The 72,089-nt window shown below is 42.2% G+C and overlaps 1 protein-coding gene and 1 pseudogene across 10 annotated transcripts; one reads left to right on the top strand and one right to left on the bottom strand.

Moving 5' to 3' along the window:
• Window positions 1-35,964: 35,964 nt before the first annotated feature.
• Window positions 35,965-45,100, bottom strand: LOC117092315 (zinc finger protein 181). Of its 9 annotated transcripts, none has more exons than XM_033225664.1 (5): window positions 44,614-45,100; window positions 43,900-43,976; window positions 39,496-39,616; window positions 39,160-39,258; window positions 35,965-38,189 (listed from the first exon to the last, which is right to left on the bottom strand). In XM_033225664.1, exons 1-5 carry the CDS (start codon window positions 44,741-44,743, stop codon window positions 36,889-36,891), a joined length of 1,728 nt encoding a protein of 575 aa, XP_033081555.1. In that variant the 5' UTR covers window positions 44,744-45,100; the 3' UTR covers window positions 35,965-36,888. The 9 variants fall into 9 exon arrangements, with proteins under 9 accessions (XP_033081555.1, XP_033081556.1, XP_033081557.1 ...); XM_033225665.1 differs by having other exon boundaries at window positions 39,172-39,258; XM_033225666.1 differs by having other exon boundaries at window positions 39,172-39,255.
• A 9-nt stretch (window positions 45,101-45,109) lies between these two features.
• LOC117092317 lies at window positions 45,110-46,492 on the top strand (annotated as a pseudogene). Its single transcript, XR_004440739.1, has one exon. The product of XR_004440739.1 is annotated as an uncharacterized LOC117092317 (transcript).
• Window positions 46,493-72,089: the final 25,597 nt, after the last annotated feature.

Raw genomic sequence — 72,089 nt, 5'->3', positions numbered from 1 at the left:
CCAGGCACCGTTGGCCCTGCGGCCAGGCTGGCACCTGGAGAATGGCCTGTCCCCAAAGCCTGCGCTCCTCCCAGCTCACCTGCTTTGCTCTTCTCCCATACTGGGAGGTGGGAGCCAGGTTGACACTGGGGGAGGAGTTCCCTCAACTCTGGCTTCACTTTAGAGTTCTGGGCAGGGCTTTGGGAGATGAGATTTCCTGGATACGGGCTGTAGCTCGAGAGCCTGCTGAGTGGAGAGTGGTCCAATAGCAGAGAGACCCATGGTGGAGGGGTGGGGAGGGTGGGGAGGACAGCCTGCTGTGGAGGAGCTGGGGCAGGCCGGTTACAAGGGTGCAGCTCACACTCCCTTCTTCTTCCCATCCTCTTCCCCCATCCTGTCCTGTCTCTTCCTCCTTGCCCTATTCTTTCCTTCTTCTCTGGATACCCTTCATCCAGAATCTAAAGGATAACTTTTGATATTTCACCATTAAATAGGAAGTTTAATTTAGGAGTTTTTGGTAGATGCTCTTTGTTAGATTAAGGATATATTATTCTGTTTCTATTTTCTTTTACTTCTTCTTCTTCTTCTTTTTTTTTTTTTTAAGACAGAGTCGCTGTCTCCTAGGCTGGAGTGCAGTGGCACAATCTCAGCTCACTGCAACCTTTGTCTCCTAGGTTCAAGTGATTCTCCTGTCTCAGTCAGTGGAGTAGCTGGGACTACCGTCGCACACCACCACGCCCAGCTAATTTTTGTATTTTCGGTAGAGACGGGATTTCGCCATGTTGGCCAGGCTGATCTCCCAACTCCTAACCTCCAGTGATCCACCCGCCTTGGCCTCCAAAAGTGCTGTGATTACAGGCGTGAGCCACCACACCCAGCCTGAGAACATTTTTTAAACAAGATGATGAATATTATAAGACATCTTATTTACATTTAATGAAATGTGCATATGTTTTTTTCTTAGTTCTGTTAATGTTTTAAAGTATATCAAATGATTTTTTAATATGAAACCTGGCTTGCATTTCTGGTATAGATCTGCCTTAATCAGCATGTAGTATTATTTTATATATAATCTCATTTTGCCAATATCTTGTGTGGGAAATTTTGTCTGTGTCCCTGAGTGGTTGAATTTTGCTGTCAAGATTATAGCAGCCTCATTAAATTAACTGAGGAATATAGTGGTGATTTCCATTTATTCTACAAGATCTAAGCTACCCTTTCCCCACCCTGCTTCGTACACCAGAACATGGCCTTTTCTGGATTGCAACATTGGGCTGTGTTGCCCTTTGTTTTTTGGGGTGTTGACACATTAGAGATATGGCAGGATATGGAAAGGACGAAGAGAGTGAGATGAAGTGATTTGCTCCCAGCTGATTTCTCTTAGGGCTGCAGATTGGCAGTGGCTGCGTCCCTCTACTGATGGCCAAAGGTCCCATGAGTTTGACCTCTCCTGCAGTTGCAGGTCTCACTGCATCATAGGAACAGCTCCTTTTCTTTGTCTCCCTTTGGGTATTTTGCTTTTTCTATCCTTGGTTTTTTGTTTGTTTGTTTGTTTTGTTCTGTTTTGTTTGAGACAGAGTCTTGCTCTGTCACCCAGGCTGGAGTGCAGTGGCGTGATCTCAATTCACTGCAACCTCTGCCTCCCAGGTTCAAGCAATTCTCCTGTCTCCGTCTCCCGAGTAGCTGGGACTACAGGCGCCCACCATCATGCCTGGCTAATTCTTGTATTTTTAGTAGAGACAGCGTTTCACCATATCTGACTAATATGGCCTCGAACTCCTGACCTCAGGTGATCTGCCCGCCTCGGCCTCCCAAAGTGCTGGGATTATAGGCGTGAGCCACCGCTCCTGGCCAGGTGTTTTCTTACTGACTTCCCTTAACTTTGCTCATACCAGAGCCAAGAGTCATTCATTAAACTATCCTCAGGTGTCCAGTGTGAGTTTGCCATTTCTTTCCTGCAGGAACACTGACCGATACAGACAAGATACCCTCATTATTTATTCTTTGGAAGAATTTGTATAAGATTGGTTTCCTCCTTAAGTATTTGCTAGAATGTCCCAGAAAAAGTCATTTGCCTAGTATTTTCTTTGCAAAAGCTTTTAAAATTTTAATTTGGTTTCATAGACAATTAGAGGACTGCATGGCCACCAGCAACAGTTGGAGATTCTTATGGGCAATAAAACAGACACAATAGGCGTTCACTTGACTCTAAATTAACGTAGATTTATGAAAGGACAAAGAAAAAGCATATTCAGCATTTTCAGTGTTATTGGTGGGGTGAGAGATGTCCAGCAGCAGTCTAACATTTCACACCACCATTCAGTAGCATCGCTATTTGGGAATTGAAGTTAATGTGCATGAGGTTCACCTTGAAATGTTCATGTATCATTGTCTGATCCAGAACATCTTACAACATTGGAGGACACCTCCATGTCCATGTTAGTTCAGGAAAGCCTTGCTTTCCTAACAGTCTTTTACGTGATCCTAATCATGTCGTCATTCAGTGTCCATACACCACTCACTGCCCTCCCAGTTCAGGTGCAGTTCCCCAAGCAAAGCTTTCACAATAAACAATGCCTGAAATGCAGCATTTCTCATTGCTCTAAGTCCATTCTGACTGAAGAAACAGTGCTGGGGGAAAATAAAAGCAACACCGTCTTCCTAGGATTGAATATAGGAGACAGCCTAGGCCTCCTGTTCACGGTTCACCCTTAAGGATTATTCAGGGTTTCTCTATCTTCTCATGTCAGTATTTGAATGTTTTTTGGAATTTAAAAATCTCACCTAATTTTAAAAATAAACACAGGCCGGTCGCAGTGGCTCAAGCCTGTAATCCCAGCACTTTGGGAGGCCGAGACAGGCAGATCACGAGGTCAGGAGATCGAGACCATCCTGGCTAACACGGTGAAACCCCGTCTCTACTAAAAAATACAAAAAACTAGCCGGGCAAGGTGTCGGGCGTCTGTAGTCCCAGCTACTCAGGAGGCTGAGGCAGGAGAATGGTGTAAACCTAGGAGGCGGAGCTTGCAGTGAGCTGAGATCCGGCCACTGAACTGCAGCCTGGGCGACAGAGCGAGACTCTGTCTCAAAAAAAAAAAAAAGAAAAAAAACAACAAACACAAAGTTTCCATAGTATCCTATTTAAAATGTTTTATTACTTTATTTTTAACAAATAAACTCTCACTATATTGCCCAAGCTGGAGTGCAGGAGCTATTCACAGGTGTGATGATAACTCACTGCAGCCTCAAGCTCCTGGGCTCAAGCAACACTCCCACCTCAGCCTCCTGAATATACTTTTATTTTAATGGCTGAAAGATCTTTAAGGAGGTCTCCTTTTAAATTAATTTATTCATTATTTGTGTCTTTTCAATTTTTCTTTTTAATGTCTCCCTCCCCATAGGTTTTTCAGTTGCTAGTAGACTAATGTTCCACAACATTTACTTTGTGCGGCTAAATTGCCACACAGTCTTCTACATGATCCTAATCATGTCGTCATTCAGTGTCCATACACCACTCACTGCCCTCCCAGTTCAGGCGCAGTCCCCCAAGTACCCTCACTCCATTGAATGTCCCTAGATTTGGACAATGGGATGTTAGCAGACAATAGGCAGTTAATTGCTTCAATAGGACCATGCAGTTAGTCTTTCCTTCCCACATTCCTGTGGTCACTATGAAACGACTTTTCCCCTAGAAGTGCTGGTTCTTAGGGGTGAACCCCTGAATGAATAGATGTGGCTCAGATTTGAGCCCAGCCTACAGGAGGGGCCAACTCCTACCAGGTCCGCAGCTTGAGTGTTCACCATCTAGCCAAGCCCAGCTTATATCAGCTGAAACACCAGCCAACCCATAGCACATGAGGGATCAATGATTGTCATCATCATCAATGAGTGTCATTTTAATCTATTGAATTTTCAGGTTGTTTGTGACACAGTAAAAGTGGGCCAATTGGATAATTAATTTGTATAAATATGAAGAGTTTGCAATCACTTTTTGTTATTGATTTCTATGAAAATTGCATTGAGATCAAATTACATCCTCTGGAAATTTTTAAATCCTTTGAAATTTGTTGAGACCTACTTTATGTTCTAATAAGTAGTCATTTTTATTAATCATCCACATGCAGTTAAAAATGCATATTCCTCCATATTACATGCCTTATTCTATTAAGTTTTTCCTAATTGTATTTTTAAATCTTTTTTAAATTTTAACAGCTTTAATGAAGTATAAATGACATATAAGAAGCATGTATATCAAAATGTACAATTCGTAACTTCTGACAGTTGTGAAAACCAGAAAAATCATCACCACGATCAAAATATGAACAGATTTATCCCTTGTGAAAGTTTCCTTATGCTTCTTTAAGTGCCTCTCTCCTGCCTATCCTTGTCCCCTTCCTTCTATCTGGGCAACCACTGATCTGGTCTCTGTCAGTATAGATTAGTTTGCATTTTCTAGCACTTTAGGTACATGGAATCATAGAGCATGCACTGCTTTTGGTCTGATTTCCTTCACAGAACTTAAAATCTTTCAAGTTCATTGGTCTTATGAGTATCAATACTTCATACCGTTTTCTTAGTTTCAAATGTTAAAAAATTTACATAAAGCAAATTCACTCTTTTTGATGTGCATTTCCATGAGTTTTGAGAACTCTGTCTTATGTAGGTTTTGTATGGGTGTCTGGAGTCGTAGGCACTTCCACCACAGTAGAGATGTTCTTTCCTCACTTCAGACGCTCCTTGTGCTGTGCTTTTGTAGGCAGATGGTCTCCTTGCCCTGAGTGGCCACCAGCTTGTTCTTCATTCCGATGGCTTTGCCTTTTCCAGAACTGCTTATCAATGAAATCATGTACTATGTAGCTTTTTGAGTCTGGCTTCTTTCAATAATTTTCTCATTGACAAATTCTACCTATAATCTTAAAATGCTAAAGGTGTCAAGTATCTTTATTAATACTCTTTTTTTCAGATGTTTTAATTACTGGAAATAAGACTACCAAATTTATTTTTTAAAAATCACATTCTTATGTGGCAATATATTTAATGTATTTTTATATAGTAACTAGATAATAAGATTTCTTTTTTCCTTCCAGCTTTATTGGTATAATTGACAAATAGGAATTATGTATATTTAAAATATATGGCTTGATAATTTGATATATATTTACAGTGTGAAGTGACCACCGTACTCAAGGTAATTAACATATTCATCATAGATTTGATTATGTTTAGAATTTTAAAATAAAAAGGTATTGAAGTCAGGTAGACTCAAAAGCTACATATTGTGTGATTTTACTTATTAGCAATTCTGGAAAAGGCAAAGCTATAGAGATAAGAGCACACCAGTGGCCACTAACAATTAAGGGTGAGGAGATTATTTGAGTACAAAGGAACAGCAGAAGAAATTTTTTGAGGGGTAGAAAACAGGTTTTTTTTTTTTTTTTTTTTTTACTGATGAGGACCCTTAAAAATTTTCAGCAAATTTCAAGTAAGATGGCTCCTCCCTTTTTCACAGTTTTGCTTTCTGCAGTTTCAGTTACTCATAGTCAACCAGGGTTCAAAAATTGTTGAGGCAGTACAATAAGATATATTCAGAGAGAGACACTGATCAGATTCATATAAATTTTACTACAGTATGTTGGTATAATTGTTCTATTTTATAATTAGTTCCTGTTAATTTCTTAGTTGAATTTATAAACTAAACTCTATGATAGTCATGGAGGCATAGGAAAAAAGCATAGTATATTGTATACAAGGTTCAGTACTATGCATGGGTTCAGGCATTCACAGAGAGTTATAGAATGTATCCCCTGAAGATAAAGGGGATTCCTCTATACAATAGAGTATTATTACTCATGGTCATCATGCTGTCCGTTCGATCTCCAGAGATGCATCTTGCATAGCTGAAACTTTGTACCCTTTCAGGGCTTCTCACTCATCCTGCCCACCACCACTTTGTGGCCCCAGGCAACCACAATTCTACTCTCTGGTTCTATGAGTTTTATCATTTTAGATTCCACATAGAAGTGAGATCATGCAGGATTTGTCTTTCTGTGTCTAGCTTATTTCACTAATGTCCTCCAGGTTCATCCATGTTGTTGAAAGTAGCAGGATTTCCCTCTTTTTTAAAAGGCCAAACAGTATTCCATTGTATATTTTGTAAAACATATGTGATTGATAGATAGATAGCTTTTGTGTGTGTGTGTGTGTGTGTGTGTGTGTATATATATATATATATATATATCACATTTTCTTTATCCATTCATCCATTGACAGACATTTAGGTTTTTTCCATATTTTGGTGACTATGAATAATGCCACAATGAACCTGGGGGTGCCGATCTACTGATATTATTATTATTATTATTATTATTATTGGATGTATACGCAGAAGTGGGATTTCTGGGTCATATAGTAGTTCTATTTTTTATTTTTATTTTTTTGAGACAGAGTCTTGCTCTGTCACCCAGGCTAGAGCGCAATGGTGTGACCTTGGCTCACTGCAACATTTGCCTCCCGGGTTCAAGTGATTCTCCTGTCCCAGCCTCCCGAGTAGCTGGGATTACAGGCACACACCACCATGCTCGACTAATTTTTGTATTTTTAGTAAAGACAGGGCTTCACCATGTTGGCCAGGTTGGTCTCAAACTCCTGACCTCGGGTGATCTGCCTGCCTCGGCCTCCCAAAGTGCTGGGATTACAGGTGTAAGCCAATGCGCCCCACCTATTTTTAATTTTTTGAGAAAGATTCATACTGTCTTTTATAAAGGCTGTACCATTTTATATTTCTACCAATAGTGCACAAGGGTTTCAATTTCTTTACATCTTTGCAAACATTTATACTTTTTCATCTTTTGGGTAGAAGCTATGCTAATGTGTGTGAGATGGTATCTTGTGGTTTTGATTGTCATTTCCCAGATGATTCATGATGGTGAACATCTTTTCATGCAGCTATTGGCCATTTCTAAGTCTTTTTAGGAAAAATGCCCATGCAGGTCCTTTGCCCATTTTTAATTGGATTATTTTTTGCATTGAGTTGTATGAGGTAATTATATAGTTTGGATATTAACCCCTTATCAAATATATGATTTACAAATGTTTTCTCTCATTTTTTAGGTTGATACCTCCAGCTTCATCTTCTCACTCAGGATTGTTTTCACTTTTTGGGCTTCTTTGCAATTCCATAAACATTTTAGGATTTTTTTTTCCTGTTTCTATAAAAAATGCCATTGGGATTCATAGAATCTGATAGATGTCATCTTTAATTTTCTTTATCAATGTTTTACAGTCTTCAGTGTGCAAGTATTTCACCTCTTTGGCTAAGTTTATTTTGAAGCATTTTATTCTTTTTGTTGTTACTGTAAATGTAATTGTTTTCTTATTTTCCTTTTTGGATAGTTCATTATCAGTGTAAAGAAATGTCTCAGATTTTTGTGTGTATATTTTGTATCCTGCAACATTACTAGACTTATCAGTACTTTAACCATACATTGTTAATTACACTTATCCTACAGTGCTATAGAACCCTAGAACTTATTCCTCCTATCTAGTTGCATTTTGTATCAGCAATCAACCTTTGGCTATAAACCCCTCTGCCCCAACTTTTCCTTGCCTCTAGTAACTATTACTGTACACTCTTCTATGAGTTCAACTTTTTTAGCTTCCATGTATGAGTGAGAACATACAGCATTTATCTTTCTGTGCCTGGCTTATTTCACTTAACACAGTACCTCCAAATTCATCCATGTTGATGCAAATAACAGAACTTTGTACTTTTTTAATGGCTAAACAGTATTTCATTGCATATATATACTGTATTTTCTTCATCCGTTCACTTGTTGATGGAAACTGAGATTGATTCTAATAAATATGAGAGTGCAGATATGTCTTTGATATACTAATTTTCTTTATTTTTTCTTGGATGTATACTCAGTAATGATATTGCTTGATCATATGGTAATTCTGTTTTTAGTTTTTTGAGAAACCTCCATATCATTCTCCATAATGGCTATCCTAATTTGCATTATGCAAGGGTTCCCTTTTCCTTGCTTCCTCACTAGCATTTGTTATCTTTCGCAATTTTGATAATAGCCCTTCCTACTAAGGTGAGACGAATCTCATTGTGGTTTTGATTTGCATTTCCCTGATGATTGGCAATGCTGACCATTTGAAAAATACCTGTTGACCATTTGTATGCCATCTGGGTTTCAGCTCTTGCATATAAGTCTTCATGTTATTTTGAGGTGATTTAAGGAAAAATGTGATTAGAGATGGATGTCTGGTTTCATATTTTTGGCATATTAATATCCAGTTTTGCCAGCACCATTTATTGAAGAGGGTCCAACACCCAGGGAGCCTTGGTCACTGCTAGCACAGCAGTCTGAGATCAAACTGCAAGGCAGCAGTGAGGCTGGGGGAGGGGTGCCCACCATTGCTGAGGCTTGAGTAGGTAAGCAAAACGTCCAGGAAGCTTGAACTGGGTGGAGCCCACCACAGCTCAAGGAGGCCTGCCTGCCTCTGTAGACTCCACCTCTGGGGGCAGGGCATAGCTGAACAAAAGGCAGCAGAAACCTTTGCAGACTTAAATGTCCCTGTCTGACAGCTTTGAAGAGAGTAGGGGTTCTCCCAGCACGGAATTTGAGATCTGAAAACGGACAGACTGCCTCCTCAAGTGGGTCCCTGACCCCCGAGTAGCCTAACTGGGAGACACTTCCCAGTAGGGGCCAACTGACACCTCATATGGCCAGGTGCCCTTCTGAGACGAAGCTTCCAGAGGAACCATCAGGCAGCAACAATTGCCGTTCCGCAATATTTGTGGTTCTGCAGCCTCCACTGGTGATACTCAAGCAAATAGGGTCTGGAGTGGACCTCCAGCAAACTCCAACAGACCTGCAGCTGAGGGTCCTGACTGTTAGAAGGAAAACTAACAAACAGAAAGGACATCCACACCAAAACCCCATCTGTAAGTCATCATCGTCAAAGACCAAAGGTAGATAAAACCACAAAGGTGGGGAGAAAGCAGAGAAGAAAAGCTGAACATTCTAAAAATCAGAGCACCTCTTCTCCTCCAAAGGAATGCAACTCCTCGCCAGCAATGGAACAAAAGTGGATGGAGAATGACTTTGATGAGTTGAGAGAAGAAGGCTTCAGACGATCAGTAATAACAAACTTCTCCAAGCTAAAGCAGGATGTTCGAACCCATTGCAAAGAAGCTAAAAGCTTTGAAAAAAGATTAGACGAATGGTTAACCAGAATAAACAGCATAGGGAAGACCTTAAATGATTGATGGAGCTGAAAACCATGGCATGAGACCTACATGACACATGCTCAAGCTTTGGTAGCCAATTTGATCAACTGGAAGAAAGGGTATCAGTGATTGAAGATCAGATGCATGAAATGAAGTGAGAAGAGAAGTTTAGGGAAAAAAGAGTAAAAAGAAATGAACAAAGCCTCCAACAAATATGGCAATATGTGAAAAGAACAAATCTACATCTTATTGGTGTACCTGAAAGTGACGGGGAGAATGGAACCAAGTTAGAAAACACTCTTCAGGATATTATCCAGGAGAACTTCTCCAACCTAACAAGGCAGGCCAACAATCAAATTCAGGAAACACAGAGAATGCCACAAAGATACTCCTCAAGAAGAGCAACTCCAAGACACATAATTGTCAGATTCAGCAAAGTTGAAATGAAGGAAAAAATGTTAAGGGCAGCCAGAGAGAAAGGTCGTGTTACCCACAAAGGGAAGCCCATCAGACTAACAGCAGATCTCTCGGCAAAAACTCTACAAGCCAGAATAGAGTGGAGACCAATATTCAACATTCTTAAAGAAAAGAATTTTCAACCCAGAATTTCATATCCAGCCAAACTAAGTTTCATAAGTGAAGGAGAAATAAAATCCTTTACAGACAAGCAAATGCTGAGAGATTTTGTCACCACCAGGCCTGCCCTACAAGAGCTCCTGGAGGAAGCACTAAACATGGAAAGGAACAACTGGTACCAGCCATTGCAAAAACATGCCAAAATGTAAAATCCATCAATGCTAGGAAGAAACTGCATCAACTAAGGAGCAAGATAACCTCCTAACATCATGACAGGATCAAGTTCACACATAATAATATTAACCTTAAAGGTAAATGGGCTAACTGCTCCCATTAAAAGACACAGACTGGCAAACTGGATAAAGAGTCAAGACCCATCAGTGTGCTGTGTTCAGGAGACCCATCTCATGCGCAGAGACACACAGATGCTCAAAATAAAGGGATAGAGGAAGATCTACCAGGCAAATGGAAAACAAAAAAAGCAGGGGTTGCAATCCTAGTCTCTGATAAAACATATTTTATCTGATAAAACCTAGTCTTTGATAAAACAAACAAAGATCAAAAGAGACAAAGAAGTCCATTACCTAATGGTAAAGGGATCAATTCAACAAGAAGAGCTAACTATCCTAAATATATATGCACTCAATACAGGAGCACCCGGATTCATAAAGCAAGTCCTTAGAGACTTTCAAAGAGACTTAGACTCCCATACAATAATAATGGGAGACTTTAACACCACACTGTCAATATTATACAGATCAATGAGATAGAAGATTAACAAGGATATCCAGGACTTCAACTCAGTTCTGCACCAAGCAGACCTAATAGACATCTACAGAACTTTCCACCCCAAATCAACAGAATATACATTTTTCTCAGCACCGCATCACACTTATTCCAAAATTGACCACATAGTTGGGAGTAAAGCACTCCTCAGCAAATGTAAAAGAACAAAAATTATAACAAACTGTCTCTCAGACCACAGTGCAATCAAACTAGAACTAAGGATTAAGAAACTCAATCAAAACCGTTCAACTACCTGGAAACTGAACAACCTGCTCCTGAATGACTACTGGGTATATAACAAAACGAAGACAGAAATAAAGATGTTCTTTGAAACCAACAAGAACAAAGACACAGCATACCAGAATCTCTGGGACACATTTAAAGCAGTGTGTAAAGGGAAATTTATAGCACTAAATGCCCACAAGAGAAAGCAGGAAAGATCTAAAATTGACACCCTAGCATTGCAATTAAAAGAACTAGAGAAACCAAGAGAAAACACATTCAAAAACTTACAGAAGGCAAGAAATAACTAAGATCAGAGCAGAACTGAAGGAGATAAAAACCTTTCAAAAGATCCTTCAAAAAAAATCAATGAATGCAGGAGCAAGTTTTTTGAAAAGATCAACAAAATTGATAGACTGCTAGCAAGACTAATAAAGAAGAAAAGAGAGAAGAATTAGATAAATGCAATAAAAAATGATAAAAGGGATATCACCAGCTATCCCACAGAGATACAAACTACCATCAGAGAATACTATAAACACCTCTATGCAGACAAACTAGAAAATCTAGAAGTAATGGATAAATTCTTGGACACATACACCCTCCCAAGACTAAACCAGTAAGAAGTTGAATTCCTGAATAGACCAATAACAGGCTCTGAAATTGAGGCAATAATTAATAGCCTACCAACCAAAAAAAGTCCAGGACCAGATGGATTCACAGCCAAATTCTACCAGAGATACAAAGAGGAGCTGGTACCATTCCTTCTTAAATTATTCCAATCAGTAGAAAAAGAGGGAATTGTCCCTAACTCATTTTATGAGGCCAGCATCATCCTGATACCAAAACCTGGCAGAGACACAACAAAAAGAGCATTTGAGACCACTATCCCTGATGAACATCAATGCAAAAATCCTCGATAAAATACTGGCACCTGAATCCAGCAGCACATCAAGAAGCTTATCCACCATGATCAAGTTGGCTTCATCCCTGGGATGCAACGCTGGTTCAACATACATAAATCAATAAATGTGATCCATCGTATAAACAGAATCAAAGACAAAAACCACATTATTATCTCGATAGATGCAGAAAAGGCCTTCAACAAAATTCAACAGCCCTTTATGCTAAAAACTCTCAATAAATTAGGTATTTATGGGACGTATCTCAAAATAATAAGAGCTATTTATGACAAACCCACAGCCAATATCATACTGAATGGGCAAAAACTGGAAGCATTCCCTTTGAAAACTGGCACAAGACAGGGATGCTCTCTCCCACCACTCCTATTCAACATAGTGTTGGAAGTTCTGGCCAGGGCAATCAGGCAGGAGAAAGAAATAAAGGGTATTCAATTAGGAAAAGAAGAAGTCAAATTGTCTCTGTTTGCAGATGACATGATTGTATATTTAGAAAACCCCATCATCTCAGCACAAAATCTCCTTAAGCTGATAAGCATCTTCAGCAAAGTCTCAGGATACAAAATCAATATGCAAAATCACAAGCATTCCTATACACCAATAACAGAGAAACAGAGAGCCCAATCATGAGTGAACTCCCATTCACAATTGCTTCAAAGAGAATAAAATACCTAGGAATGCAACTTACAAGGGAATTACAAACCACTGCTCAAGGAAATAAAAGAGGAAACAAACAAATGGAAGAACATTCCCTGCTCATGGATAGGAAGTATCAATTTCGTGAAAATGGCCATACTGCCCAAGGTAATTTATAGATTCAATGTCATCCCCATCAAGCTACCAATGACTTTCTTCACAGAGTTGGAAAAAACTACTTTAAAGTTCCTATGGAACCAAAAAGAGCCCGCATTGCCAAGACAATCCTAAGCCAAAACAACAAAGCTGGAGGCATCACTCTACTTGACTTCAAACTATGCTACAAGACTACAGTAACCAAAACAGCATGGTACGGGTACCAAATCGGAGATATAGACCAGTGGAAGAGAACAGAGCCCTCAGAAACAATACCACACATCTACAACCATCTGATCTTTGACAAAGCTGACAAAAACAAGAAATGAGGAAAGGATTCCCTATTTAATAAATGATGCTGGGAAAACGGGCTAGCCATATGTAGAAAGCTGAAACTGGATCCCTTCCTTACACCTTATACAAAAATTAATTCAACATGGATTAAAGATTTAAATGTCAGACATAAAACCATAAAAAACCTAGAAGAAAACCTAGGTAATACCATTCAGGACATAGGCATGGGCAAGGACTTCATGTCTAAAACGCCAAAAGCAATGGCAACAAAAGCCAAAATTGATAAATGGGATCTAATTGAACTAAAGAGCCTCTGCACAGCAAAAGAAACTACCATCAGAGTGAACAGGTAATCTACAGAATGGGAGAAAATTTTTGCAATCTGCCCATCTGAAAAGGGCTAATATCCAGAATCTACAAATAACTTAAACAAATTTACAAGAAAAAATAAAACCAACCCCATCAAAAAGTGGGCAAAGGATAAAAACAGACACTTCTCAAAAGAAGACATTTATGCAGGCAACAGACACATGAGAAAATGCTCATCATCACTGGCCATCAGAGAAATGCGAATCAAAACCACAATGAGATACCATCTCACACCAGTGTAGAATGGCAATCATTAGTCAAGAAACAACAGGTGCTGGAGAGGATGCGGAGAAATAGTAATATGTTTACACTGTTGGTGGGACTGTAAACTAGTTCAACCATTGTGGAAGACAGTGTGGTGATTCCTCAAGGATCTAGAACTAGAAATACCATTTGACCCAGCCATCCCATTACTGGGTATATACCCAAAGGATTATAAATCATGCTACTACAAAGACACATGCACACGTATGTTTATTGTGGCACTATTCACAATAGCAAAGACTTGGAACCAACCCAAATGTCCATCAGTGATAGACTAGATTAAGAAAATGTGGCACATATACACCATGGAATACTATGCAGCCATAAAGAAGGATGAGTTCATGTCCTTTGTAGGGACATGGATGAAGCTGGAAACCATCATTCTGAGCAAACTATCCCAAGGACAGAAAACCAAACACTGCATGTTCTCACTTATAGTTGGGAATTGAACAATGAGAACTCTTGGACACAGGATGGGGAGCATCACACACTGGGGCCTGTCGTGGGGCAGGGGAAGTGGGGAGGGATTAGCATTAGAAGATATACCTAATGTAAATGACAAGTTAATGGGTGCAGCACACCAACATGGCACATGTATACATATGTAACAAACCTACACATTGTGCACATGTACTCTAGAACTTAAAGTATAATAATTAAAAAAAAAAGAAGAAAAAATCACATAAGAGTCAATGGGAGGCCGGGTTTGGTGGCTCACACCTGTAATCCTAGCACTTTGGGAGGCCAAGGTGGGCAGATCATGAGGTTAGGAGTTCAAGACCAGGCTGGCCAACACAGTGATACCCCGTCTCTACTAAAAATACAAAAATTTAGCAGGGCATGGTGGTAGGCACCTGTAATCCCAGCTACTCGGGAGGCTAAAGCAGGAGAATCATTTGAACTCAGAGGGGTGGAGGCTGCAGTGAGCTGAGATCACACCATTGTACTCCAGCCCAGGCAACAATGCTAGACTCTGTCTCAAAAAAAAAAAAACAAAAAAAGAGTCAATGGGGTATCCATCACCTGAAGGATTTATTCTTTGTGTTACAAATAATTTGATTATACTTTTTCAGTTATTTTAAAATATACAATTAAACAATTATTAACTATAGTCACCCTGTTTTCCTATCAAATACTAAACCTTATTCATTCTTTGTTAAATGTTCTTATGGAAAGAAATATTATTTTGCAACTGTTGGATGAAATAGTCTATAAATATCTCCAAGAGCCATTTGGTCAGAAGTGCAGCAATTGTGTCAAGAAAGTTTTCAATTTTTCCACATATATATAAATTTCGCTGTTTTCTTGCTAGTTTTGATTTCTGGTTTCTTTCCATTGTGGCCAGAAAAGACACTGAATATGATTCTGATCTTCTTAAATTTGTTAAGACTTGTTTTCAAATTAACGTGTGTTCTATCCTGGAGACTGTACTGTGTAATCTTAACGAGAATGTCTTCTGCTGTTGGGAGGAAAGTTCTGTGTGTGTCTGATAGGTCCACTTGTTTTATGGTTTTGTTTAAGTCTGCTGTAGGTTGTCAGTCTAGATGGTCTGTCTCTTATTAAATGTGACATGTGGAAGTCTCCTACCATTTACTATTGCCATTTTATTAACATTTTTGTTTGTCTTGTAGTTCTTTTGTCCCTCTGTTTCTATTTCCTAGGTGTCCTTTCACTGTGACCTAGGGTGGACAGGAAGACAGTGGGAGTGTCCCCCCAACAGTTTTCTCTCCTTGGTTCCCGTGTCCCAGTATTGTGTTAAAGGTGCTGCCCATGGTTGTAGGCGTGGTCTTCCAAGTCATGGAACCGTATGAACTAAGTGATGGGATTAACCATGCTTTACCCATACAGCCTTAACTTATCGATCTGTGTGATCTGCCTGGCTTCCTGAAAAAAAAGGATCTCTGGAGAGACTGTGTCCCCTTTGGTCAAGGCTTCTTTAACAGAGTCAATGTGCTAAATTACCTGCTATTTTGGCCTGTGCTAAAATATTTACCCTTAGCAAAACGGTTCTGTTTAACCTCTGTACTTAAAATCACTTTACTAATTAAGTACTGCTCTCATTGGAGACAGAAATGAACATAGGGACTTAACGGCGATTTTTCCTGCTGTTGGGACAGTATGGGCGCTAACATTTGGCTATGAAGGACATTTTCCTCCTAATTGTTGAAGGTGGAGCTTTCCCATTCACAGAAGGAGCTTAGAGCCTGATTTCTAGTGGTGCGAAAAGAAGGAATTGAGAAGATGCAGTGTTACTGTGAAACACCATCCATTTGCCTGATGAAGAGGATTTCTATTTCCACTAGGTGGCGCTGTTGGCTCAGAAATACCATGTGCTCACCGGAGGAAGGATAGAGAGAAGCTTGCTAAGTTGCTGCATGTGGTGTTTGCTGATCTTTCCTAACAGAACTGTTTCCCTGAACTGTAGAATTTCCTGCACACTGCACATCCAGAGAATAGGAGACATAGTGACTGTGGATACAAAAGAAAGGAAAATTTTGTGACAGGATAGCTGAAGATCCATGATCAACACCTGGATCGGCTGTTGGAGGCTGGGTTCAGTCCTGAAGCCTTTGAATAATGCCAGGGTGTGCCCTGGACAGAAATTCTCAGTTGCCCTAGAACTTCTCCCAGACTCATGTGATGTGATGGCTAGGAACTCTGTGAAACAAAACAAAACAAAAAAACTGGTTTGAAGACAGCCTTGAGATTAAAGGACAGATTTTAGGTTTACTCCATACTCACCAGTCTAATGTTTCCATCTTCCATTCTGATCCCTAGCCTAGATGAGAACTGCAAAAGGAAACAGCTTGGTTGTCTGGGGTTTATTCCTTTTTTTTTTTTTTTTTGAGATGGAGTCTCGCTCTGTCACCCAGGCTGGAGTGCAGTGACACAATCTTGGCTCACTGCAAGCTCTGCCTCCCAGGTTCCCACCATTCTCCTGCCTCAGCCTCCTGAGTAACTGGGACTACAGGTGCCTGCCACCATGCCCGGCTAATGTTTTGTATTTGTAGCAGAAACAGGGTTTCACCATGTTGACCAGGATGGTCTCGATTTCCTAACCTTGTTATCAGCCCGCCTTGGCCTCCCAAAGTGCTGGGATTACAGGCATGAGCCACCACGCCCAGCCTATCCTGTTTCTTTGTCTCAGTCGAGAAAAATTCAGGACACAAACACACATGAGGAGTGGGTTTAGGAACAGAACGTTTAATAGAAGAAGAAGAATAGAGAGAGAAAAGGCTTCCTCATGCTGAGAAAGCAGGTTGCCCAAGAGAGGATCTCCAGTTTGCAGCAGGATGCAATTGATTTTGTACAGAGGCTTGGGGAGGTGGTGACTGATTTACATAGGGCCCAGGGGATTGGTTTGAGTAGATGTGCCGTTTGCATAGCCTGCAAAAAGACTGGCCTTTCCATCCTAGCCTTTTAATATGCAAATGTGGTTCTACCTGGTGGGTCACCATGATACCTACACACATGGTGACAAGGAAAAGGAGAGCAGGAACCAACATATTGAATGTACCTGGCTTTCAGGTACCACTGCTGGCATTCACATATGAAAGCTCCTAGCTTTCATATATATCAGGCTGCTTTCTGTTGGAGAACAAATGGTTTGGGGCTGCTTTTTATTAAAGGAAAATTCCACTGAGAACTTTTACCCTTTCTAGCTGCCGAAAAAATAATTTCTCAATAAATCCTGTATTAGAAAGACACAGCGCTCATGGTTTGGAGAAGATTCAGTCCATAGCCTCATGTGCTATAGAGCGTGGAGGCAGGGAGGTCAGAGTCAAGGGTGTAAAATTGAGGTTGAGTGGTCCATGGACACAGGAGGTCCTGGAGGTTCCCAGGCTAGCCTACAGAGCTGAACAGCCAGAGCCAGCCCACAAGCTCAGGGGTTAGCTGAGTTTTCCCTCTTGGCCCTTCCCTGCATCATTGGTGTCTGCTCTCTCCTCTCTACCTCCTCATTCACAAGGTTTCTTCCCAGATTCCCAGGGAAAGGCTTTGGTAGGAGAGTACCTTGTCATGCTTTTATTTTAATGCTGAATTTACAGAAAAACCATATAATACCCTTTTGAATTTAGTCAATATATTCATACACAGAATTTTTGCAAGGTTAATTTTTATACTTTCTACCACTTGTTTGAACTTTTAACTTCGTATTATCTAATTTAAAACAATTCTTTAACCCTAGGCAAGAATTCACATTTTTATGCCTCTTATAACCTTTTATTAAAACACATTTTACTGTTCCTACACACCTCACATGTAAATCTATTTCCAGTAGTCTCAATTACATGTCATAATAGTAACCTGGTGGGAGGAGAATAAGCACTCCCACTACTGCTCTAGAACCAGCAGACCCTCCACCCAGACTAAGGCACAGGCACACACAGCTGCACTCACCAGCCCAATGAGCACATGCTGCTTGTCCTCATCTGCCAATTTGCCATTGATACAGTTCTTCAGCTTTCTAGCATTAGACAATATTAATGAGGATGTTCAGTATTGTGTCACATAATCAACATTCATCAGGGGTTCCCACCAGGAAGAAATCAACATCCTTTTTCACAACTGGGCAGATGTCACAATCTGGAACAGGTGTCTCTCAAGTGGACAGGCCCTTGAGAGACACTCATCAGAGCCCACACATCCGTTTCCCTCCATGTATGCTCAAAACTGCCCTTGGATGCCACCAAAGCCCCAGCAGCTACATCCCCAGGCATTCACGACCTGGCACCTACTTGCACTGGAGATCAGGAGCACGGCAGTGAAGAGCAGCTCAAGAGAAGGAGCCAGCTTCATGGTGCCAGTGGCAGGTTCGTCAGGCCCCATTTAGGGCCCTTTTATACCTGTGCCAGGTCTCACAGTGGGGCAGGAAAAGGCCTGTGTCTTGCCATTTGCTAATTATCTCCCCCTACCCATAGATGTATAAGGAACTCCAATGTGCTGCTACATCCTCAGGGCTAAAACCAGGACCAACACAAAGTAGATGCTCTGTAAATGTCTGTTAGATGAACTGAAGGGACACCCCATTGCTCTGGAGTCTATAAACTACACATTTTTAAAACTTATTTTGGTTTCTTATTTTTTTAAGACAGAGTCTCATTCTGTTGCTCAGGCTGGATTGCAGTGGTGCAATCAGAGCTCACTGCAGCCTCAACCTCTCAGGCTCAAGTCATCCATCTTAGTCTCCCAAGTAGCAGGGACCACAGGTGTGCACAACCAAGCCTGGCTAACTTTTTTATATTAGTTTTTATAGAGATGGGGTTTCCTCATCTTGCCCAGGCCCATCTCAAACTTCTGGACTGAAGCGATCCTCCCACCTCAGCCTCCCAAAGTGCTGGGAGAGATACTCATCAGGCATCAGTCACTGTGCCCTGCCTCTGGAGTCTATGAACAAGAACTTTTACAGAAACTTGCTGCATATTTGCTTTTGAAATTGCTTCGTATTAGTTAAATAAAGTGAAAGTGTTCGGTACTTTGTTAGTTCAGAATAAGGCAGTTTTTGGTTAGAGGTTCTTGGTTGACCCTTTCTCTGAGTCAGCAGTGACAGAATAAGGTTTGCTGAAGCCACAGAGTCAAAGGTAGAATGCAAAGTTTTTGGCCTTGGTTAGAACCCTGTGCAAAATAGGATTCACATCTGGTAATGGCTCTTGGTTGAGAGGTGCCAAGCAATGAGCTTCAGCTCTCAGCTCTTCATCATGTCGTCTTGTGTGTGACAGTGTCTTAGTCCTGCCTTGTTTCTTTATGACTTTGGTAGTCTTGAGGCGGTGGACATTGTCAAATGCCCACCAAGCTGAGTTTGGCATTTTTTCTCATAATATTTATATTGGGGTTAGGGTTTGAGGGAACACACCCTGGCAGTGCAGGGCCCTGTGACATCAATGTCTGGGCACTGGTTATCACTTATCACTTGATTAGTGTCATCTGTATTGGCTTTCTCTACTGTTTTTCCCTTTCCCTACTCTTTTCTTGAGAAACATCCAGCACATACTCAAGGTGGGAGGGCAGTAAGCTTGAGGGTGGCTAGATGTTTCTGAAGACAAGAGTAGGGCAGCCAGGTGTGGTGGCTCAAGTGTACAATACCAGCACTTTGGGAGGCCGAGGCAGGAGGATCCCTTGGGCCCAGGAGTTCAAGGTCAGCCTGGGCAACATAGTGAGACCCTGTCTCTAAAAAATAACAAAATTAGCTGGGTGTGGTGGACTATGGTCCAAGCTACTTGGGAGGCTGAAGTAGGAGGATTGCTTGAGAGCCTGGGAGGTTGAGAATGCAGTGAGCTATGATTACACCATTGCACTCCAGCCTGGGTGACAGAGAAAGACCCTGTCTCTAAAAAAGAAAAAGAAAAAAGTAGGGAATGGGGAAAATAGTAGCAGGGAGGAGAGGATCTACATACATAATTTGGAATTATTCTGTAAGGAATATGTCTTTTCTTCCTCATTTATTTACTTGTTCAATCATTTATTTGTATTTTTTCTTCCCTCTATTTTTTGTGTCTTTTTTAATTTCAATAGTTTTTTGGGGAACATGTGGTGTTTGTTTACATGAATAAGTTTCTTAGTGGTGATTGGTGAAATTTTGGTGCACCCATCACCCAAGCATTGTACACTGTGCCCAGTGCATAGTGTTTTATCCCTCACCTTCCTGCCACCCTTTCCCCTGAGTCCCCAATGTCCCCTGTATCATTCTTATGCCTTTGGGTCATCATAGCTTAGCTCCCACTTATGAGTGAGAACATAAATCATTTATTTTATCAGTATAGACTCACATATAGTTGTCCCTTCAGATTTATGAGGGATTGGTTCCAGGACTTCCCATGGACGCTAAAATCCACAGGTATCAGGGGAAACATCCCCCATTATTTCAACGTAGGTTCTTTTCTATTTTCCCTAAGTGTCGGCTGGTCTGAGAAATAATGGGAAAGAGCACAAAAGAGAAATTTTAAAGCTGGGTGTCCGGGGGAGACATCACATGTTGGCAGGTTCTGTGATTCCCCCTGAGCCACAAAACCAGCAAGTTTTTATTATGGATTTCAAAAGGGGAGGGGTGTATGAATAGGGTGTGGGTCACAGAGATCACATGCTTCAAAGGCAATAAAATATCACAAGGCAGAAGGTCAGAGCAAGATCACAAGGTCAGAGTGAAACTAGAATTGCTAATGAAGGTCCATGTCCTGCTGGGCACACATTGTCATTGATAAACATCTTAGTAGGAAACAGAGTTCAAGAGCAGAGAACCGGTCTGACTAGACTTTGCCAGGCTGGAATTTCCTAATCCTAGCAAACCTGGGGGCGCTGCAGGAGACTAGGGCATGTTTCATCCTTTATCTGCAACTGCATAAGGCAGACACTCCTAGAGCGGCCATTTTAGAGGCCTCCTCCTGGGAATGCATTATTTTCCCAGGGCTATTAATTATTAATATTCATTACTGGGGAAAGAATTCAGTGATATTTCTCTTACCCGTTTTCAGCAATAAGAGAAATATGGCTCTGTCCTGCCCAGATCCCAGGCAGTCAGAACGAGAGGTTATCTCCCTTGTTCCTTAACATTGATGTTATCCTCTGAATGGTGCCACTTAGAAAGGTCAGCTGCAGTTGCTCCTTGGCCAAGGTACAACTGCTTCTCTCCAAAGCCACCAGCAGTAGAATCAACAGCAGCTGGATCAACATCTTTAGCCCTTTGTTTCCACAGAGTGGGAGGGGCTTCCTGTGGGCACCATTTCTCAGGCGAGGAAAGCACACGTGCCAGTCCCCCAGCCCACAGGCATTTGTTTATAAAGCAGCAGAAGTCCTGCCCTGAGCAGAGCACTCCAGTGGACAACACGATGAAGGGGGCACTGCTTGTGCTGGCCTTGCTGGTGATCAGAGAGCTGTGCTTCCAGACAGGTGAGAGAAGGAAGGAGGAAACAGATGGCCCTCCTGTTCTTGCCCCACTCTCTCCCATTCTGCCCCCTATGGTGATCTCTCAGCAGCTTCCAGGGACAGATTTAGTGGCCAATATCACACTGAATGGACAAAAGCTGGAAGCATTCCCTTTGAAAACCGGCACAAGACAAGGATGCCCTCTCTTACCACTCCTATTCAACATAGTATTAGATGTTCTGGCCAGAGCAGTCAGGGAAGAGAAAGAAATAAGTGGTATTCAAATGGGAAGAGAGGAGGTCAAATTGTCTCTGTTTGCAGAAGACATGATTGTATATTTAGAAAACCCTATCATCTTAGCCCCAAAACTCCTTAGGCTGATAAGCAATTTCAGCTTGGCTGTGGGTTTGTCATAAATCGCTTTTATCATTTTGAGATATGTTCCATCGATACCTAGTTTATTGAGAGTTTTTGGCATGAAGGGGTGATGAATTTTATTGAGAGCCTTTTCTGCATCTATTGAGATAATCATGTGGTTTTTGTCATTGGCTCTGTTTATGTGATGGATTATGTTTATTGATTTGTGTATGTTGAACCAGCCTTGCATTCCAGGGATGAAGCAGACTTGATCATGGTGGATAAGCTTTTTGATGTGCTGCTGGATTTGGTTTGCCAGTATTTTATTGAGGATTTTTACATCGATGTTCATCAGGGATATTGGCCTGAAATTTTCTTTTCTTGTGTCTCTGCCAGGGTTTGGAATCAGGATGATGCTGGCCTCATAAAATGAGTTAGGGAAGATGCCCTCTTTTTATATTGTTTGGAATAGTTTCAGAAGGGATAGTACCAGCTCCTCTTTGTACCTCTGGTAGAGTTTGGCTGTGAATCCATCAAGTCCTGGGCTTTTTTTGTTGTTGTTGGTAGGCTGTTAATTACTGCCTCAATTTCAGAATTTATTATTGGTCTATTTAGGGATTCAAATTCTTCCTGGTTTAGTCTTGGGAGGGTGTATGAATCCATAAATTTATCCATTTTTTCTAGAGTTTCTAGTTTATTTGCATAGAGGTGTTTATCGTATCCTCTGATGGTAGTTTGTATTTCTGTGGGATCAGTGATGATGTCCCCTTTATCATTTTTTATTGTGTCTACTTGATTCTTCTCTCTTTTCTTCTTTATTAGTCTGGCTAGTGGTCATCTATTTTGTTAATCTTTTCAAAAAACTAGCTCCTGGATTCATTGATTTTTCGAAGGATTTTTCATGTCTCTAGCTCCTTCAGTTCTGGTCATATATTAGTTATTTTTTGTCTTTTGCTAGTTTTTGAATTTGTTTGCTCTTGCTTCTCTAGTTCTTTTAATTGTGATGTTAGGATGTCGATTTTAGATCTTTCTTGCTTTCTGATGTGGGCATTTAGTGCTATAAATTTCCCCCTAAATAATGCGTTAGCTATGTCCCAGAGATTCTGGTACATTGTATCTTTCTTCTCATTGATTTCAAAGAACTTTGTTATTTCTGCCTTAATTTCATTATTTACCCAGTAGTCATTCAGGAGCAGGTTGTTCAGTTTCCATGTAGATATGTGGTTTTGAATGAGTTTCTTAATCCTGAGTTCTAATTTGATTGTACTGTGTTCTGAGAGGTTGCTTGTTATGATTTCTGTTCTTTTCCATTTGTCGAGGAGTGTTTTACTTCCAAATTATGTGGTCAACTTTAGAGTAAGTGCTATGTGGTGCTGAGCAGAATGTATATTATGTTGATTTGGGGTGGAGAGTTCTGTAGATATCTATTAGGTCTGCCTGGTCCCACAGCTAAGTTCAGGTCCTGAATATCCTTGTTAGTTTTCTGTCTTGTTGATCTAATATTGACAGTGGGGTATTAAAGTCTCCCACTATTATTCTGTGAGAGTCTAAGTCTCTTTGTAGGTCTCTAACAACTTGCTTTATGAATCTGGGTGCGCCTGTATTGGGTGCACATATATTTAGGATAGTTAGCTCTTCTTGTTGCATTGATCCCTTTACCATTATGTAATGCCCTTCTTTGTTTTTTTTATCTTTGTTGGTTTAAAGTCTGTATTATCTGAGACTAGGATTGCAACTCCTGCTTTTTTTTGCTTTTCATTTGCTTGGTAAATATTCCTCATTCCCTTTATTTTGAGCCTATGTATGTCTTTGCATGTGAGATGGGTCTCCTGAATACACACATCGATGGGTCTTGACTCTTTATCCAACTTGCCAGTCTGTGTCCTTCAATTGGAGCATTTAGACTATTTACATTTAAGGTTAATATTGTTATGTGTGAATTTGATCCTGTCATCATGATGCTAGCTGGTTATTTTGCACACTAGTTGATGTAGTTTCTTCAGTGTCTTATTATTCTTTATATTTTGGTGTGTTTTTGCAGTGGCTGGTACCAGTTTTCTTTTTCATATTTAGTGCTTCCTTCAGGAGCTCTTGTAAGGCAGGCCTGGTGGTGACAAAATTGCTCAGTATTTGCTTGTCTGCAAAGGATTTTATTTCTCCTTCACTTATGAAACTTAGTTTAGCTGGATATGAAATTCTGGATTGAAAATCCTTCTAAGAATATTGAATATTGGGCCTCACTCTCTTCTGGCTTGTAGGGTTTCTGCAGAGAAATCTGCTGTTAGTCTGATGGGCTTCCCTTTGTAGGTAACCTGACCTTTCTCTCTGGCTGCCTTAACATTTTTTTCTTTGTTTCAACCTTGGAGAATCTGACAATTATGTGTCTTGGGGTTGCACTTCTCAAGGAGTATTTAGTGGTGTTCTCTGTATTTCCTGAATTTGAATGTTGGTCTGTCTTGCTAAGTTGGGGAAGTTCTCCTGGATAATATCTGGAAGTGTGTTTTCCAACCTGGTTCCATTCTCCCTATCACTTTCAGGGACCCGAATCAATTGTTCATTTGGTCTTTTCACATAGCCCCATATTTCTTGGAGATTTTGTTCATTCCTTCTCATTCTTTTTTCTCTAATCTTGTCTTCATGCTTTATTTCATTAAGTTGATCTTCAATCTCTGTTATCTTTTCTTCTGTTTGATTGATTCAGCTGTTGATACTTGTGTATGCTTAATGAAGTTCTCATGCTGTGTTTTTCAGCTCCATCAGGTCATTTATGTTCTTCTCTAAACTGGTTATTCTAGTTAGCAATTCCTGTAACCTTTTGTCAAGGTTCTTACCTTCCTTGCATTGGGCTGGAACATGCTCTTTTATCTTAGAGGAGTTTGTTATTGCCCACTTTCTGAAACCTACTTCTGTCAATTCGTCAAACTCATTCTCTGTCCAGTTTTGTGCCCTTGCTGGAGAGGGCTTCCAATCATTTGGAGAAGAGGCATTCTGGTTTTTGGAATTTTCAGCAATTTTGTGCTGGTTTCTCCCCATCTTCGTGGATTTATCTACCTTTGATCTTTGAGGTTGATGACCTTCGGATGGGGTTTCTGTGTAGGGGGGTCCTTTCTGTTGATGTTGATGTTATTGCATTCTGTTTGTTAGTTTTTCTTTTAAAAGGCCCCTCTTCTGCAAGTCTGCTGCAGTATGCTGGAGGTCCGCCCCAGACTCTATTTTCCTGGGTATCACCAGCAAAGGCTGCAGAACAGAAAAAAATTGCTGCCTGCTCCTTCCTCTGGAAGCTTTGTCCAAGAGGAGCACCAGCCTGATGCTAGCTGGAGCTCTCCTGTATGGGGTGTCCGTCAACCCATTGGGAGGTTTCTCCCAGTCAAGAGGCATGGGGGTCAGGGACCCACTTGAGGAGGCAGTCTGTCCCTTAACAGAGCTCAAGCAGTGTGTTGGGAGAACCTTCCTTGTCAGGATCCACTGCTCTCTTCAGAGGCAACAAGCAGGAATGTTTAAGTCCACTGAAGCTGTGCCCAAAGCCGCCCCTTTACTCAGGTGCTCTGTCCCAGGGATATGGGAGTTTTATTTATAAGCCCCTGACTGGAGCTGCTGCATTTCTTTCAGATATGTCCCACCCAGTGAGGAGGAATCTAGTGAGGCAGTCTGATCACAGCTGCTTTTCCTCACTGTGTTTAGTTCCAGCCAGTCCTTAGCAGGGTCAGGAGAAACCTGCCTACTCAAGCCTCAGTAATGGCAGACGCCCCTCCCACCACCAAGCTGGATCATCCGAGGTCGACTTCAGACTGCTGTGTTGACAGTGAAAATTTCAAACCAGTGGTTCTTAGCTTGCTGGGCTCCATGGGAGTGGAACCCACCAAGTGAGACCTCTTGGCTCCCTGGCTTCAGCCCCCTTTCCAGAGGAGTGAACAATTCTATCACACTGGTGTTCCAGGTGCCACTGGGGTGTGAAAAACAAACCCCTGCAGCTAGCTCAGTGTCTTCCCAAACAGTTGCCCAGTTTTGTGCTTGAAACCCAGGGCCCTGGTGGTGTAGGCACATGAGGGGATCTCCTGGTCTGCAGATTGCAAAAACTGTGGGACAAGCATAGTATCTGGGCCAGATAGCACAGTCCCTCATAGCTTTCCCTGGTTGGAGGAGGGAGGTCCCTGGCCCCTTGCAGTTCCCAGGTGAGGTAACGCTCCATCCTGCTTCTGCTTGCCCTCCATGGGCTGCCCACTGCCTAACCAGTCCCAGTGAGATGAACAAGGTACCTCAGTTGGACATGCAGAAATCACCCATTTTCTGCATTGGTCTCACTGGGAGCTGCAGACTGGAGCTGTTCCTATTCGGCCATCTTGCCAGATCCCTCCAATTAATGACTATTTTTTTAAACTCTAAAATCCTCATGAGGGACAAATATAAACAGAATTTAAATAAATGAAAATATTGAATGGGAATTTTCAATAGAATAAAGGTGCATTTTCTGCTAAAAATAGCAGTTTAATAACAATGAAAATACCAATACGATTTTTTAAAATTGATACATAATATTGTACATATTGTACATATGAATGGGGTATGCATAATATTGTTACATGCATAGAATGTTAATGATCAAATAACAGTATTTGAGGTATCTATCTATCTATCTATCTATCTTAAGAGATAAGGTCTTGCCTTGTCACCCAGACTGGAGTACAGTGAAACAATACTAGCTCACTGCAGCCTTGAGTTCCTAGGTTCAATTGATCCTCCTGCCTCAGCCTCCTGAGTAGCTGGGACCACAGGTGACAGCCACCATGCCTGGCTAATTTTTTCAGTTTTCTTGTAGAGACAAGATCTCACTCTGTTGCCCAGGCTGGTCTTGAACTCGGCCTCAATCAATTCTGCTGCCTTGACCTCCCAAAGTGCTGGGATTATAGGTGTGAGCCACCACATCTGGCCTCTATCTCTATTAGCCCATTTTGCATTTCTATAAAGAAAGACCTGACACTGGGTAATTTGTAAAGAAAAGAGGTTTATTTGGCTCACAGTTCTTCAGGCTGTACAAGCATGGCACCAGCTTTTGCTCAGCTTCTGATGAGGCCTCAGGAAGCTCATATTCATGGCAGAAGGTGGGGCTATAACAGGCATGTCACATGTCAGAGAGGGACCAAGAGCAGGGAGGTCCCCATCTCTTTTAATCAAACAGATCTCCTGTGAACATGTTACCACTGGGATGGGTCCCAAGCCATTCAAGAAGGATCCACCACCATGACTCCAACACCTCCACTAGGCCCCATTTCCAACACTGGGGATCACATTTCAACATGAGATTTGGAGGGGACATACATCCAAACTACATCACCATCATTTTGAGTATTTATTATTTTCATGTGTTGAGACAATTCAAATCCTTTTTACTGGATACTTTAAAATATACAATACATTATTGTTACCTATAGTCACTCTACTCTGCCATCAAAGAATGAGCTTATATATTTTATCTAACTGTATGTTTGTACCCGTTAACCTAGCTCTCTTCATTCCCTCCCCTTCCCAGCCTCTGATATCTATCATTATAATTTCTGCCTCCATGATCAACTCTTTTAGCTCCCACATGGACGTGAGAATATGCAGTATTTGTCTTTCTGTGTCTGGCTTATTTCACTCAGCATAATGACCTCCATGTCATCAATGCCGCTGTGATTAAGATTTCATTCTTTTTATGGCCATATACTATTCCATTGTGTATATGCACCACACCACATTTTCTTTATCCATTCATGTGTTGATGAATGCTTAGGTTGATTCCGTATCTATGCTATTGTGAATAGTGCTGCAATGAACATGTGAATGCAGGTATCTCTTTGATACACTGATTAATTTTCCTCTAGATAAGTGTCCAGCAGGGGAATTGCTGGACCATGTGGTCCTTCCATTTTTAGTTGTTTGCATTTTTGAGAAATCACCATACTGTTTTCCCTAGTGGCTGCACTAATTTACATTTCAGGCAACAGTGTATAAGTGTTATCTTTTCTAAACATCCATATAGCATCTGCTATTTTTTTGTCTATTTAGTAATAGCCATTCTAGCTGGGGTAAGATGATATCTCATTGCAGTTTTGATTTGCATTTCCCTGATAATTAGTGGTGTTGAGTATTTTCTTCATTCACCTGTTGGCCATTTGTATGTCACATTTTGAGAAATGTGTGTTCATGTCCTTAGCCCATTTTTTAAAGGGATTATTTGTCTCTTTGTTTTTTTAGTGTGGAGTTGTTTGAGTTCTTCTAATGAGATTTATTTTAAAGAAAAAGATGCACTTTATCCTTATAAAATTAATCTTCCATTTATCATGACCCAACAATCCCTCTCCTAAGTATTCACCCAAGAGAATGAAGATTTATGTTCACATAAAAAACCTGATCAGCAGCCGGGTGCACTGGCTCATGCCTGTAATCACTGCACTTTGGGAAGCTGAGGTGGGCGGATCACGAGGTCAGGAGTTCAAGACCAGCCTGTCCAATATGGTGGAACTCTGTCTCTACTAAAAATACAAAAATTACCTGGGCATGGTGGCACCCGCCTGTAGTCCCAGCTACTCAAGAGGCTGAGGAAGAAGAGTCGCTTGAACCTGGGAGGCAGAGGTTGCAGTGAACTGAGATCACGCCACTGCACTCCAGTCTGGGCGACAGAGGGAGACTCCATCTCAAAAAAATAAAACAAAACAAAAAATCTGATCAGCAATATTTATAACAGTTTTACTCAGATTTCAGTTTATTGAAACTGGAAACAACCCAAATGTTGTTCAGCTGGTGGATGGATACACAAAGTGTGTTACACTCATGCAACTGAATGCTATGAAGCCACAAGAGGAACAAACTATTGACACATGCAACAACATAGAAGAGTCTCACATGGATTAAGATGAATGAAAGAAACAAAACTCAAAATGCTACTATTGGATGGTTCATTTGAATGACATTCATATTATACTTAGAAAAATAAGCAAAAGTAGCGGAGAAAGAATTTTAAAATAGCGTATTAGGGACAAGAAGCCCTATGAAGTATTCTTTAAAACACACATATGCATGTGGGCATGCACCAATAAGTGAACTCTCAATGGAAAGACAGAAATAGATCTAAATAATCAAAATTTTGTGAAAAAAGGTAACTTGCTAATCAAGGCAATCTGGATGATTTTTTAAATAAAGTGGTGTTGAATCCATTGATTGAACATCTGAGGAAATTAAACAGTTAGCTCTACCTCTCGCAGTCTACTTCAAATTAACTTCAGATGTCTGAAATATTTCTATATTGAAAGAGTAAGAGAAAAAGGCCCATGAAACTCTTGGGGAAAAAAAAGAATACCTTTTAGAATCTCAGAAGAAAGAAGACCATTCCAAAGATTTTAAAACCCAAATTGATAAATTTGACTGCATAAAAAATGAAATATTATGCATGGCCAATTACATCCAAAAAAAGTTCAAAATGTTAGGAGAAAATGTGGTGAAGATATTTGCAAGTCATATTACAATTGGCTTATTTTCCTAGTATGTGTGGAGTCCCTCCACAGCTCCTACAAATGATAAGACCAACATACTGGTGGGAAAAGGAGCAAACGTTCCTAGCAGAAAAGTTCAAAGAAAACAACACAAAAAGTGGCTTTGAAACGTATGTTAGCATTCCAGGTTTTGTGCTAGGTGGTAGGTTCATTAATAACTACTATATTATTAATAATCAATCATTCAGTGAAGAAGTTTATCATAGGACATCATGAATGGAGGTTAATTCAGTAAGTCTCTGCACCATTAAAACATTTGTCCTGGGATGGCTTTTTGTCTCATCTATTGGACTGGCAAGGAGAAAATGTCTGACAAGCAATGTGTCAGAATGTGGAGAAACAAGTGCTCACACACTCTGCTGCTGGTACCACAAACTGGGCAACCCCTTCCCTAGAGGTGATGCCAATATAGAGCCTGGAAGGGGGGCACAGCCCACACAGAGAGTGAAGAGGAAGGAGTGATGCAAAGTGAGGGGACGGTGGACACAGAGGAAGAGTGGCAAGGAAGCTGAACTTGGTGGGAGGTGACAAAGGACAACAAAGGAAGAGAGTGATAAAGACTGTCCTGAAGTGATAAGTAGAGTACACAAATCAAAAAACTACAAGAGCTGGGCATGGTGGCTCACACCTGTAATCCCAGCACTTTGAGAGGTCAATGCAGGAGCACTGCTTGAGCCCAGGATTCAAGACCAGCCTGGGTAACATAGCAAGACTCCATGTCTACAATTTTTTTTTTTTTTAATTAGCCAGTCTTTGTGGTGCACGCCTGTGGTCCCAGTGACTCCAGAGACTAAGGTGGGAGGATCGCTTGAGCTCAGGAGTTCCAGGCTGCAGTGAGTTATGACTGCATCACTGCACTCCAGCCTGGGTGACAGACTGAGAACCTGTCTCCGGAAAACAAACAAACGAACAAATATATATTACAAGGAATGGCAAGGAGAGTTATCAAAAATGGTGGGAAATGAAAAAGGACGAGAGGAGTGGTGAAGATGCTGGGAAGTGACAAATCTTATATTCTAGAACTCTCTTTCCCTAGGGAAATTTTGAGTTCAGTCTTCATTGAATGATTATTAATAATGTAGTAGTCATTTATGAACCTACCACTTAGCACAAAACCTGGAATGCTAACATATATTTCAAAACTCAAAACTCAATCCCAACCTTTCTTCAGGACACCACTCAAATGCTACATTATTAGCTTCTCTGGCCGTATCTCTTCTACCCACTTCCTGCCCTCCAGTTGCCTCCCTCCTTTCCCTGCTTTCTCTGCTAACATGCTTGTATTTACTGAGCTATCTTGTTATTTCTCTGCCACTACCAAATTTAAGTTAGATAAGGGAAAAAAAATTTAGTCATTAAAGAAACATCCTCCACTTAGAGATTATCAATAAATATTTGCATATATTGCCCCCTCCACCAAAATCCACAGTTACTCCTGAAAGCCTTAATTTCATTATGTTCTTTGCCTACTCTGGCATGATATTTATTATAATAAATAATACTCTCCCCATGTTTGTAGTCAACAGAGTGTCATAAGACATCAAAACAAGACAAAAAGATTACTGTCTCTGGCCACAATGGTGTAACATGGGCCAGATTTACACTCCCACCTAGAACATCGAACACTCGACAAAAATGATAATTTTCAGAAACTGGGTATCAGGGAGCACAGAAGAGTGATCTCTGGGAGAGGGAAACAAGGAACTACGTAATTGCCTCAGATTGCCTTCAGAGAATTTCCAGACTGCTATGCAGGAAGGGGGAATTCCAGGGAAAATCAGTAATCTCTGAGTTCCTGAGAGAGAGGTGTCTACGGTGGCCAAGGTGGCTACATTTTCAGGACAGGAGACTATAGAGGAGAGAGCTGCACAGAGAGATCTTCAGGGTTCTGCAGAAAGTCCCTGTTAAGTTCTCACTGAATACTGCTGTTTATGCATGTGAGAAAATAGCCCAAGACTAGGGAACAACCAACTGAAAGGAGCAGGGGGAAGGAATGTCTGGAATTTACACAGGGCTGGGAATACTTTGTATTCCTAAAGTGAAAGAGGAATACCCTGGTTATTCATGGGGAGACAAGTAGATAACTGAGAAAAGTATTATATAAAATTCACCTTGCATATGGCTGCCTTGTGCCACCTAACAAAACTTGCAAAAGGTTTCCAATGGGTTAAACTATTTCCAAATAACTGAGTAACAGAACAAAATTCAAGAATACTTGTAGAAATGCAGAGTTATCCAGCACCTAAAAAAATTTAAATTTCACAATATTTTGCATTGAAAAAATAATTACCAGAAATTATTTTAATTACTTAATTAATTTGCATTTAATTATAATGCAAAATATTTCAATGCAAAAGCAGCAGAAAAGTATGACCTGTTATCAGAACAATCAACCAGTATAAATAGACCCAGAAATGACACACATGGTAGAATTGGGAAACAAGTATATTAAAAGTTATTAAAATTGTATGAAATATTCAAGAGAGTAAAGGAATACTTGACAAAACACAGACGTATTTTTAAAAAGATCCAAAAACATGTTTAGAAAAAAATATATGTTTTGGGAGGAAGTAGGATAAAATAGTTGAAAAGAATCCTCCAGTGATCATTCGTTCCTTCCTACAGAAACACCAAATTGAACAACTATCCATACAAGAAAGCCCCTTCATAAGAACCGATGTGAAGTACCACTCTCATCATAAGAGTCTTTTGATGCTTCTTCCTAGTGCTTCTCTGGGTGCAACTTAGCTATTGCCTCAGAGAATGTGAAGAGCTACATTACCCAGAAGGATGTGCTTCATATCCAAATGACAGCCTGAGACAGGAGTGTTTCCTGCAGCCTGCATTCTCATGGGCTGGACTTTTGGTACTGGTAGGGTGAACTTTCATTTGTCACATGACCTGTCTACCCACACCACCCAGTGGGTGCATGTGGCTCTTTGGGACCAAGCTAGGAAGGCCAGTAAGAAGGACAGGACCCATCTAGACAGTTTTGTAGGGCCTGGGAGAGAGTTCAGCTGAGTCTGAAGTACTGATACAGTCGCTTCCCTCCTAGCACAGATGTGTTAACTATCCCTCAGTCTCATATTCTTGAGCTCTCAACCACATGGCTGTGGCACACTGACATGGAAGATCGTGGCATCCTGGGATTCTTCAGGCCTTCTCTTCCTGCTAATAGGCTCACTCTCAATCCAGAATCCTAAACTTACATCAAGTATTACATGAAAAAATTCCTCTTTCTGGAAATCAGTGGTATGCAGTAGGGAAGTATGAACTATAACTTCTTAGTAACCCCACCATTCATGTACAGTGGCACGTGCAGATCCTCAGGAGAGCATGGCCTGCAGAATCCGGAAACATGTTCGGATCGTGCTGTGCCCTATCTCAAGGCTGTGGCCTTGTGCAAGCTACCTTGCTACCTTTCACCTCCATTTTCCTAAGAAAGTCTTAAAGGGGAAATATTAACCATCATTCAGTTGAGGTGAGAGTACCAAAGATGGCTAATGTGTAATGTGTGTTCCCAGTGCCCAGCACCATGCAGGGACCTTCTGGATGCTATTTCTAAAGAGATACAGTCCTAGAAATCTGTCCTCTATTCCATCTTCCTTTGCTCACTGCTCTCCTGCCAACCTGTCCTGATCATTCCAAGCTCTTTCCCACTTCTGTTTTTCCCTCTGCCTGGGACACTGAGTCCAGATCTCCGCAGTGCCTCTTCCTCTCCTCTCCTCCTTTGCATCCTTCCCTGTTCTGCACCAATGTCACCTACTAGGAGAGTTTTTTTTTTTTTTTTTTTTTTGGCCTTGCTGGTTCTAGGTTAAGTATTTCTCATCTTCTGGAATCTTTGTGCAGGGAATGTGGCACACTTACAAAAGTAGAGATCAGGACTTGGTTGGGTGTGCCAGGGTGGTGTGTAAGCAAAGAGGCAAAATAACAATAACTACATTTATTGAGCTCTGAGGGTAACTTAGGTAGCACTTCATTTAATCCTAATTTCCTCAGAGTTAGTTTCTATTATTCCTGCTCTACAGAAAAGGAACCTGAGATCTGGAAAACTTGTTACCTTCTCAGGGTCACACAACTCTTGGGAGAAACTCACACCCTGTACCTTGATCCCTTGAGCCTATGTTCTTTCTTCTTCACCACCATTCCTCCTCAGTGCGCTGGGGAAGCCTAGGGTGACACCTGACAAAGATTTTCTTTGACCAAACTCTACCCAGGCCCCTCTGAGCCTTCTTGAATAGGCCTGTCAACTTTTGCCTATTAAGACTTGAACAACACGTTAGTGTTGTTCTTTCTAATGACGCCTGAAAAACTAAAGGCTGTCCAAAGAATTTCTTCTAGTCAACACCTGAAGATAAGGCCCCTGTCTCCCAGGCTCTGTGGGAGGATAGAGGCCTAACTCAAAGTGTCAGCAGCAAACCCAGATAGACTGCACACAGACCAGCTGCCTCCCTTCCTGTGTTTTGTAACTTTTCACTTTTCTGAGTCCACTGAACCCCTCCTCACCACCCCCAATTTCTTCACCTTCCCTTTGACGTACTCATTCACCTTTGTACAAATCAAAACTGAGTTCACTTCACGCCAAATTCCTTTCCCCATTGCACTAGTTATTAGTCTGTTCTCACCACTGTCATTAATGTCCAGCTTTGTTCATCTTTGACACACCTAGTGAGCTTTGCAAGGTAGGCACGCCTCCGTTGGCATTAGGTAAGCGTGGTAATAAATGGGGTATGGGACACATTCTAGGCAGAAGAAACAGTATGACCAAAGGAAATATTTTTTGTTCAAGGAGGCAAGAGAGCCTGTATGGTTGCCAAGAGAAATCTCCGTCTTCTGATATCTGTCCTAGGAGGGCAATATTGTGTGGTCTTTTACTGAATGTTCAAACGTAGCCTATATTCCTAAGATGTGTGACTCTGATAGAGACTCAGGTCACTGACATGAAGATGATGACCATATTTACCTTACAGTATGTGAGAAGATTATTAAAAGCAGGAAAAACACAGCAACAAACTTCCACGCAGAGGCACTTTGTTGCTTGCTTTATAAATCTTTTAATTCTCACAACCACCTGGTAAGATGGGAAATATTTTTGTTTTGATGGAGAAATCGGGAAATGAAGTGACTTCCCCAAATTTATAGATTAAGCAAGTGACAGTCCCAATAGGCTGAATTCACACCTAGCAATTTGTGTCCAGAGCTAAGAGCATTTGTCTGAATGCAGCACACAAACACAAAGCGCAGTTGTTGCTATTAACAGCACTGTATTATGATCATAATTTTTCCCTATTTGATGCCAGAGTGCTTACACTCTGCACCATACAGCCTTGTCATTGTCTTGTATCTTGCATCAATTACTTCTGCATATAAAGCTGTTTTCCTCTAACACAACTGCAATTTGTTTAAAGACTGACTCCCCCTCAGCAGCAAAGAATTAAGCTTCCAGGAAGTACTCAGTGATATGTGCCTTGCTTCTTTCTAGGTGTTTACCAACAACTGAGCTCTAATCACATCTGATTGGCCCAAGGCTAACAAGGAAACTGACTTTCCAGGCATCGGTGACCTTCATTGACAGACTGTAACTTCCATTCAGAAGAGTGAAGGCAGTGGCACCCAGCCCATGGGATGCTGTACTCACAGATGCTGCTGAAGACCTGTAGTGTTCTGGTCTCAGTGGGTAAAACCTCCTTTCCTCCATGTGGAAGCCTGATGCCTCCTTCACTCAGCCCATTTCCCAACTCTGTAGGGCACCCTCCTTCCTTCTCACAGACCTGTTGAATTCTCATCTTATCTCCTACCTGGTCTCTTTGTTTCTCCTCAGGTTATTTTAGGCAAGAAACATTCCCTCAAAATGGCTCAGACACTAAAGGATTTGTTGGAAGGAAACAGGGGTGTTTTGTAAGAGCTCTCCCCCAAAAATGTGAAACAGTAAACAGATGAGAGTGACAAGTGATTAGATGTGACATCTGAGACCAGAATGAAGAAGCAACCATGAGGAGATGATGAAGATGAAATCAATAGCTAATACTTATTGAACGCTATTGAGAGGCCAGACATTGTTGTAAACATTGTGCATCAATTAACTCATTTAATTTTCCCAATGCTGTGAAATAGCTTTATTACCATTTTACAGATGGAGAAACTGAGGCATGACACAGTGAAGAAGTTGGTCCAAGGTCACACAAAGCCAGTATACATGCAACTTGGATTTAAACCCAGGTAACAAGACTCCAAAGCTTAACGCTCTTCTCACACACACACACACACACCTCGGAGCTCTTAAAGAGTATGAAGTGTTTCTTATCAGGTCCACAGAAGATACTCAAGGAATGGTTAATAGGTATGACTGAGGAAACAATATGTTGTCAGTGACATCATAACATTATTATTATATTCTGGACAGTGTTAGTGGCCCCTAAGAATGTGTGAAAAATGCAAATTGAAATCAACTCATACAGGAACTCTAGGATTGAGGCTTAGCAATCTGTGCTTTAACAAGTCCTTCCAGTGATTTTGACACACCACTAGAGCTCAGAACTACTGGATTCCTATATCCCATCCCTGTGTAATACACATGAGTGATGCTCAGTAAATTTTCTTGAAATGTATTTAATTAAGCCTACTGGAAATGGACTCTGAACAATCCTCACCAAAATACTGCTATTCTTAGTATAAAGAGCAGGCCATTTTTCTCGAAGTTTGCTAGTCTCCCACTAAACACTATACTAAGGCTAATCTTACTGAAATTTTTTTGCCAGAAACAGTCACAGAGAAAGACTTCATGATACACAAAATGATCTTATTAGATACCAAACTTTTATTAACACCATTTTATTTCTTTTGCGGCTTTAATTTTTAACATTATAATATTTACTGGCTCCTCTGGGTGACTAAATATCTTCACATGCCCACTAGCTACAAAGAATTTCTAAGTAGAACTCAACTGAAACTGCAAGCTACTGCTCTAAGAAATGCATACTTAATTATGTTTATTTGCTCTCCTATAGAATCCTGTTTACAAATAGCACCACTGCAGATTTACATGCAATTTCTAAATCCTTCAGGTTGCTCTACCATTCATCTTCTGATGTCTAGCAAGATAAACACTCTTAGTGAACACTTTGCTACATCTCTTATATGATGAGATTTCTCTCCAGTTTATTTCCTGTAGAATAAGGGATGCACTTGGAACTGAAGAATTCCTTCAATTTCTAAATTTTCCACATTCATACTTTTTTCCTGTAGGAGTTTGTAGGAGATTCCTATTGCCTATAGTCTTTCCCACATTTGCTACATGTACACAGTTTTTTCCTAGTGTGAGTATACTTATGTCAATTAAGGGACTAATACTGACAAAGGCTTTCCCACATTTATTGACTTCATATGATTTCTCTACAGTATAACGTCTGACAAACAGGCCTACATCTTTGCTAAAACGTCTTCCTATAGTCACCACATTCATACAACTTTTCCCCAGTATAAATTTTTTCTGATGTTAAATAAGGGAGGATCTATGAAGTTTACCATGATAAACACTGCTTCAAATAGTTTCTCTTCTGTAAGATTTCTCACATGTATAGTGATTCATATGATCTAAAAGCTTTTCCACACTTACCACATTATTGGGTTTCTCTCCATTATGTACTCTTTGATAGGCAGTAAGATTTGAGCCTTTGCTAAAAACTTTCCCACACTCATTACATTATATGGCTTTTCTCCAGTATGACTTCTGATGTACAGTAAGGTTTGAACTACAGCTGAAGGTTTTCCCACATTTAATACATTCATAAGGTTTCTCTCCAGTATGAATTCTGTGATGTTGAAGCAGGGATGACCTATGACTGAAGGCTTTCCCACATATACTGCATTCGTAGGGTTTCAATCTAATGTGATTTCTCAAATGCATATTCAGTGATTCAAGCTGGTTGAAGGATTTCCTGCATTTCTGACATTCAAAGGGTTTTTCTTCAGTATGAATACTCTGATGCTGAACAAGAAATGAGAGGCTACTAAAGACTTTGAGACACTTGTTGCATTCATATTGTTTCTCCATAGTGTGAATTCTTTGATGTCGAGTAAGGTGTGAGCTACAGCAGAAAGCTTTCCCACATTCTCTACATTCATAAGGTTTCTCTCCAGTATGGATTTTCTGATGGTGAATGAGAGATGACCTATGAATGAAGGCCTTTCCACATATACGACACTCATAGAGTTTTTCTTGAGTATGAATTCTTAGATGTTCAATAAGATGGGACACACGACTAAAAGACTTTCCACAGTTCATACATTCATATGGTTTCTCTCCAGTGTGAGTGGTCTGATGGTTAGTAAGTGACGACACATGGCTAAAGGCCTTCCCACATTCAACACATTTGTAAGGTTTCTCTCCACTATGGCTTATCAGATGTCGTGTAAGGGATGAGCCATGGCTAAAAGCCTTCCCACATTCACGACATTCATAGGGCTTCTCTCCTGTATGAATTCTCCAATGGCGATTGAGGATTGACTGTTTGCCAAAGGCTTTCCCACATTCACTGCATATATAGATTTTCTCTCTATTACAAGTTTGGTGAAGGGTAAGAGATTTGCTCTGGTTCAAGGCTGCCCCACTTTTATTAGAATTCAATAGTTTCTTTCCACCACTGATTTTCTCATTTTTTATAACTGACTTTTTTGGTAAGTTCTTCTTTAATATATCATATTTGTGTGAATTCCCTTCAGCAGAAATTTTTTGTGTTTCAAAAAGAGTAGACTTTGAATGAAAGGTGTAAACACTGTCTGGAGTGGGGCTTTCTCTAAAGGTGAGAGTTGCTGGTCTGAAATGCTCTACCTGACTTCCATGCTTCTTTTCCAACTTCTCTATATATTCCAAATTCTTCTTAGAATTTGAAAATTCATAACTTTGTTTTACAACTTTTTCTATTATTACTGTTTGGGGTGAATCTTCATCATAAATATCCTTCTTTGTTGATAATTCCTTCCTTTCCCATCTTGATTCCCAATCTGAAATACATCAAGAAAGTAAAGCACTGCTTTTTTTTTTTTTTTTTTAACTTCTTGAAAAGTAACTTCTACAGTGGAATTAGGAGAACTGGATTAGAAATGAAGCCCCCACAAAACACATAGCTCTGACAACTCAAATATTTCAGTGACTTCTGAACAATGCTCAAATGGAGCAGAGAATAGAAAGTTCACAGAAGTAGGAACAGAGTGTGATAAAGGAAATGGGTAAACTATACAAAATGGATAAAATAGTATTGAAAAAAACAAAACTATCAGAAATAAGATGTGGAAGGCATTCTGGATTACAAATCATCTTTTTGTGCCTATATTCATGTAGGAAAGATTGCATTTTGTCTCATAGCCTTTTTCTCCAACCTTCCATTAATCTCAATTTGCTGCCAGATTATCAAGCTTAAAATACAGAATTGATACTACTACATTAAACAATTGCAGTAAAAACAAAGTAATCTAAATGCTGTTTATAGCTGACAAAGATTTAGGCTTTCTGAGGTTATGAAGAAACTGTGTGAATCATATTATTTCTTGAACATTAGAAAATATTATTCCTAGAAACATATTTGTATGTCCCTTACTTCCTCTAATATGTTCATATTTCATCTACAAATTTAGAAAAGTGATTTTCCATCTAATTGACAGCTTTTCTTAGCTTAAAACTATTAGTATATTTTGGTTAAGTAGAATTAAGAAAGAATAAATTGTCTTACTTTGTCATGAATATAGTAACAATTTGAATTATTATGATGGCAAAAACCTCTAACCCTGATTAGATGACATGAGTGATACAGATAATTTGGGATAGAGGAACAATTGTTTTGAAAATCTAAGCTAAATATCCCTCATTTTTTCATTTCTATCTGAGATCTTTGAAGACAGTATCCCTAAAATGCTTCCACATTCTCCATAAACATCTTTAACAAAATCTTCCTTAGTCTCGTTCACCATGACTCACCTGGAATCATACCTTTTGACAGTTTTTTCTCCACCATCCAGGGCTCTTTTCCATCCTCCAGTAACATGATCACATATGGCTTAGTTACGGAAAGACCTGCTTACAGGAAGAATATAGAATTTGTTTAAGCTGTGATCCTCTATTATGGACCACAAGAACGGATGAAGGGTGTTCACTGAAATGGAAAGATAAGCTTCAGGCAGGGCACAACAGAGCCGCACATTTCCTTGGGAACATGCTACAGAAATTCAGCCATTTACTTAGGAGGCTCTCCAGCAATTCAGAGTGGCAAAAGAAAGGTGTCCCCTATTGGAGTGGAAGGGGTGATATCCTTACCTACAGAGACCAGGTTCTCATAATTCTGGACCATCACATCCTTGTATAAGTCCCTCTGAGCAGAATCTAGCCATGCCCACTCTTCATGAGAGAAGTCTATAGCCACATCACTAAATGTCACCTGAAATAGCAAATATATTTAAGCTCAGTCATAGCCCAGGCCTCTTCTGTCACTGAAGAAGGGGCAAAATCAGCCTGCTTGTGGAAGAAATGGAACAAGATTCAGGAGTTGTGACAATGATTGGGAATGTGATCTCAGTTAAGTAATAACAGGACAGTTACGTAGTTGGAATTAACATACAATAAAGGGGACAGTTATGTAGTTAGAATTTTTACACAATAAGAATGAGAGACAAACATGATAGCTTCACTTCAGTAAATTTTGTTAAAAGTTTAGAATTACATGAATTTTTAAAAAGCAACATTTGACATTTGACAGCACAGAGTCAAGTATTTAGTTATATCTTTTAGAGCTTAAGTGCTAGATAAGTAATTAAAAATAAGGCTAAAGTGATTGTCTCTCAAATGAGATACTCAGGAAGATTCACTAAAGCTCACAAAAAATGGGTTCAGAAGAAAAGACATCTTTATATTAAAGACTGATAGACATATGGTTTGATTGTATTCCCTAAAAAAGCATATATTGAACTTAATCGCCATTCTAATAGTATTGAGAGGTGAGACCTTTAGGAGACGATTGGCCTTGAGGACTCTGTCCTCATGAATGGATTAATGTCATCACTGGGGGAGCGGGTTCCTTATTTTAAAAAATGAGTTCAGGCCCCCCTTTGCCTCTCTCTCTTCTCTTTGCCAATCCACCATAAAAGGACACAGCAAGAAGGCCTTTGCCAGATGTCTGCCCCTTAGTCTTGGACTTCCCAGGCACCAAAACCATGAGAAGTCAATTTTCTTTTTTTTTTTTTTTTTTTTTGAGGCTGAGTCTTGCTCTGTCGCCCAGGCTGGAGTGCAGTGGCCAGATCTCAGCTCACGGCAAGCTCCGCCTCCCGGGTTCACGCCATTCTCCTGCCTCAGCCTCCCGAGTAGCTGGGACTACAGGCGCCCGCCACCTCGCCCGGCTAGTTTTTTTTTGTATTTTTAGTAGAGACGGGGTTTCACTGTGTTCGCCAGGATGGTCTCAATCTCCTGACCTTGTGATCCGCCCGTCTCGGCCTCCCAAAGTGCTGGGATTACAGGCTTGAGCCACCGCGCCCGGCCGAGAAGTCAATTTTCATTATTTATAAACTACTCAGTCTAGAGTATTCTGTTACAGCAGCACAAATAGACTAAAACATACACATAACTGATTCATAAACAAAAAAGAAAAATATATTTATGGTGTATACTTAAACTGAGTACTGACAAACATTTAATAATTGAAATATGAGACTCCTGGGTGAAAAGACTGAAGATGTCATAGATCAGGGGTCTAACACCCGGTCACAGACTGGTACTGGTCTGTGGCTTTTAGGAATGGGGCAACAGAGCAGGAGGAGAGTGGCAGGAAAGTGAGCATTACCACCCGAGCTCCACCTGCTGTCAGATCAGCTCTGGCATAGATTCTTATAGGAGCGCAATCTCTACTGAGAACTGTGCATCCAAGGGATTGAGGTTGCACGCTCCTTATGTGAATCTAACTAATGCCTGATGATCTGCTGTAGAACAGTTTCGTCCCCAAACCACCACCTCCACCACCTCCCACTTTCGTGGAAAAATTGTTTTCCACGAAACTGATTCCTAGTGTCAAAAAGGTTGAGGACTCCTGCCATAGACAGTCCTTAAATAGGACCTGCAAGTAAGAGAAAAAAATAAAAGAGCACATTTCAAATATTCTAAAAAAATTGCTCACAGATGCGCTTAGAAATTCTTCTCAATAGTACTCATTTCACAGTATTATTTAAAATAGTAAAACTTTAGAAGCTGAAATATTCAATAATAGTTTATTGGCTAGTCAAATTACAATATGTGCAAAAAGTACATCCATTTAATACAGCATTATTACTGTCTGTGATTTGTAAAACAGACTGCTCTACTGTGGTTATTTTTTAGCTCTGAGAGTTCATTCGGTATTGTAGTACTTTATTTGGATATTTTGCATGCATGTCCACAAGTGACATGGGTCTTTGGTTTTAAAGCCAGAATCTACTTTTCTTAGGTTTGGGGAAAATAATTAAAATTCAAACCTCCTTCCAATGGCAGAAAATCCTCTCCACAAATGTAGAAACAAAAAGAAAACGGTTTTATTACTGAATAAGCATTAAATCAGACCTTGAGGCACTTCACAAGCAATCCACTATTGAGATGAAAAGGACAGGAAGAAATCTCATCTTTTTATATAGGCAAGCAGATACAATCTAACACATACGTTTTCCAAATAAACAATAACTTATCCTCAAGTAAGATTTGACAGTTCAATTTGCTACACAAAATTTATTCTAAATTCACCTGTTAATTGGAGTTGCCACTGTGATAGTTAATTGCCTATATCCCAAATAAAAATAACATTTCTCATATCTTTGACAAACCAGTCATCACAACTTAGAGCCAGGATGCTTCTTTCTTCCCCTTCAGTTGCCCAGGCAGCTTGAGATGTTCACTCATCTGAGCCCGCAAAAGAACATAGGATATCTATTCTAGCACTTCTTTAAATTTCTTATGCTTTCTTACTTTTCTACCAGTGCTGCCATCTTCAATACAGGAGCCACTAGCCAACTTGGCTACAACATTTAAATTAATTAAAATGTAAAAATAAAACAAATAAAATTTAAAATTCATTTCCTCTGTTACTTAAGCCAAAATTCAAGTACTCAATAGTCATACAGGGCTGGTGGCTACCGTACTGACCAGTACACGTGCAGAACACTTCCACCACTGCGGAAAGTTCTTAGGCAATACTGCACTAGATCATGAAGTTCTGTGTGTCAGTGTACACTGAAATCCATGCACAACTTTTCCTAACAGGTACTTCGTAAGTGTTTAGAAGATGAACCAATGAATGGTTTTGGTATTAGCTCACTTTAGCCTTTACTTTTTTTTTTTTTTTTAAGAGACAGGTTCTTGCCCTGTCACCAAGCTGGAGTGCAGTGACATAATCATAGCTCACTACAGCCTCACACCACAGGGCTCAAGAAATCTTCCCACCTCATCAGCCTCCCAAGTAGCTGGGACAATAGGCATGCACCACTATGCCAGTTTTTCAGTTCTAATTATCTAATTATTCCAGGAAAACAGACTTCACCCAACATGTACATCTACTACTTACATCCCCTCCTGTGCAAGCTTCACCTTCCATGCCATGATTCTGCCCCACCAGTTCTTCATTACTCATCTTATTCACCCAACAATTACTTACTAATCTATTTGGTGCCAGGTAACACTCTGGGTACTGAAGCTATAGCAGTCAACAAAAAAGGAAAAACATTCCTCCCACCAGGAGAAACAGACAATGAGCAGGTGCATATACTGAACATACAGTACATCAGCTAGTGAGTGACACGCGCCATGGAAAACAAAGCAGTGACGGAGGAGTGGAAGTGCTAGTCAAAGGAAGGTGACTGCAACTGCAAATAGGCATTCAGGGAAGCTTTTCTGAGAAAGTAACCACGGAACAAATACATGAAGGAGATAAGGATGCAAGCTTGTGCATATGTAGGGAAAGAATATTCCACGTGGATGGCACAGCAACTAGTGACAGTGGCTAGAGCTCAAAGGAATGAGGAGGCAGAGAAGGAAGGTGGGATCAGAGAGGTAATGGCCTAACTGTACAAATAGGTCATTGCAGAAGTGACTCAGTTAGAGCCACTGAAAAATTTTAGGTTGAAGAATGACAGGAATTTATATAGCAATAGGATCACAGTAACAGTTGTACTGAGAACAGATTGATGCGGGTTAAGGGCAGATGCTGGGAATACAGCTAGGAGGCTACCCCAGTAATCCAGGTGGCTCGGACTTGGGTGGTAGTGGTGGTGGTGGTGATGGGCTAGCTAATGGTTAGATACTGTACACGGTGTATCGTTTAGATCCAACTAGAGGACCTGAATATTAGTTATAAGTCAAAAGGAAGAATCAAGGATGACTCCAAATATCTCTTCACTTGAGACCACATGGTACAGTTTTGACAACCATAAACCAAATAACCTTGCATTCCAAAGTTGCATTGTGAATTACAGTTTAAAAATTTTGGCAATCTAAAAAGTCTTCTAGCAGAAAACTGTAGAAAAGAGGAACACTGGGTGAAGAGAGCAATACCTTGGTGTTCTCTTATGGGCTCCATCCTTCCTATAGTGAAAGGAACCATAGATCCAGTCCCTTAAATGGACTTGATTAGGTGGGAACATGCAGAAGCAAAGCAAACACACAGAGGCCTCATGAAGTGTTTCAGGAAGACTTGGGGACACACCGACTTACCTGAGCCATTACTCTGCAATTTCCAATAGCCAATAGAGTCCCCTTTCCAGGCTCTTGTCTTAGAGATGGGCAGTGTCCTGAGGGCACAGAAGGACAGGAAACAGTAGTCATGAAAAATCAGGCTGGCACCTGGGACACACCATAATGGAAAGGCACACTGGTAATCACTCTCCGGGGCGCCAGTGTCTCCCTGGGAACTAACAGGGTGTTTCTCCGCAAGGGCTAACCGTTTACCAGGTGCCACCTGCGGGGAAAATCAATTATTCTGTATATAAAAGACTGATAAAACAACAGTAATAACTATCAGCTTGTTCAATCTTCACCACTTTGGACGGTGGACATTCACATTATTCCAGATTTCTTTTTGTCTCTTTTTTTTTTGAGACGGAGTCCCGTTCTGTCGCCCAGGCTGGAGTAAAATGGAGCGACCTCGGCTCACTGCAACCTCCGCCTCCCAGGTTCAAGCGATTCTCCTGCCTCAGCCTCCCGAAGAGCTGGGATTACAGACACGTGCCACCACGCCCAGCTAATTTTTTTTTTTGTATTTTGAGTAGAGACGGGGTTTCGCTATGTTGGCCAGGCTGGTACGGTGGCTTACGCCTTTAATCCCAGCACTTTGGGAGGCGGAGGCGGGCGGATCGCTTGAGGTCAGGAGTTTTAAACCAAATTTTTTTTTTTAAATGAAGACAAAACTGAAATTCCGAGATACAAAACCTGTTTGTTCAAGGTTACACAACTGAAAGCGCCGGCTTGATGACAACATAACCCCAAAACAACTGCGGCTGGTGTCTGCTCTCGCGCCCACTTCGCTCTCACAACAGTGCCAAGAGGTCGGCGCCGTCATCACCCCGCGTTTACACGACTCGACACGAAGGGCAGGAAATGCCAAAGCCCCGGCCGGTGTCAAACCGCCCGGCGGACGCAAGGCCTGAGCCCCGCCGTCGCCGCCGGGACCCACACTTGCCGGAGTCCTCAGCAGGGCCTCACCGTCCCCGCAGGCGCCCGGAGCTCGCGTCTCCGTGGACCTGACGCGCCGCGTAGCTGGTGAGCAGGTAACGGCCGCCGACCTCCGGGAACGACACTGCCCCAAACCGTTCCTTAGCTTGGAATCTGCCTCCAGCCCTGAGGTTATCGCGGGACTGACCTCGTGCACTCACGGCCGAACCACATTTCCCAGAATCCTCCGCGTGCTGGACACCTGTCCCCGGTGCCGGCACACTTCCCAAGGGTCTGTGCGGCTGCGCGGACCTTGTGCGCAGCGCGTAAACCGGTCAGGGCTTCATAAGAAGCTAAGCCGCCTGGGGCTGTGGAGCCAGAGCCGGCCAGCTAGGACCACGCGCAGTGTCCTGGGGCACACAGTCGTCCTCTGGTGAACGATACCTCTCGGAACCAAGGGACACCCTCTACTTGTAAGGGTCATGACGCCTGGACCAAGAAATTACATTTCCCAGAAAACTCTGCAGCCGCGCCAAGGTCTTCCGGGTCATTCCTGCGCTCACACAAACGTTTCGCTCCGGGACGTGGGCAGCCCTTGCTGGTACCGCGCAAGTGCTCGCCTTTGCTAGCAAGGGGGTCCCTCTCATCCCAAACCCTGCTGCTATGCAGTTCATCTTCAGAGCTCTTTTTGGTTTTTTTTTTGGCCCTCATTTGCCCAAGACGATAGCTGACAAAACGCCCTGTGACCCGACTATCACGACTGTAGTTCGCCAACCAAGGACATTTCCTGGAAATGCAAGGGGACACGTATCTGTGACGCCAATGACCGTTCTGACGCGCGTTACGCCCCCTTGAATTACTTAGAAATACTGAATTTGAGTGAGCACTGGGAGAACGAAAACCTTCATCCTGGGAGGAGTCCCTCCTCCTGCAGCCATCAGCGCCTGACACCCAGTCTCCCCAGAAGTGCTTCTTAGGCCCTGACCTTGCCCGGCCCACCCAAAGGGGCAACGAATCTCTCTGTATGCAAGCCAGAGCAGTCTACTCTTTGTGTGTATTTGGGTTGTTTACTTTCTTTTTAACACTTAAATGTCAATTGACTTCACTTATTTTTAAAATTATAAATAGTGTGGTTATAGACTTTTTTGTACTTAGTAAGTACTGACCTGCATGATCTTGGTGAAGCGGTGCTTCTGTTACCAGAAAGGGGTCCCGGTCCAGACCCCAAGAGAGGGTTCTTAGATCTCACACAAGAAAAATCCACGGGAGTCCACAGTGCAAAGACAAAGCAAGTGTATTAAGAAAGTAAAGAAACAAAAGAATGGGTACTCCACTGTTAGAGCAGCAGCTTGGGCTGCTGGACTAAGGATACTTGTAGTTATTGCTTGATGATATGCTAAGCAAGGGGTGGATTATTCATGAGTTTTCCAGGAAAGAGGTGGCAATTTCCCGGAGCTGAGGGCTTCCCCACTTTTTAAACCATGCAGGGTAACTTCTGAACCTTACTATGGCATTTGTAAATTGTCGTGGCACTGGTGAGAGTGTCTCTTAGCGTGCTAATGCATATAATTAGCATATCACTGAGAGGTGAAGGCAGCTGGGCTTCTGGGTCAGGTGGGGACTTGGAGAACTGTTCTGTCTAGCTGAAGGATTGTAAATGCACCAGTGCTCTGTGTCTAGCTAAAGGTTTGTAAACATACCAATCAGCACTCTGTAAAAATGCACCAATCAGAGCTCTGTGTCTAGCTAAATGTTTGTAAGTGCACCAATCAGCACTCTGTAAAAACGGACCAATCAGTACTCTGTAAAATAGACCAGTGGGATGTGGGTGTGGCCAAATAAGGGAATAAAAACTGGCCACCAGAGCCAGCAGCGGCAAGGCCTTGGGGTCCCCTTCCACCCTGTGGAGTGTTTTGTTCTTTTGCTCTTTGGGTCTGCACCATTTTTATGAGCTGTAACACCACAAAGGTCTAGAGGCAGCTTCACTCTTGAAGCCAGGGAGACCAGGAACCCACTGGGAGGAATGAACAACTCCAGACGCGCCACCTTAATGAGCTGTAACAGTGACTGCGAAGGTCTACAGCTTCACTCCTGACGCCAGTGGGACCACGAACCCACCAGAAGGAACCTATTCTGGACACATAAAGAGCAGTGAGAACACCAATGGTCAGTCTCCTCGCCATCTTGATTTTGGTGGGTTTTGGCTGGCTTCTTTACTGCAACCTGTTTAACCAGCAAGGCCTTTATAACCTGACATGTATCTTGTGCCGACCTCCAATGTTATCCTGTGACTTAGAATGTTGTAAGTGTCTGGGAAGTTGGTCTCAGCCTTATTTTATCCAGGCCCTATTCAAGATGGAGTTGCTCTGGTTTAAACACCTCTGACACTTCTACCTTGGTGTGTCCTGTGGGTGTGGTGGTGAATTCCTATAGCAGCCACAGTTTTACAAAACACTGTGGCATCAGCTGGCTTCCTCTCAAGGCTTAGAGTATGTAATAAGGAAAGACTGGCTTGTGCAAAGTGTGTTCCCATCTATGACTTTACTGTACAATGATGAATCGTTTTCTGAAGTTGTACCAATTTTCACTCCTACCAGAGTTTATGGTTATTTTGGTTGCCAACTCTTACTGCCAACACTCTCTTTGTGAAACTTTAAAAGTTTGATAATCTACTAGGTGTGAAATAGGAGGTGTGAAATAGTAACCCATTGTGGCTTGAAGTTGCATTTTTTTTTTTTTTTTTGAGACGGAGTCTTGCTCTGTCACCCAGGCTGGAGTGCAGTGGCCGGATCTCAGCTCACTGCAAGCTCCTCCTGGGTTCACACCATTCTCCTGCCTCAGCCTCCTGAGTAGCTGGGACTACAGGCACCCGCCAACACACCTGGCTAATTTTTTTTATTTTTAGTAGAGACAGGGTTTCACCATGTTAGCCAGGATGGTCTCTATCTCCTGACCTCATGATCCGCCCGCCTCGGCCTCCCAAAGTGCTGGGATTACAGGCATGAGCCACCGCACTTGGCTTGCTATTTCTATTTCCTAAGATAATTTTAAAATTTTTTTTTTGACAGGGTCATGCTTTGTTACCTGGGCTGAAGTGCAGCGGTGCAGTCATGGCTTACTGTAGCCTCATCCTCCTGGGCTTAAGAAATCCTCCCACCTCAGCCTCCTGAGTAGCTGGGATTATATAGGTAGGTGCCACCACACGTGGCTATTTTTTGTAATTTTTGTAGAGACAGGGTTTTGCCGTATTGCCCAACATGGTCTCGAACTCCTGGCTCAAGTGATCTGCCCACCTCAGCCTCCCAATGTGCTGAAACTATAGGCGTGAGCCACTGCACCCTCTGTGAAGGAATTTTTTAAATCAAGAAAAGATGAATTTTATAACACATCTCACTTGCATTTAATCAAATATGCATACAGTTTTCCTTAGTCTCTGAATGTTTTAAATTACATCAAATAATTTTGTAATTTGAAACCTACCTTGTATTTCTGGTGCAAATCCTCCTTAATCAGCATATAGCATTCTTTATATGTAATTTCATTCGCTTTGCAAATATCTTGCATAGAACATTTTGTCTATGTCCTTGAGTGGCTGGATTTTGGTGTCAGGATGATACCAGCTCATTGTGAATTGGGGGATGTAGAGGTGATTTATATTTATTCCAACAGAGTTAGTCTTCATTCCATAGCCTGCTTTGTACCCCAGGACCTGACCTTTTCTGGATTTGCATCATTGGGCAACGTTGCCCTTTGGTTTTTTTCAGGGCTACAGTTTGGCAGTGGCTGCATTTCTTCTGTGACCTTGGCCTCTCCTGCAGTTACAGGTCTCACTGGATTGTAGAAATGGCTCCTTTTCCTTACCTCTCATTAGATATGTTGCTCTCACTTGCCTTGGGTTTCTCACTTTTTTATTGGATTCCCTTAATTTTGCTCACAGCACAGCCATAAGCCTGTGAACCAGAAAGTATCTGAGAGAGGTCTCAATCAATTTAGAAAGTATTTTTCGAAAGCTAAGGATGCGCCCATGACAGATTCAGGAGGTCCTGATGACATGTGCCCAACGTGGTCAGAGTACAGCTTCCTTTTACATACTTTAGGGAGACATAATACATCAATCAATGTGTGTAAGATTTATATTGGTTCCATCTGGAAGAGCAAGAGGACAACTTGAGGTGGGGTTGGTGGGGGCATCCAGGTCTTAGGTAGTTTTAAAAATTTTCTGATTGGCAGTTGGTTCAAAGAGTTATTGTCAATAAAAAGGAATGTCTGGGTTGTGATAAGTGTTTGTGGAGACCAAGGTTTTATCCTGCAGGTGAAGCCTCCAAGTAGCAGGCTTCAGAGTGAACAGATTGTAAATGTTTCTTATCAGACTTAAGGTCTGTGTTGATGCTAAACCTTGGTCAGCTTTTCCTGAATTCCAAAAGGGAGATGGGTATAATGAGGCAGGTCTGACTCCTCCTTCCATCTTCGCCTGAACTAGTTTTTCAGGTTAACTTTGGAATGCCCTTGGCCAAGAGGAGGGGTCCATTCAGATGTTGGGGGCCTTAGGATTTTATTTTTCGTTTACAGCCATTCATTAAACTCTTGTGAGTTTGCCATTTCTTTCCTGCAGAGACACTGATTGTACAGAGAATGTACCCTCATTGTTTATTCTTTGGAAGAATTTACATAAGATTGGAGTGGTGTAAGCGCCCGAAGGGTTCTTCCTGCCTGCTGCACAAACAAATCAATTCAGGAAGACCATGGCATTGCAGAGAGTTTAATTGATGGGAGGCTGGCTATGCCATGGGGGAGACAGAGTTATCATCAAAGTGATCTCATTGAGGGCCCGGAGGCTAGGGGTTTTTCAAAAACGCTTGGTGGGCCGGGGGCTAGGGTATGTGGAGTGCTGATTTGTTGGATTGGAGATGAGTTCATAGAGAGTTGAAGCTGTCTTTTTGCATGCAGTTCCTTCTGGGTGGGACCACAGGAACAGTTGGTGAATCCTGGTGGAGCCATTAGTGTTAGACATACAAAAAAACCCGAAAAGACATCTCAAAAGGCCTATCTCAGGTTCTAAAATAGTGATGCTATCTGCAGAAGTAACTGGGGAAGTTGCATATCTGTGACTTCCAGAACAATTGCTGGCAATTATTTAATATGTTTGTTAAATTTAATTTTTTGTTTTAATAGCTTTATTAGCATATAATTGACATGTAACAAGTATGTTTACCTAAAGTGTATAATTTGTAACTTTTGTTTGTGTTTGTACTTTGGCCAAATTAAGGCTCCTCTATCCTCCTAGCCTGATGGTCTCTTATTAGCTTTACATAAACAGTTGAGTTTTGGGGAAGTTGCACTTTAAATATTATCATTTAAAGTATTAAGTAAACGTTTCTTTTTAATGTTTCTTTCTTCATTAACCTATTAAGTTGATTCTAATTTTATTTTAAGATCTTGTATATGTTATTAAATTAGTTTTTTGTTTTAATAGCTTTATTGAAGTATAATTTACATATAACAAGTATGTATATCTAAAGTATATATTTGTAACTTTTTTTTATTATACTTTAAGTTCTAGGGTACATGTGCACAATGTGCAGGTTTGTTACATATGTATACTTGTGCCATGTTGGTGTGCTGCACTCATCAACTCAAGTCAGCACCCATCAACTCGTCATTTACATCAGGTATAACTCCCAATGCAATCCCTCCCCCCTCCCCCGTCCCTCCTCCCCATAAGAGGCCCCCGTGTGTGATGTTCCCCTTCCAGAGTCCAAGTGATCTCATTGTTCAATTCCCACCTATGAGTGAGAACATGTGGTGGTTGGTTTTCTGTTCTTGCGGTAGTTTGCTGAGAATGATGGTTTCCAGCTGCATCCATGTCCCTACAAAGGACACGAACTCATCCTTTTTGATGGCTGCATAGTATTCCAGGGTGTATATGTGCCACATTTTCTTAATCCAGTCTGTCACTGATGGACATTTGGGTTGATTCCAAGTCTTTGCTATTGTGAATAGTGCCGCAGTAAACATACGTGTGCATGTCTTTGTAGTAGCATGATATGTAATCCTTTGGGTATATACCCAGTAATGGGATGGCTGGATCAAATGATATTTCTAGTTCTAGATCCTTGAGCAATCGCCGTACTGTTTTCCACAGTGGTTGAACCAGTTTACAATACCACCAACAGTGTTAAAAGTGTTCCTATTTCTCCACATGCTCTCCAGCACCTGTTGTTTCCTGACTTTTTCATGATTGCCATTCTAACTGGTGTGAGATGGTATCTCATTGTGGTTTTGATTTGCATTTCTCTGATGGCCAGTGATGACGAACATTTTTTCCTGTGCCTGTTGGCTATATGCATGTCTTCTTTTGAGAAATGTCTATTCATATCCTTTGCCCACTTTTTGATGGAGTTGTTTGTTTTTTTCATGTAAATTTGTTTGAGTTCTTTGTAGGTTCTGGATATTAGCCCTTTGTCAGATGAGTAGATTGTAAAAATTTTCTCCCATTCTGTAGGTTGCCTGTTCACTCTGATGGTAGTTTCTTTTGCTGTGCAGAAGCTCTTTAGTTTAATTAGATCCCATTTGTCAATTATGGCTTTTGTTCCTGTTGCTTTTGGTGTTTTAGACATGAAGTCCTTGCCCATGCCTATGTCCTGAATGGTATCACCTAGGTTTTCTTCTAGGATTTTTATGGCTTTAGATGTAACATTTAAGTCTCTAATCCATCTTGAATTAATTTTCGTATAAGGAGTAAGGAAAGGATCCAGTTTCAACTTTCTACTTATGGCTAGCCAATTTTCCCAGCACCATTTAATAAATAGGGAATCCTTTCCCTATTTCTTGTTTTTCTCAGGTTTGTCAAAGATCAGATGGCTGTAGATGTGTGGTATTATTTCTGAGGGCTCTGTTCTGTTCCATTGGTCTATATCTCTGTTTTGGTACCAGTACCATGCTATTTTGGTTACTGTAGCCTTGTAGTATAGTTTGAAATCAGGTAGCATGATGCCTCCAGCTTTGTTCTTTTGACTTAGGATTGTCTTGGCAATGCGGGCTCCTTTTTGGTTCCATATGAACTTTAAAGCAGTTTTTTCCAATTCTGTGAAGAAAGTCATTGGTAGCTTAATGGGGATGGCATTAAATCTATAAATTACCTTGGGCAGTTTGGCAATTTTCACGATATTGATTCTTCCTATCCATGAGCATAGTATGTTCCTCCATTTGTTTGTGTCCTCTTTTATTTCACTGAGCAGTGGTTTGTAGTTCTCCTTGAAGAGGTCCTTTACATCCCTTGTTTGTTGGATTCCTAGGTATTTTATTCTCTTTGAAGCAATTGTGAATGGAAGTTCATTCATGATTTGGCTCTCTGTTTGTCTGTTACTGGTGTGTAAGAATGCTTGTGATTTTTGCACATCGATTTTGTATCCTGAGACTTTGTTGAAGTTGCTTATCAGCTTAAGGAGATTTTGGGCTGAGGCAATAGAGTTTTCTAAATATACAATCATGTCATCTGCAAAAAGGGACAATTTGACTTCTTCTTTTCCTAACTGAATACCCTTTATTTCTTTCTCTTGCCTGATTGCCCTAGCCAGAACTTCCAACACTATGTTGAATAGGAGTGGTGAGAGAGGGCATCCCTGTCTTGTGCCAGTTTTCAAAGGGAATGCTTCCAGTTTTTGCCCATTCAGTATGATATTGGCTGTGGGTTTGTCATAAATAGCTTTTATTATTTTGAGATACGTTCCATCAATACCGAATTTATTGAGAGTTTTTAGCATGAAGGGCTGTTGAATTTTGTCAAAGGCCTTTTCTGCATCTATTGAGATAATCATGTGGTTTTTGTCTTTGGTTCTGTTTATATGCTGGATTACGTTTATTGATTTGCGTATGTTGAACCAGCCTTGCATCCCAGGGATGAAGCCAACTTGATCATGGTGGATAAGCTTTCTCATGTGCTGCTGGATTCGGTTTGCCGGTATTTTATTGAGGACTTTTGCATCGATGTTCATCAGGGATATTGGTCTAAAATTCTCTTTTTTTGGTTGTGTCCCTGCCAGTCTTTGGTATCAGGATGATGTTGGCCTCATAAAATGAGTTAGGGACGATTCCCTCTTTTTCTATTGATTGGAATAGTTTCAGAAGGAATGGTACCAGCTCCTCCTTGTACCTCCGGTAGAATTTGGCTGTGAATCCGTCTGGTCCTGGACTTTTTTTGGTTGGTAGGCTATTAATTATTGCCTCAATTTCAGAGCCTGCAATTGGTCTATTCAGCGATTCAACTTCTTCCCGGTTTAGTCTTGGGAGAGTGTAAGTGTCCAGGAAATTATCCATTTCTTCTAGGTTTTCTAGTTTATTTGCGTAGAGGTGTTTATAGTATTCTCTGATGGTAGTTTGTATTTCTGTGGGGTCGGTGGTGATATCCCCTTTATCATTTTTTATTGCATCTATTTGATTCTTCTCTATTTTCTTCTTTATTAGTCTTGCTGGCAGTCTATCAATTTTGTTGATCTTTTCAAAAAACCAGCTCCTGGATTCATTGATTTTTTGGAGGGTTTTTTGTGTCTCTATCTCCTTCAGTTCTGCTCTGATCTTAGTTATTTCTTGCCTTCTGCTAGCTTTTGAATGTGTTTGCTCTTGCTTCTCTAGTTCTTTTAACTGCAATATTAGGGTGTCAATTTTAGATCTTTCCAGCTTTCTCTTGTGGGCATTTAGTGCTATAAATTTCTCTCTACACACTGCTTTAAATGTGTCCCAGAGATTCTGGTATGTTGTATCTTTGTTCTCATTGGTTTCAAAGAACATCTTTATTTCTGCCTTCATTTCGTTATGTACCCAGTAGTCATTCAGGAGCAGGTTGTTCAGTTTCCCTGTAGTTGAGCGGTTTTGATTGAGTTTCTTAGTCCTGAGTTCTAGTTTGATTACACTGTGGTCTGAGAGACAGTTTGTTATAATTTCTCTTCTTTTACATTTGCTGAGGAGTGCTTTACTTCCAACTATGTGGTCAATTTTGGAATAAGTGTGATGTAGTGCTGAGAAAAATGTATATTCTGTTGATTTGGGGTGGAGAGTTCTGTAGATGTCTATTAGGTCCGCTTGGTACAGAGTTGAGTTTAGTTTCTGGATATCCTTGTTAACTTTATGTCTCGTTGATCTGTCTAATGTTGACAGTGGGGTGCTGAAGTCTCCTATTATTATTGTATGGGAGTCTAAGTCTCTTTGTAAGTCTCTAAGGACTTCCTTTATGAATCTGGGTGCTCCTGTATTGGGTGCATATATATTTAGGATAGTTAGCTCTTCTTGTTGAATTGATCCCTTTATCATTATGTAATGGCCTTCTTTGTCTCTTTTGATCTTTGATGGTTTAAAGTCTGTTTTATCAGAGACTAGGATTGCAACCCCTGCTTTTTTTTGTTTTCCATTTGCTTGGTAGATCTTACTCCATCCCTTTATTTTGAGCCTATGTGTGTTTCTGCATGTGAGATGGGTCTCCTGAATACAGCAAACTGATGGGTCTTGACTCTTTATCCAATTTGCCAGTCTGTGTCTTTTAATTGGACCATTTAGTCCATTTACATTTAAGGTTAATATTGTTATGTGTGAACTTGATCCTGTCATTGTGATATTAGCTGGTTATTTTGCTTGTTAGTTGATGCAGTTTTTTCCTAGCATCTATGATCTTTACATTTTGGCATGTTTTTGCAATGGCTGGTACCGGTTGTTCCTTTCCATGTTTAGTGCTTCCTTCAGGGTCTCTGGTAGGGCAGTCCTTGTGGTGACAAAATCTCTAAGCATTTGCTTGTCTGTAAAGGATTTTATTTCTCCTTCACTTATGAAACTTAATTTGGCTGGATATGAAATTCTGGGTTGAAAATTCTTTTCTTTAAGAATGTTGAGTATTGGCCCCCACTCTCTTCTGGCTTGGAGAGTTTCTGCCGAGAGATCTGCTATTAGTCTGATGGGCTTCCCTTTGAGGGTAACCCAACCTTTCTCTCTGCTGCCCTTAAGATTTTTTCCTTCATTTCAACTTTGGTGAATCTGACAATTATGTGTCTTGGAGTTTCTCTTCTCGAGGAGTATCTTTGTGGCGTTCTCTGTATTTCCTGAATTTGAATGTTGGCTTGCCTTACTAGGTTGGGGAAGTTCTCCTGGATGATATCCTGAAGAGTGTTTTCCAACTTGATTCCATTTTCCCCCTCAGTTTCAGGCACACCAATCAGATGTAGATTTGGTCTTTTCACATAATCCCATATTTCTTGGAGGCTTTGTTCATTTCTTTTTCCTCTTTTTTCTCTAGACTTCTCTTCTTGCTTTGTTTCATTCATTTGATCTTCAATCATTGATACTCTTCCAGTTGATCGAGTCTGTTAGTGAAGCTTGTGCATTTGTCATGTATTTCTCGTGTCATGGTTTTTATCTCTGTCAGTTCATTTATGACCTTCTCTGCATTGATTATTCTAGTTATCCATTCTTCCATTCTTTTTTCAAGATTTTTAGTTTCTTTGCACTGGTTATGTAGTTCCTTCTTTAGCTCTGAGAAGTTTGATTGACTGAAGCCTTCTTCTCTCAACTCGTCAAAGTCATTCTCTGTCCAGCGTTGATCCATTGCTGGCGATGAGCTGCGTTCCTTTGGAGGGGGAGATGCGCTCGAGTTTTTGAATTTCCAGCTTTTCTGCCCTGCTTTTTTCCCATCTTTGTGGTTTTATCTGCCTTTGGTCTTTGATGACGGTGATGAACTGATGGGGTTTTGGTGTGGGTGTCCTTTCTGTTTGTTAGTTTTCCTTCTAATAGTCAGGACCCTCAGCTGTAGGTCTGTTGGAATTTGCTTGAGGTTCACTCCAGACCCTGTTTACCTGGGTATCAGCAGCAGAGGCTGCAGAAGATAGAATATTGCTGAACAGCGAGTGTTGCTGTCTGATTCTTGCTCTGGAAGCTGCGTCTCAGGGGTGTACCCCACCGTGTGAGGTGTGAGGTGTCGGTCTGCACCTAGTGGGGGATGTCTCCCAGTTAGGCTACTCAGGGGTCAGGGACCCACTTGAGCAGGAAGTCTGTCCGTTCTCAGATCTCAACCTCTGTGCTGGGAGATCCACTGCTCTCTTCAAAGCTGTCAGACAGGGGCATTTACCTCTGCCGAGGTTTCTGCTGCTTTTTGTTTAGCTATGCCCTGTCCCCAGAGATGGAGTCTACAGAGACAGGCAGGCCCACTTGAGCTGCAGTGGGCTCTACCCAGTTCAAGCTCCCAGGTGGCTTTGTTTACCTACTTAAGCCTCACAGTGGCAGGCGCCCCTCCCCCAGCCTCACTGCTGCCTTGCAGTTAGATCTCAGACTGCTGTGCTAGCAACGAGGGAGGCTTCCTAGGCATGGGACCCTCCCATCCAGGTGTGGGATATAATCTCCTGGTGTGCCTTTTGCTAATACCCTTGGTAAAGCACAGTATTAGGGTGGGAGTTACCTGATTTTCCAGGTGTTGTGTGTCTCAGTTTCCCTTGGCTAGGAAAAGGGATTCCCTTCCCCCTTGTGCCTCCCAGGTGAGGTGATGCCTCGCCCTGCGTCAGCTCTGGCTGGTCGGGCTGCACCAGCTGACCAGCACCGATTGTCTGGCACTCCCCAGTGAGATGAACCCGGTACCTCAGTTGAAAATGCAGAAATCACCCGTCCTCTGTGTCACTCGCGCTAGGAGCTGGAGGCTGGAGCTGCTCCTATTCCGCCATCTTGCTCTGATGTTGTTTATAAGTAAGTTCAGTTTTATTTCTTTGTTTTCAAACTGGCAACTGTGGAATTTATTGGAATAAAATTGTTAATATAATTCCTTATTACACTATTATAATCTGTAAAAGCTCCAAATACTCTGGAGGCCGAAGCAATCCACTTGCTTCAGCCTATGAGTTCGAGGCTGCAGTGAGTCATGATCGTGCCACTGCACTCTAACCAAGCTGAAAGAGCAAGACCCTGTCTCTCAAATAAACAAGTAAATAAATAAATAAAATCTTTATAAAATCTAGGGATGTCACCTCATCTGTATCTAACATTGGTAATTTGTGTTTTCTTGTCAGTCTGCTTAGAGATGGATCTGTTTTATTGATCTAAAAAAATCAGTTTTTTGTTTCACTGGTTTTTCTCTATTATTCCATTTTCTGTATCATTAATTTCTCTCCAATCTGTATTATTTCCTTATTGTTTTGAGTTTCACTTTTTTTTTTCAAGTTTCTAAGGTTGAATCTGTCATTGATTTGAGACATTTCCTTTTTTTTTTTTTTTTTTGAGATGGAGTCTTGCTCTGTGGCCCAGCCTGGAGTGCACTGCAACCTCTGCCTACTGGGTTCAAGTGATTCTCCTGTCTCAGCCTCCTGAGTAGCTGGGATTACAGGTGCACACCACCATACCTGACTAATTTTTGTATTTTTGCTGAGACGGGGTTTCACCATGTTGGTTGGCTGGTCTTGAACTCCCGACCTCGTAATCCACCTGCTTCAACCTCCCAAAGTGTTGGGATTACAGGCATGACCCACCGCTCCTGGCCAATTTAAGACATTTCTTTTCTGATACAGGCATTTAATCTATAAATTTAGCAGCATCTACAATTTATTTTGTATGTTGTGCTGATGTGTAAGAAGATAGTGGCCTAGCATAGCTCTAGTCTTATCTGTGGAGATTCCTGGGTATCCATCTTTAACCTTTGGTCAAGATAAATTAGTGGGATTTATGATGAGCCCTTTAAGATATGAAATCCCTCATGGTCCTGAGGGCCGATGTGTCTACCAATGGCTTTCGCTGTGGTCTGAGGGCTTCTGTTCCCTCAAGATTCCTCTGTTGAAAACTAATCATCAATATGATAGTTTGGGGGGGTGGGGCCTTTGGGACGTTATTAGGTCATCAGGCTGGATGAGTGCCCTTATAAAAGAGGCCCCAGACAGCTGCCTTGCCCCTTCAGCCATGTGAAGACACAGCTAGAAGGTGCCTTCTAGGTGTCAGAAAGCAGCCCTCACCAGACTCTGAATGTGCTGGCATCCGGATCTTAGACTTCCCAGCCTCCAAAACTGAGGAATAAATTTCCGTTGTTTTTTAGCAACCCAGTTTATGGTTTTTGTTATAACAGCCAGAACAGACTAAGACACCTTTACCTGGCCTAAACGTCTAGACAGCTGGTTCTGGTCATAGAGCCAGAGGAACATAAAAGGCCTTGCTAGGAACTTTTGCTCTGAGCTCTTCCAAAGCCAGGATTGAGTAGATCTTGTTGGCTCAATCCAGAAATGAAGTATGTCATGTGTGAATAAGGGTTTTGGGAGTGTTTTTCCTGCAGAATTGAGAATTTAAGTAAATATTAATAGAATGGATTATAAGCCATTTAATAAATTAAGAATGAGCCTGATTTCTGCCTCAGGTCATGATCCAATGAAATGACCAGAATTTTCTCTTGCTTTCAACAAGAAGAAAACCAGATGCAATATATGAAAATAGTAACACTGTTTTCCGGCATTGGGCAACAGGCAATGAAGGACTGGGATCTCAACAAGAAAAGATACAAAGTGTGTGAGCCCTACAGTTGTTCCTGCTTACAGTGTAGGAGAAAAATAAGGATATGTGGTGACCACAGCAGGGAGAATTTAGGTGGGAATAGTAGGGGACAGGAGAGAGGCAAAGATTTGCAGAAGTATCCATGTAAATCTTTGACTAAGTCCTGATCTGCACAAGTGTGATCAGACACTTACCTGAGGTTTGAAACAGAACCTCTAGAAAGCAACATCCCAAACAATTATTTGAGCTCATCCAGGGCTGGAAATTGTGTGTTCACCTGCCAATGTGGAACACCTATTAGTACAGAAAACCCTAGGTAGAAAGGTATCTCCTAAATAATGGGGCTGATTAAACTTAGACCAGAGGCTGCTCTGGCCCCACACTGGAAAAGTTTGGAAAAGGAAGACCTAGAACCAAGCAGGCAAGAGGAAAACCTGCTGCCAAGTAATTTTATTGAATGACATATCGAGGCCCAATATCACGTAAACCTATACAAACAAATGAAACATTAAACACCGTAAAATTCAGTTTCTGGCATCTAATAATTACCATGCACACAAAGCAGTGGTGATGGAATAATCATTAACCAGAAAAGAGTGAATTGGTAAGCACAAAAATGATAAACAAGATGAAATTAATGGACAAATATGCTATGTAGCTTTTATAACTAACCTACATTTGTTGACAAAAGTATGGGGGAAAAAGCTTGATAATGAGAAAAAGAAGATATATGTCTAGACTTCTGGTTTCCACTCTAACATGTAAAGAACTTGTAATTTCCATCCTCACAACAATAAAAAGTTGAACAAACTGAAAATCAGTAACCCTTCTTAAGTCCATCAAAGAATTGAGTTCATAGGGCAAAGCAATGCCCCCCAAACTGGAGAGACAGCAAATATAGGGGATCAGATTTTGAGAAGCGGAAGCCTCTGGAGCCGGCAACTGATGGGAACAGGTGAACTAATTAAATTGCTGGAGGGTAAGGGTGGACAAGTTTGAGACTTAAAACCTGGGAGCCCAGTCTCATAATGGGGGCAGCACCCATACTTTCATGATATTTACCTCCAGGAGACACGCCAGATTCTCATGATGAAGACTGGGGAAAAATTATCTCATGCTTCAGGCAGGGGGAAGGTGAAAATAATCATTCTGAAACACGCCCAAGGAAACAAGCATTTTGAAATAAGCCCAAAGTATTCTGTGCTACATAACAAAAGCCTGCTCTCAAGGGAAGCCACTTTATGAAATCATGTGTGACCTGGGAGAACTAGTCCGTCCATCCCATCTAGCCTTCCTATCTCAAAGGGAGAAAAAAAAATGTTTCTGAAGGTCAGCCCAAGGACACAGGCTCACTGATAAAACCGAGATGTAATCATGAGATTATAAAATGCTACCTCTCTACAATACCTTATCACCACATCAGTGGGGCTCCAGTATAATAACTGTGGATGGCAAGTGATAAATAGTGCTCTAAGACACAGACAGGAATTTCTAGGGAAACCCACAGACAACCACAGGGATATAAATAAGGACATTAGAGGAAATTGAATCCTCTGAAACCTACAGCTACAGCAAATAAACAGCCAAAATTATAGCCAGATAAACATAAAACCTCATAGTAAAGTCCTGTTTACCTTAGTTCATATTGAAATGGGATAATTCCGTTGACCCCTTCACAGACAAGAACTGGAGTGGTTTGTTTCACTCAGCCCACAGTTCTCAACCCCTCATGAGGAGGTGTGGGGGAGCACACAGGTAAGCAGGTGCAGAAGCCAGGGCGAGTGCCTTTAAGGGCCAGCTGGAATGGACCTTGTACCAGCTAGGAGTAGTACTCTGTACCAGCAGCATCTGGGGGGGCTTGGAGATTGGTTCCCGACCCCCAGAGCCCCAGAGGGCATGTGTTACAGTGCACTTCTTTAGCTTTGGCATCTGTGGATGGCTTAAGTATTTAACAGCTCAGTGTTACAGGTCTCTGTATTCTGAGCTCTTGTTTGGCATCCAGGAAGAATCAGGTTGCACAAACGAGTTGAAGATGGTAAATGCAGGAGAGTTTATTGCTGATGAGAGTGGTTCTCAGTGGGAAAGGGAGCTGAAAAGGGGATGGAGTGGGAAAGGAGTCTTTCCCTGGAGTTCAGCTGTCTCTGGCCAGGCTCCTCTTCAAAGTCGTGCTGTCTGAAGTCAAGCTGCCTCCATCTGTAGTCTCCAGTGCTCTGCTGCTGCTGCTTCTCTCTGCCACTTATTTCTCTGTCAGCTGAGGTCTGGGGTTTATATGGCTGAATAGGTTTGTACTACTATCTGTTTGCAGTCATATTCAAGCTCCCCAGCTTCCTCTGGGAGGAAGGTAGGGCTGGGTTTAGGGAGAGACAGGTTCTTAATTGGACTGCACACCCCTCTGACAGCAGAGCTTGATACCTGAGGAGGCAGTTGTCCTTTATCCAGAGACTTCTTAGAAGAAAGCAGTTCTGCAACATTATGTGGAGTGTAAATGGTTAAGTTATTCCCCATGGCTAACGTTAGTAGCCTCTGTTACCAACAAGGCTACCACTGCAACTGCCCTGAGGCAAACCAGCCATCCTTTAGCTACCAAATCAAGCTCCTTTCTTAGGTAGACTACAGGCTGCTAGGCTGGACCCTGGGCCTGGGTTAGGACTCCCAGGCCCATTCCCTTATTTTCTGACATACAAAGATTAAACATCTTCCCTATGGGAAGACTAAGGGTTGGTACCTTAAGCCAAGCTTGTTTTAGTTGGTCAAAAATCATTCTAGCCTCTGGTTCCCAAATTGGAGAGAGAGTTTTAGTGGCTTTAGTCTCCTTTATTAGGTGATGTAAAGGATAAGCTATTTCGCCATACCCAGGTATCCATAGCTTGCAGAATCCTGTAATGCCTAAGAATCCCCTCAGTTGCTTGAAGGCTTGTGGGAGGGGAGAGGCGGCGATGGGCTTAATCCTTTCTTTGCCCAATACCCTTGTCCCCTCTGACAAGACCAGGTCCAGGTACTTCACTGAAATCTGACAGAGCTGAGCTTTAGATTTTGAAACCTTATATCCTCTGTTAGCCAGAGAATTTAAAAAGAGCCTTACTGCCCTCCTGAGAGATTTTCTCAGTTGGAGTGCAGAGGGGAATGTCATCTATGTGTTGTAAAACTTTAACCTGAGGATAAAGGAACTTGGAGAGGTCTCTTGATAATACCTGCCCAAACAAGTAGGGGCTGTCTCAGAATTCCTGAGGTAACACCATCCAGGTTAGCTGGGTGGTCTGCTTGGAGGGATTCTTGAATGCAAACACATACTGGGAGTCGGGGTGTAATGGTATGCAGAAGGCATCCTTTAGGTCCAAGACTGTGAACCATTTGGTTCCCTCGGGTATTTGAGCTAGCAGGGTATATGGATTGGGAACCACCAGGTGTACTGGAACCCCAGCCTCATTGATGAGGCAGAGGTCTTGAACTAGTTTCCATTCCCTGTTGGGTTTTTGTACCCCCAATATCAGAGTATTACAAAAGCTGTTGTAGGGTTTGAGGAGGCTCTGCATCTTCAAGTTATCAGTGATGGCTTCTAATCTTTTTCCAATCTCTGGTTTCAGGAGATACTGTTTCTGGTTAGGAAAGGAGGTGGGATCCTGAAGGTGGATCTGGATTGGTATGGCAGTTGTGGCTCAGCCAACTTTCTCTTGAATTGCCCAAACTTCTGGGTTAATATCAGTCTCTACTAAGGGAAGACAAAGTCTTTTCTGGGGCCATCAGGATGGTGGTCCCTAGACAGGCCAGAATATCCCCGCCCAACAGAGGAATTGGGCTTTCAGGCGTAATTGGAAAGGCATGGGTAAACAAAAGGTCTCCCCAGCTACAACTAAAGGACTGAGGAAAATAACAGGTTAAAGGCCTTCCTCAGACCACCCCTCATGGTTATGCTGAGAGGAGAGGGGGCCCAGATTGGGGAGGGGAATGAAAAGACCAACCCCAGTGTCCAGAATGAGGTCCACTTTCCTTCCTTTGACTTCCAGACTTACCCGGGGCTCCTGCATAGTAATGGTGGTCTGGACCACTGGAACTAAGGAGAAGGACCCCGAGAACTATCAGTCTTGCTGCTGGACCATTTAGGATATTGGTTCTGAACCCAGTGACCAGGGTCCCTGGGGGCAGTCCGCCCTCCAGTGGTCCCCATTGCAGATTGGACAGGGTTGAGGTGGCTTCCTCATACTGCTTGGGCAATCTTCCTTAAAATGCCCTGACTTGCCACATCTGTAGCAGTTAACATGTGCATCTCAGGAATTCTGGGGTTTGTGGCTTTGCGTGGTGGCCCTTAAAGCCTCTGCCTTGTGTCTCCCCTCTCTCTCTCCTGGGCCTCCCTATCTCTATTGTAAAAGATGGAGATGGCCACTTCCAGAACGTTCTCTAGGGAACTATCTGGTCCCAGAGCCTGTTTCTGCAGCTTTCTCCTGATCTGTGGGGCTGAGTAACAAATTTGCCTTTAGGTTTAGTCATCCTTCTACTGAATCAGGAGACAGAGAGGTGTGCTTTACCAAGGCCCCTCCTAGCCTCTATAGGAATGCAGTGGGATTCTCATCAAATTCCTGGTCCATCATGTACAGCTTGACATAATTGAGAGGTTTAGTTCTAGTCTTACATAGGCCATCCTCTATTCATACCTGAAAGTGTCTCCTTTTCCATTCCCCTATCTCATCATTGGGATCCCATCTAGGGTCATTCATTGGTACTGCTCCTTTACCAGTTGGATAGAGTTCATCCCCATCCCTGACACCATATGTGATACAAAGCTCATCCCCAAATCTCTCTGCTGCTTGCAGAGCAGCCTTTTTCTCAGGGTTGTTCAGAGTCTGATTCAAAAGTAACATCATGTCTTTCCAGGAGAGTTCAAATACTTGCGTTAAATTCTGGAAAGCCTCTATATATCTATCTGTCAAGATCATCTAAAAACTTGCTGAGATCCCCCTTAATTTGCCTTAAGTCCTGTAGAGAGAGAAGGGGACCTGGACCTTACTAGGGCCAAATTCACCAGGCATCTGTTGGAGGAGCAAGAGTGAGACTGGGGTTTCTCTAGGATTAGGGTTTTTAGCGGGGGGCAAGCAAGAAAGAGAAACTGGATTGGGAGGGTGGGGTGGACCCGGAGGAGCAGGGCTGGAGGGAGCTGGCTCCTCTGCTGGAGGTATCTCCGGGGTTTGTTTCTTTAGTCTAGTTCCCTGGGGTTGGCCTTGGCAGCCTCTCCTGAGATGGCAAACGGGAGGGCTGGATCAATCCTACACTCTTGGCAAAGAGTTAGGGTTGCCCTACAAGGTAAAGAAAGTTTGCACATATGGGGCCTCAGACCATTTGTCCCTGCATTTACAGAAAAAATCCAACTGCAGAATGGTATTGACATGAATGGTTCTTTCCTGGGGCCAAGCCAGTCCTTGCTTTAAATCATAATTTGGCCAAACCTTCGTACAGAGGGCTATGGGATGTTTTTCCTCCAGATTCTGAGGGTCAAAGCAGTGCCAGTGATTCAGGATGCACTCCTGCGGAGTATAAACTGGAGGTGATAAAGACGGTTGACTGCTCATTCTGAAAGACAGGGAATTAGGCATCCCTCATTCCTGTCCTTCTTTCAGTGATAATCCAGGATGTGAGGGAGAGAGGAAGCAGGCGTTCCCGCTTCTTCTTCTATCTTTTTATCCCCAAGTCCTGGTGACCTTGGCAGTTGCCACCCATGGGTGCCAATGCGGCTTGCACCCATGAGGCAGGGAGGGCCTAGAGAATAGGAATTATCCACACTAACCTGTCTCCATTTTCCCAACTGTCGAAAACCTTTGAGTTCCCTGGGCCCCCTCTGTGCCATGGAGCATGGCCTCCTTCTATGAAGTGGGGGGTTTAATCGGCAGAAATTGGTTCTGCCCATTTACACTGCATGTCACCTGGCTTTGGATCCCTCAGATCTGGTTTTCCTTTCTAGGGCCTCAACCTGAAGCTTGGAATCGAGTTTGGGACAAAAAGGTATTTTAAGGGGGTGCGTGGGTCCATTTAGATTAAGTCCCAAAAGGGCCCTGACAAAATTGCAGTTATCAGCCAGCAGGGGTCGCTCCTCTCTTATGATGTTTCCCTATCGTAAGTAGAGTGCGGAGTCAGGGAAAAAACCCTCTCGCATAGAAAAGAAAACAGCTTAAAGGGCATTAAGGCGTGGGGGGACCTGGAGGAAGAACCTTTTGCTCTGTGCAAATGGGTTCCTTTAATCATTGTATCCCTTCTCCCTGTTCGGACCAGTAAGGACCCCTTCGACCATGGGAGGAAAGTGTCCACTGGTGCAGACTTCTAGCTGGGGAAGGTGGCAAGCGGAAGATGCCAGGGCCTATGGCCTCTAAGGTTGTCCTGGAGCCCTGGTGGCAGCCGCCATTCCCTCCCACCCCTCATGGCCATTGGGCGTGGTGGCTCCTGCATGCTGCAGACATGTCCAAGCATCCCAGTCAGGAGGGGAGGTGGTAAGGAGACCTGCCACATGCCTACCCTTCCTGGCATGCACTCCTGCAGCCACTGGGGTGGGATTCCAGGTTGCACCTCTAAGAACAAACAGATGTCACATTGTTCTGAGTTGCGTATCTGATTGCTGGGCCAGACATATATTCTACTTAATAATATTTCCGCAATTTGCAGTAAAACCCTTAACATTGTAAAGGAGGAGATATAAGCCATTTCAAATTATGAAAGAAGAAAAGATAGAAAAGTATGGGATGACTTAAGTTGCTGCAGGACTTTATTCCAGTCCCACCTGATCATTAGACCTCCGTGAAGGGAAACAGAGCCAGCATTCCTTTTACCTAAAATAAAGAGAGAGGTGGCAGGATCTTGGAAAAGAGACAGATCCAACTATTCCACATTTATACTCACTTGTCTGATGTATCCCAGGTGAGACCCCAGATGAAATGGGATAGTTCCCTTGGCCCCGTTGCAGGTGGGATCTGGTGTGGCTCATTTCACACACCCCACAGTTCTTAACCCCTCAAGGGGGGAAGGGAGCATGCAGGTGAGCAGGTGCAGAAACCGGGGAGAGTCCATTTGAGAGCCAGCTGGAATGAACCCTGTATTGGCCTAGAGCACCGCTCTCTACCAGCAGCATTGGGTGGGGGTGGGGGTGCTTGACCCCAAGAGCCCCAGAGGGCATGTGTTACAGTGTACTCCTTTGGCTTTGCCATCTATGGATGGCTTAAGTGTTTAACAGCTCAACATGACAGCCCTCTGTATCCTGAGCTCTTGTTTAGCATCTAGGAAGAATCAGGTCACATGAACAAATTGAACATGATAAATGCAGGGGGTTTTATTGCTGATGAGAGTGGCAGTCAGCAGGAAGGGGAGCTGAAAAGGGGATGGAGCAGGAAGGTGGCCTTTCTCTGAGTTCGGCCATCTGCAGCCTGGCTTCTCTCCGAAGTCTCACCGTCTGAAGTTAAGCTGCATCAATCTGTAGTCTCCAGTGCTCCTGGGCTTCTCTCCTCTCAATGTTCAGCCACTTTCTCTGCCAGCTGAATTCTGGGATATATATGGGTGCAGGATAGGGGGGCAGAGTGGGCCAAAAAGGCAACATTTGGGCAGGAAAACAGGGATAACTGTTCTCATTTTAGGCCATGGTTCCAGGCTTGAGGGTGGGGTCTTTGCAGGGAACCCACTTTCTCAGAATTTCTCTGCCTCCTGCCTCTATTATTGTTTCAATATTACCCAATACATCATGTCTGGCTCTCAAAAAAAGTTGCATAACATGCTAAAAGGTAAATTTTGTTTATTCCTCCCTGACAAATTCATGTTAAAACCCTAATCCCCTATGTGATTATATTTGGAGACAGAGACTTTCAGGAGGTAATTAATGTTAAAATTGGTGTAAGGATGGATCCCTAAACAAATAGAACTAGGGTCCTTATAAGAAAGGCAAGAGACACCCCGAGTGTGTGCTCATGGAGGGAAGGTCATGTCGGGACACAGACAGAAGGCCAGGAAGAGAGGCCTCGCCAACCTGGCCGACACCTTGATCTAAGCCTTCCAACCTCCAGGATTGTGAGAAAAATACATTTCTGTTGTTTATATCACTCAGTTTATGGTATTCTGTTGCGGCAACCCAAAAAGGCTAGTGCAGCTGGAAGAAACACATTACGAAGAAAGAATAGTTTTAAGGATTCTAATGGCAAAAGTGGGCAACATGGAAGAAGACATGGGTAATGTAAGCAGAGAGATACAAACACTAAAAGAGGATCAAAAAGAAATGCTAGAAATAAAAAAACACTGTAACAGAAATGAAGAACATCTTTGATGGGCTCATCAGTAGACTGAACATTGTCACACACGTCCATGTGAAGAGACGACCAAACAGGCTTTGTGTGAGCAATAAAGCTTTTTAATCACCTGGGTGCAGGCAGGCTGAGTCCAAAAAGAGAGTCAGCAAGGAAGATAGGGGTGGGGCAGTTTTATGGGATTTGGGTGGGTAGTGAAAAATTACAGTCAAAGGGGATTTTTCTCTTGCAGGCAGAGGCAGGGGTCACAAGGTGCTCAGTGGGGGAGCTTCTGAGCCAGGAGAAGGAATTTCACAAGGTTAGTTGATCAATTAAGGTGGGGCAGGAACAAATCACAATGGTGGAATGTCATCAGTTAAGGCAGGAACCAGCCATTTCCACTTCTTTTGTGATTCTTCAGTTGCTCCAGGCCATCTGGATGTATACCTGCAGGTCACAGGGGATATGATGGCTTAGCTTGGGCTCAGAGGCCTGACATTCCTGTCTTCTTATATTAATAAGAAAAATAAAATAGTGGAGAAGTGTTGGGGTGGTGAAAATTTTGGGGGGTGGTATGGAGAGATAATGGATGATGTTTCTCAGGGCTGCTTCAAGCAGGATTAGGGGCAGCGTGGGAACCTAGAGTGGGAGAGATTAAGCTGAAGGAAGATTTTGTGGTAAGGGTCGATATTGTGGGGTGGTTAGAAGGAGTATTTGTCATATAGAATGTTTGGTGATGGCCTGGATGTGATTTTGTATGAATTCAGAAACTAAACAGAAGACACAAGGTCTGAATAAGAGGAGAAAAACAGGTATTAAAGGACTAAGAACTGGGAGGACCGAGGACATCTAATTAGAGAGTGCCCAAGGGGGTTCAGAGTGATTATTTGCTTGGTTGGTGAGTTTTGGGGCTCTGTCTTTGAGTTTTTTTATGTTGTCATATACCAGGCCAGATTGATTTATGTAAAAACAATATTCTTCATTTAAAAATATACAGAGTCCTCTTTCTTTTAGCAGTGAGTAAGTCGAGGCCTTGGCAATTTTGGAGGAAAGAGAAATGCAAAGCCAGCAATTGTTTGTTAAAGAAGGATTAGAAACAGCTAGGAGAGAGTGAGTGAGATTGATAGTGTGGTGGAGACAGCTGGGGAGAGGTAGAGGGTGGCATAAGAATGGGAACGAGAATAAGAGTGAGTATAAAAGTAAAGAATAGGACTTCATCAGGGTGAAAGTACTGGAGTGCACCTTACGACTGAAGATCTTCTATTCACGTTAAGAGAGACTTAAGGGTGGCAGTTTGAGGTAAAACCAGGAAATATCAGTTATGATAGTTTGGAGGAAAAGTGTAAACTGGCAGTGTAAACTAGGGCAGGGAATTTACGAGTAGTTGAGAATGGTGAATAGGGCTATGACAGAAGATAGTAGGGATGATAAGTTTTTGGGGTGCAGTCCAAGTTGGGCTGGTGTCTGGAATGAGACTGGGGCCTAACAAAAAGGAGTGTCCATACAGGAACTTAAATGGGCCATACCCTGTAGCATTCCAAGGACAGACCCAAATTCTGAGAAGGGCAAGTGGTAAAAGTACTGTCCGGTCCTTTCTAAGTTGGAGGTTGAGCTTAGTGAGGTGTGTCTTTAAAAGACCATTAAGTCCATTCTGCCTTTCCTGAAGATTGAGGATGGTAAGGGGAACGAAAGCTCCACTGAATACCAAGAATCTGAGAAACTGCTTGGGTGATTTGACTAATAAAGGCTGGTCTGTTATTGAACTGTATAGAGGTGGGAAGGCCAAACCAAGGAAGTATGTCTGACAGAAGGCAAGAAATGACTGTGGTGGCCTTTTCAGACCCTGTGGGAAAGGCCTCTACCCATCCAGTGAAAGTGTCTACCCAGACCAAGAGGTATTTTAGTTTCCTGACTTGGGGCATGTGAGTGAAGTCAATTTGCCAGTCCTTGGCCTGGGCAAATCCCCAAGCTTAATGAGTAGGGAAGGGAGGGTGCCTGAACAATCCCTGAGGAATAGTAGAATAGCAGATGGAACACTGAGAAGTGATTTCCTTGAGGATAGATTTCCACAATGGAAAGGAAATGAGAGGTTCTAAGAGGCGGGCTAGTGGCTTATAACCTACGTGGAAGAGGTTATGAAATGACAACAGAATAGAATGGGCCTGTGAGGCTGGAAGGAGATATTTTCCTTGGTCTGAGAACCATGTGCCTTGTGTGGGAAGATATTGATAGGTGGAGGTTTCAGTGGGGGAGTAGGTGTGAGTGACTAATGAGAAGGAGAAAAACTGGCCATGAGGGACAGAAGTTGGAATGCTAGCTGCTGCTTTAGCTACCTTATCAGCATAAGCATTTCCCTGAGTGATAGGATCTGACAACTTTTGATGGCCCTTGCAGTGAATGACTGCAGCTTCCTTTGGAAGTAAAGCAGCCTTGAGAAGGGTTTTTATTACAGAGGCATTAATGATAGAGGACCCTTGGGTAGTGAGAAAACCTCTTTCAGCCCATATAACAGCATGGTGGTGCAGGACATGGAAGGCATATTTAGAGTCAGTATAAATATTGACACATAGTCCCTTTGCAAGAGTGAGGGCCCAAGTTAAGACAATGAGTTTGGCTTGCTGAGAGGTAGTGGAGTGGGGCAGAGTGGTAGCCTTAATGATAGATGTGGAAGATACTATAGCATAGCCTGCCTTTGCTGGTGAGCAGCGATTAGGCATGGTGCAACTGCCATCAATAAACCAAGTGTGATCAGGGTGAGGAACAGGAAAGAAGGAAATATGGGGAAATGGAGTGAATGTCAGGTGGATCAGAGAGATACAGTCATGGGGGTCAGGTGTGGTATCAGGAATAATGTGGGAGGCCAGTTTGAAGTCTGGGCCAGGAACAATGGTAATTGTGGGAGACTCAACAAAGAGTAAGTATGGCTGAAGGAGCTCGCGGGGAGCAGAAAGTATATGTGTCAGGTGTGAGGAAGAAAGTAGATTTTGGAAGTTATGAGAACTGTAGAGTTTGTGATTTTGAGGGCCTCTGAAAGTATTAAAGCAGCAGCAGCTGCCACACACAGACATGAGGGCTAGGCTAAAACAGTAAGCTCAAGTTGTTTGGACAGAAAGGCCACAGGGCGTGGTCCCAGCTCTTGTGTAAGAATTCTGACTGCACAGCCCCGTACATCAGCTGTGTGTAATGAAAAGGGTTGGGATGAGTTAGGGAGAGTTAGTGTGGGAGCAGCTTTTAGGGCTGTTTTTTAAGGAATGGAAAGGGGAGTGGAGAAAGGATTTAGGATTTATGGGGACAGCTAGCTTTCCTTTTGTGAGTTTATATAATGATTTAGTCAGGATGGAAAACTAGGTATTTAAAGGTGAAAGTACCTAACCATTCCTAAGAAGGAAAGGAGTTGTTGCTTTGTAGAAGGGGTTGGGGTTTGGGAGATTATCCAGACATGATCAGCAGGAAGAGCACATGTGGTTTTACAAAGATTTATGCCAAGATAGGTAATAGATGAGGAAGAAATGTGGGCTTTGGAGGGGGATTTGCAATATCCCTTTGAGAATAGGTGTTGGAGGAGCAGGAGGGTATCCTGTTGGGAAAATTTGTAAGAGGGGCTGCAGATAAGGCAAAGATCCCGAACCAACCTGTAAGATTTGTCCAGTTTCTGGACAGGTAGGATGGGGGAGTTGTAAGGAGAATTTGTAGGCTTTGAAAGGCCATGTTGTAACAGGCCAGTGATAATGGGCTTTAGTCCTCTTAAAGCCTGTTGTGGGATGGGGTACTGGCGTTGAGCAGGGTAAGGGTGATTAGGTTTTAATGGGATGGTAAGGAGTGCCTGATTGGTCACCAAGGAGGGAATAGAGGTATCCAATACTTCTGGATTAAAGTAGGGAGACACAAGGGGAGGATGTGAAGGAGGCTTTGAACTGGGGAAAAGGGTGGCAAGGAGGTGTGGCTGTAGTCCAGGAATAGTCAGGGAAGCAAATAATTTAGTTAAAATGTCTCAATAAGGGAGTTGGGCAGGTGGGGATAACTTAAATGAGTGTATAAAAGAAAAGTGTTCAAGTCAGCACCAGCGTTGGGGAGTTTTAAGAGGTTTAGAAGCCCGGCCGGCAATACCCACAACAGTTATGGAGGCAAGGGAAACAGACCCTTGAAAAGAAGGTAATGTGGGATGGGTAGCCTCCATGTTGATTAAGAAGGGGACAGACTTACCCTCCACTGTAAGAGTTACGCAAAGTGTCTGTGATGGTTCAGGAGGCTTCTGAGGCAATCAGGCAGCGTCAGTCTTCAGCCGCTAAGCCAAGAAGATGTGGGAAGGAGTCAGTCAGAGAGCCCTGAGCCAGAGGTCCAGGGGCTCTGGGAGTGGCTGCCAGGCGAGTTAAACAGTCCAATTTCCAGTGGGGTCCCGCACAGATGGGACACGGCTTAGAGCAATCCCGGGCTGCAGGCATTCCTTGGCTCAGTGGCCAGATTTCCAGCACTTGAAGCAAGATCCTGGGGAAGGAGGTCCTGAAGGAATGCCTGGCCACTGTGGTTTAGGTGTTTTGAAGTTTTTGTGTGCTGGAGATGGGGCCCCATCTCACAGTGGAGGCAAGTAATTGCAACTCAGAAATATGTTGCCACTTGGCTGTCTCTTTGTTATTATGGTACACCTTGAAGGCGAGGCTAATTAATTCGTGTTGTGAGGTTTGAGGGCCGGATTCTAATTTTTGAAGTTTTTTTCTAATGTCAGGAGCTGACTGGGTGATAAAATGCATATTGCAAATGAGACAGCCTTCTGAGCCTTCAGGGTCGAGGGCTGTAAAGGGTCTCAGGGTTGCTGCCAAATGAGCCATGAACTGGACTAGGTTTTCATATTTGATGAAAAAAAAGCCTAAACGCTAACTGATTTGGGAGAGGTTGGATAAAGAAAAAGAGCATTAACCTTGGCTATGCCTTTAGCTCCAGCCACCTCTTTAAGAGGAAATAGTTGGGCAGGTGGGGGAGGGCTAGTTGTGGAATGAAACTGTAAGCCAGACCGGGTGTGAGGAGGGCAGATGATAGAAGGATTATAGGGTAGAGGATCAGAGGCTGAGGAAGAATTGGAGCCTGATTCAGCCTGGCGGGGAGGAGGGGAGAGGTCAGATGAGTCTGTAGAAAAAAAGGATTCAAAGGACTCAGAGCTTGAGGTGGAGACTGAAGGAACAGACAGGAGAGAAAGAAGAAAGATTTGGGATGAGTCGCATTGGAAGCAGAGACTAGGGAGGGACCAATGTGTAAAAGAATGCCTGGATGTCCGGCACCTTAGACCATTTGACCATTTTTTCAACAAAAATTATCTAGGTCTCGTAGGATGAAGAAATTGAAAGTGCCATTTTCTGGCCATTTAGAGCTGTTATCAAGTTTGTATTGGGGCCAAGCAGTGTTGCAAAAGAAAATAAGACACTTAGGTTTTAGGTCAGGTGAGAGTTGAAGAAGTTTTAAGTTCTTGAGAACACAGGCTAAGGGAGAAGAAGGAGGAATGTGGGGGTGTGGAAGGTT

The sequence above is a fragment of the Trachypithecus francoisi genome, unplaced genomic scaffold (genome assembly GCF_009764315.1).
Source record: "Trachypithecus francoisi isolate TF-2019V2 unplaced genomic scaffold, Tfra_2.0 Lachesis_group12, whole genome shotgun sequence".
In the NCBI taxonomy this organism is placed as follows: domain Eukaryota; kingdom Metazoa; phylum Chordata; class Mammalia; order Primates; family Cercopithecidae; genus Trachypithecus; species Trachypithecus francoisi.
The sequence above is the reverse complement of the archived record's forward strand: the minus strand, read 5'-3'. Positions and strand labels throughout refer to the sequence as shown.

What these genes read in the sequence shown, in the direction of transcription:
- LOC117092315 (XM_033225664.1), bottom strand. Translation starts at nt 44,743, where the DNA reads ATGACGGCGCCGACCTCTTGGCACTGTTGTGAGAGCGAAGTGGGCGCG. An exon ending in GTGTAACCTTGAACAAACAG is followed by an intron (nt 43,977 to 44,613) that starts GTTTTGTATCTC and finishes CTGTGCCCTCAG; the next exon opens with GACACTGCCCATCTCTAAGA. An exon ending in TGAGAACCTGGTCTCTGTAG is followed by an intron (nt 39,259 to 39,495) that starts GTAAGGATATCA and finishes TCTTCCTGTAAG; the next exon opens with CAGGTCTTTCCGTAACTAAG.